Source organism: Dipodomys merriami, unplaced genomic scaffold (genome assembly GCF_024711535.1).
Source record: "Dipodomys merriami isolate MVZ:Mamm:240054 unplaced genomic scaffold, mDipMer1.0.p SCAF_543, whole genome shotgun sequence".
In the NCBI taxonomy this organism is placed as follows: Eukaryota; Metazoa; Chordata; class Mammalia; order Rodentia; family Heteromyidae; genus Dipodomys; species Dipodomys merriami.
Window position 1 is genome coordinate 318,921 of NW_027206117.1, and position 68,580 is coordinate 387,500.

The 68,580-nt window shown below is 39.2% G+C and overlaps 1 pseudogene; it reads left to right on the forward strand.

The window, feature by feature from the left end:
- The first annotated feature begins 22,040 nt into the window (after nt 1–22,040).
- Nucleotides 22,041–60,324, forward strand: LOC138811640 (myelin protein zero-like protein 3 pseudogene; annotated as a pseudogene).
- Nucleotides 60,325–68,580: the final 8,256 nt, after the last annotated feature.

Sequence of the window (68,580 nt, forward strand, 5' to 3'; positions counted from 1 at the left end):
TGCCTCTTCTATTTCCTTAAAGAATGAGGATGGAATATTGATAGGTATCCCATTGAATTTGTAGATAGCCTTGGAAAGTGTTGCCATTTTCACGATATTGATCTTTCCAATCCAGGATCATGGGAGTTTTTGCACTTTCTAAGTTCTGTTTTGATTTCCATCATCAAGTTTTTAAAGTTTTCATCATAGAGTTCCTTCACTTCTTTGGTTAAGTTAATTCCTAGGTATTTTATTTTTTATTTTATTTTTTATTTTATTTTATTTTTATGGGCTTATTTCCTAATCTCAGCCACACTTTTCTCATTGTTGGCATACAGAAAAGCGATTGATTTTTGAGGGTTAATTTTATACCTTGCTACTTTGCCAAAGTTTTGAATCAGCTTGAGTAATTTGGTAGTGGAGTCTGTGGGATTCCTTAAATACAAGATTATGTCAACTGCAAAGACGGAGAGTTTTATTTCTTCTTTCCCTATTTAGATCTCCTTTATGTTTGCATCTTGTCTTTTTGTTGTAGGTAGTTATTCTAATACTAGATTGAAGTGCAGTGGAGAGAGTGTACATCCTTGTCTCATTTCTGAGTTAAGAGGAAATGGCTTTAATTTTTCACCATTAAGTACAATGCTGGCTGTAGGTTTGTTATATAGAGCCTTTATTTTATCGAGGAATGTTCCATGGAGTCCTAAATTTTCCAGAACCTTCATCATAAAGGGGTGTTGGATCTTGTCAAATGCTTTTTCTGCATCTACTGAGATAATCATGTGGTTCTTACCCTTGCTCCTGTTGATGTGTATATTGACCCAGCTTTGTATCCCTGAAATGAATCCTGTTTGATCGTGGTGTAGGATTTTTTGGAGGAATTGTTGAAGTTGTTTGGTAAAAATTTTGTTGAGAAGATTTGCATTAATGTTCATCAAAGAAATGGGTCTATAGTTCTCTTTCTTTGATGAGTCCCTGCCTGGTTTTGGGATGAGTGTTGTGATGGCTTCACAGAATGAGTTCGGTTGTGAACTTTCTCTTTCAATTTCATTGAAGAGTTGACGGAGCATTGGTGTGAGCTCTGCTTTTAATGCCTTGTAGAATTCCGCTGTATATCCATCTGGTCTTGGGATTTCCTTAGATAGGAGGTGTCTAATTGCTGTTTCTATTTCAATACTTGATATGGGCCTGTTAAGATTGTTTAACTCATCGTGGTTTAGTTTTGGAATGTCGATATTTGCTAAGAAATGGTCCATTTCTGCCATGTTCTCAAACTTATTAGCATAAAGTTTTGAGAAATATTCCCTTATAATGTTCTGAATCTTGGTTGTTTCTGTGGTGATGTTTCCATTCTCATCTCTGAGTTTATTTACTTGGGAGTGTTCTCTTCTTTTTCTGATAAGATTTGTTAAGGTCTGTCAATTCTGTTGATGTTTTCGAAGAACTAACCCTTTGTTTTATTGATTATTTCTCGTTTTTTTTTAAATTCTAATTCATTTAATTCTGAATAAGTTTTAATTATGTCTTTCTGTCTACTTGATTGGGTTTTATTTTGCTGCTCTTTCTCAATGAGGCTCAGATGCCTGATTAAATTGTTGGTTTCCGATCTCTCCAATTTGTTGATCTAGGAACTTAGATATATAATCTTCCTCCTGAGTGCTGCCTTTGCTGTGTCCCAGAGGAGCTGGTAGTTTGTATGTTCTTTTTTGTTGACTATAATAAAGATTTGAATTTCCTTTCTAATCTCTTCCATGACCCACTCGTGATTCAACTTTGTGTTGTTCATCCTCCATGTGTTACAGGACTTTGGTGGCTTTTGGTGTTGAGTTCTATTTTTATTCCCTTGTGGTCTGAGAGTGTATAAGGGAAAAGTTCAATGATTTTGAATTTGGGGAAGTTTCCTTTTTGGTCTAAAATGTGGTCTATTTTTAAAAATGTTCAATGTGCTGCTGTGAAAAACGTGTATTCTGATAATGTTGTGTGAAATCATCGGTAGATGTCTGTTAAATCTTGTTGATCTATGCAGTTGTTTAGATCTGTGGTTTCTCTGTTGAGGTTTTGCCGAGTTGAACTATCTAGTGGGTAAAGTGGTGTGTTAACATCCCCAAAAATTAATGTCTTTGGATCTGTGTGGGATTTGAAGGAAAGTAGTGTATCTTGGATTAATTTAGGTGCTCCGTTGTTTGGCGAATAGATATTTAGAATTGTAATATCCTCCTGAAGAAGAGATCCCTTATTTAGTATATAGCGACCTTCTTTATCTCTTCTTACTAATTTTAACTTGAAGTGTATTTTACCTGACATTAGGACTGCAACATCCGCCTGTTTATGGGGGCCATTTGCTTGGTAGATTTTGTTCCAGCCTTTCACATTGAAAATGTGTGTGTTTTTATGAGCAAGTTGTGACTCCTGAAAGCAGCAGATAGAAGGATGTTGCTTTTTAAACCAAGTACACAGTTTATGTCCCGTAATTGCATAGGTAAGGCCGTTAATGGTAAGAGATAGGACTGAGAGGTATTTGGGAGTTCCAACCATTTTATTCACCTTCTTGGGGGCTGCGGTAACTAGGTTCTGGGTGCATTTGCTTGGCCTTAATTGTGGTCTTGTTGGTTTTCTATGTGTAGGACATCTTTAAGAATCTTTGGAGAATTGGTTTGGTGGAAATACATTGTTTCAATTTTTCTTTGCTATGTAAGGTTTTTATTTGAGCTTCGGTTATGAAGGAGAGTTTAGCTGTGTACAGTATTCTTGGTTGATAAATGTTTGTCTTTAGGGCATGGCATACATCATTCCAGGTTCTTCTGGCATTAATTGTCTCGGCTGAGAAATCTGAGGAGATTCTAATTGGTTTCCTTTTATAAGTGATTGATCTTTTCTCCTTGACAGCTTTAAGGATCTTTTCCTTGGTCTGAATTGATCCTGTACGGATTATAATGTGATGGAGGGATGTCCTGTTCCGGTCTGGATTATTTGGAGTTCTAAAAGCTTCTTGTATCTGAATAGGCCTATATTTTCATGTTTGGGAATTTCTTTGCTAGGATCCTCTTAAACAATTTCCTAGACCATTAACTTCTGTTTCTAGGTGCTCCTCTCCACGCATTATCCTCAGATTAGGCCTTCTGATGGTGTCTTCCAAGTGTTGAATATGTCTATCATATTTCTTGGATTTGTCTTGGATGGTTGTATGTTTTTTTCTCTATAATATGTAGGCTGTCTTCAATTCCTGAGATTTGATCTTCTGCATGGTGTAACCTACTATCAAGACTTCCTACTTTTTTTTTATTCGTTTTTCTTCTAATTGGTTGTCTTTGATGACTTCAGATTCTTTGTTGGAGCTTTGTTTTAGATCTCATATGAGCTTCTTTACTTCCTTAATTTGGAGTTCAGTCTTTATTCTCAAATCACTTAATTAATGGTTATGGTTTCCTTGGACTCCCAGTCCTACTTTTGGGTTCCATTCAGCATTCCCATTCTGATCTCCCTGATTACTTTCAGCTCTCTGTTTATGGATTCCATGAATGTCTTTAGTTATTTTTCTGTATTCTCATCCCACTCTGTCAATTCCTGTATTACTCTTTGTTTAGCTTCCTCACGTTCACCTGATTCCTGTAGCTCTATTTGAGTGTCCTCAACATGCTCACGCAATTCCTTTTTTTCTCTTTGAGTATTCTCGAGCTGCTCACACAATTCTTGTATCAATCTTCGAATAGTTTCCTCACACTCATGATATTCCTCTATTGACCTATGGTGTGCCTCCTCTCTCTCCCTATAAAGTTCATAGAGAGACTTTTGCAGGTTTTCATACTTTTCATTTACCCTGTTTACCAGTAGTGTTTGTAGAGCTTTTGGGTCTTCTCCCATGGGTTATTCATTATCTGTTCTATCCCCTAATTATCATGAGTGGGAGTTGAGATACCTGGACTTGCCATTTTTCTTGTGTTTTTCTGGCTTGCTCTGCCCATTTGGGATGAAAGTAACACCAGTTATGTGCTAGAACACAATCTTTTTTTTTTTTTCTTTTTTTTTTTTGTCGGTCGTGGGGCTTGAACTCTGGGCCTGGGCGCTGTCCTTCAGCTCTTCAGCTCAAGGCGAGCGCTCTACCACTTGAGCTACAGCGCCACTTCCGGTTTTCTGGAGGTTTATTGGAGATAGGAGTCTCACAGTCTCTCCTGCCCGGGCTGGCTTTGAACCGCGAATCTCAGATCTCAGCCTCCTGAGTAGCTAGGATTACAGGCGTGAGCCACCGGCGCCCGGCTTAGAACACAATCTTAAGGTAAGCATCAACCAAAGTCTGGAGTTGTACAGTCAAAAGTCTGCTGATAAACTCTAGTTGAACAGATATATTTATTCAGCATCAAATAACTATATGTTAATGGGATACTAACTGCAAAGGAGAACTTAGCAAACCAGAAATTATTAGGTTTAGGGAGAGATGTGTATAAAAATAGGAATAGAGGGATGTAGAAAGGCAGAGGGTGAGTTAACTTAACTAAGTCATAATCTCAAAGCGGGAAAAAGGTTCGATAGAATGATAGCAGAGGGAGAGAAAAAAAGAGAAAGAGAAAAAAAGAGACGAAAAAATAGAAAAACAAATATTAAAAATTAAAAAGTTAAACATTTAAAAATTATGCAAAATTAACAATGTAATATTCATAGAAGAATGTGGATAGGGTAAGATAAGGGTAGGAATAGAAAGGAGACATGAAACACTTAAAAAGAAAAATGCTTAAAATATATAGATATAAAGAAGTAGTACTGCTATTAAAGCATTTAAGTCTAAAAGGTTTTGAATTGAGTAATAAATTCTGGATAATAAATTCTGATAATAAATTCTGTACAAAATGGGGGACAAGCTGTAATAATTGAATACGGGTATATCTGAAGATTAGCAGAATAGCAATTAAGTTATGCAAAGAAGAACAAACGAGAAGAAAAGGTGAAAAGAATGAGAAGGAGAGAAAAAAGTGGATCAAAAGCTAACTAGAGCTAAACAAAAAAGTTTTAAAAAAAGAAAAAGAACAAAAATGGAAAAAAAGAAAAAAGAGCACACACTTATACCCCTAAAATAAAAATTATAATAGGAAGAAAAAAATTAATAGAAAACAATTTTTTAAAGTTAAAAATTAAAAATTAAAGAAAAGTTTTAGAAAAAACATTTTTATAAAAGGTTCAAAAAATTCTTTGATTTTTTTTGGTGGGGGGAGATCCTGTATATGCCTTGTGTCCTTAACCAGTCTCTAGTAGGAGTATCTGGTATGCTTGTGGTGTTTGATTTTCCTGTGGCTTAATTGGTTTCTTAAGTCAGTTAGTTTGAGCAGGCAGAAAAATACTCTGCTTTACCCAGGATTTTGTGATCCTCCTCCCACGCTACTTCAATGGGAAGAAGATCTGTTTTGAGTTTCACAAAAGAGGGAGGTGGCTGTTTCCTCTAGTTTGGAGATGCTGTGATGAGGCTAGGTTCTGGGTAGAGTTGAGATCTTTCAGCAAAAAGTAGCTTTTCTCTGAGGGGCTAGCTTCTGACACACTCACAGAGACCCGCCTGGAGCCATTCTCAGGGTTTATGGTTTCTGAATTTCAATTCATTGTCAAGGCTGCTGTAGGCGGGGGGGAAGTCTCTGGCTCTGTTTACCCAGTGAAGAAACCCACTCCTGGGGCTGTCGGCCTGAGCTGGGTGACTTTTCCCTGGGTTGAGCTGAGCCTGGCAGGTCACGTTAGGGCTCTGTGTCCTGCTAAATGACTCTTGTTTTCTTCCAAGGCCTGAGTTGGAGCTAGCTGCTCAGCCAGGCCTTTGTCAGTCTCAAAGATGGAGATCTCTGGTAGTGTGTGCTCCCTGAGAAGGATTGAGGATGTCAGGCTTCTACTCACGCTGAGTCTTGGCTCCTGGGTCCTCTCTGGTCTGCGAACTGCAAGATGAAGGTTTCTGCTCCTTGTCAGTCCTTGCTTGTGTTGAATAGAATCTGCTCACCAGCCAAGTCTGGGGCCTAAGTCCCGGACTCTCTGTGTTGCAGGTATGGTAGCTATGGCAGCTGCAGCAGCCGATGCCACTGCCACCATAGTGGTGGCAGCTAGCAAGTGCTCAGATCTGTCTCCTTGCCTGGATTTTCCCTCTCTGGCCTAACTCTCTGTCCTGTGATGGCACACTTGGTGTGATTCTCTGGCCTAGGATTGTTCACTGGAACGCTAAAATTGCTTTCTATGCGAAAGCTTGTTTAGCCTACAACTTCTCCTCTGCCACCTTCCCAGAACTCTCCAACCACGATATTCTTTAAAAAATAGCGGAGGTATTTCTGATGCAATCAAGAGAGAAGTTTGTTATCAATGATGGAATTTGACAAAACAGTTGATATTTTTACTGAAAAGAAAGAAGAAGAAGAAGAAGAAGAAGAAGAAGAAGAAGAAGAAGAAGAAGAAGAAGAAGAAGAAGAAGGAGGAGGAGGAGGAGGAGGAGGAGGAGGAGGAGGAGGAGGAGGAGGAGGAGGAGGAGGAGGAGGAGGAGGAGGAGGAGGAGGAGGAGGAGGAGGAGGAGGAGGCGGAGGAGGAGGAGGAGGAGGAGGAGGAGGAGGAGGAGGAGATTGCAATGAAAGGCAAACACTGTAGTTTGTGAGGAAGGTGCATGGTAGTCTACATAAATATACAAACATGTTTACAGGTTTACATATTTACATGTTTTCAGTATGTTAGTTTAACATGAAGTCAACCAATAAAGAAATAAAAAATCTTGTACATCTCAAACAAGTTTTATCATTTAGGTGGTGGGGGGAGTGTCGTTGTGGAGATGTAAGGGAAGGGATGGTAGGGAAAAAACAGGAGGAGGCAACAATGCTTGATAAGAAATGTATTCATTACCTTGCTCATGACACTGTAACCCCTCTGTACAGTATTTTACCAATAGAAAAAACATTTAAAACTAAAAAAAAATCTATGCAGGGAATTTGTAACTAAGTGGTAGAGTATTTGCCTATTATATGTGAAGGATCCTTGTTAAGGCAGGTGGAAAATGCATAACAGACCAAAAATTTAAAAAAAAAATTATACACGAAGAACAATAAAGCGTATGGTTTGGGCCAAATAAGTGGTTTACTCCCAAAAGAGAAGTAAGAACATATGATTTTGGTGGTATATACTTGGAATACAAACATTCAGTCTTTGGGGGTTCAAGTGTTCAAGGCCAGTCCTCTAAAAAACAAGAGGAGGAGGGACATGACAGAAGAAATAATAGAGATCTGAAACAAATTAAACTTCATCTGGATGGTGGGAAGAAGTCTGTCAGCTGTATTTTTTTTCTTTTAAATAAGTTTCTTGCCTGTCCACCATGTGAGTATGCAACAACAAGGGAGCACATTAAAGCCTTGGTGAAGTTGAACTCTCAGTAAATTGAATTTTCTGGGTTCTAGATCTGGTCCTTCAGAATTTCCGTTGAGTACAAATAACTTGCTCTAAGCTATTGGGAGCTGGTCTAAAGGAATTTTGTTATAGAATCACAATGGAATTGAAATGCACAGCTATACCTCTTTCTCTAAAGGAAGACTCATGGTTTTGGCAGTAGGAGAGTTCAAGCTGAGGACTTCCAATTTTCTGAGCAGGGATTCTACCACAAATTCCCTACTGCATTCCTTGTTCTTCATTTTGAACATATCAACACACAATCTTATGGATTTCAAGGATTCTGATGTCAACTCTTTGATAAGAAACTAACATGAAAAATGATGATGCTCTCTTTTTTCTCACTCCTGTAGATGTTAATAACCTGCTTCATGGAGGTGTATGGAATAGGGCATTTTGCTACAGTATCAGATGATTCTGAAGTGATACCACTATTCTTTTGACATCAGTCATCCTAGATTCAAAGAAAAGGACATTGAATATCTTGAGTAAATTGATGAGGTCTTTAAGAGCCAAAAGTTAGAGCAGCTTTTTCGATTATGGATGCCATGAAGTATCCTACTGGATTTAAATTCCAAGTGAGAAAACAGCCACTTCCATGACCCACCTAAGTATAAAACTTTCTTGGTCTTAGATTCTTCGCATTTTAATGGAAATGACAAAAGTGCAACCTATTGACTTTATAAGTGGACTGCATTACATAATTAAATAGTTGTCAAAATTCACTGAGTTGAATAGAGAACATGCCTAATTTGTATTAAAGTAGTAATGCATTGCCATTAATACACGGGTGTGTTTTATCAGTAAATTTTGAAAAGAAAAAAGAGTTTCTACAGAGGATTAATCCTGGCAATAGTCACTTTACAGTAGGCTGATACTACCTGCCTTCTTGCAACCACATGCTATTGTTGAATGTGATATTGTTTTACTTCTACTCTAAAGCTATGGGACTCGTCTTGGATTCCATTTAGAAGACACCAAAGTGCATACGGATAATACAACCTTTTAAAGACCAGAAATGATTTATTTTATGGTGCCAACAATAAATAAACTCCATAACAAATAAAGATTTTAAGCTTATTTTAAGCAGTTGTGCAAAGAGGGTTATAATTCAACAAATAGGGACACCTGCTGTGCCTTAACTAGTTTGAATTTTCCCTTTATTGTCAAAGTAAAAAAAAAAATCTGTATCCACTTTAGTGAAAGTTTCCAATTGGATACTTTGTCATATGCCCCATGACCTAGAAATACATGGGAATCAATTTTGTTTTTAGATTGTTGGAGCAAGTTCCAAGACCTGCACAAATAGTGAATGTAAGCCACTGATTGGTGTATGTTTGACTCCTGCACATGGCCAGAGTTCTAGCAGGAGCAGACATGAGGACATGGATACTACTCAAGGACAAAATCTTTGGGAGCAAACACTAGGACCTGGAAGCCACCAAGAAAAGAATACACTTTCTGATGCACTTGAAATTCCTGCAACACTGTCATGGCAGCAGCAGTGGCATCACTCACGTCCCTGTGGGAATCTTGGCAACAGTCCTCCAGGCTCAAGACCAAAAGATCCAGTGGGTTCATGCCAAGCTGTGATTGGTCCATTGCAGCCATTGTGAGTAGTCTCTGCATTCCATGACAGTGCTGGGAGTTCCTGGTGACCTACTAGATTCAGTGCTACATTGACGATTTTGAGTGTTTTTTTTTTTTTTTTTGGAGGGGGCTATGTTTTCTTTGAGTTTGAGTATTTTCTTTTGTTTATTGCTCTGGGATTTTTATTTTCTTAGCTAAGTTTAGGTAGATTTACTCCTTGCCATCTTAGCAGAAAGATGGAAGAACAGAGTGAATTATCCTCAAGCTCCTCAGAGAAGGAGATTTTCACTGAACAAGACAGTATGGAGAAGATAATTGGCTATGGCAGGAGAAGATTTTCCCTGAACAATACAGTGTGAAGGAGGAGATCACTGACTATGGTAGCTATGGATATGTAAAGTTGCCCTAGCACCACCTCATAGACACTGGGGTGATAGTAAAAGTAATCCTGAAGGGAGAGTTCAACAATTTTCAGTTTAAAAATGAGATGGAGAGGCTGGGAAGGTGGCTCAGTGTTAGATGTTTGCCTTACATGCATGAGGCCTGAGTTCATTTCCTCAGCACCACATAAACAGAAAAAGCCAGAAGTGATGCTGTAGCTCAAGTGGTAGAGTGCCAGCCTTAAGCTGAAGAGCTCAGCGACAGTGCCCAGGCCCAGATTTCAAGCCCCAGGACCCACAAAAACTTTTTAAATGAGATGGACATTATTAAGATTTTCTATCACCCACACATGATCAGGTCATACCAGGTGAGGGAGAAGGATGAGCACCTATACCTTGCAGTGGAACTGGAAATCCAGAGACCTTCTAAGATAAATGTGAAAATCTTACCACTTATTCAAGAATGAAGTCAGATGATTATTCAGACAGATTTTGAGGACTGTGCATTACTTTAACGAATATAGAAATGAACACTGAGACATTAAACCCAACAACATCGTGTTGGATGACAAAGGCAATGTGAAGGTCAATGACTTTGGTATGAGCATAAGGATGTCCCCAGAATAGTTGCTGAAGGACATATTCCATACATTAATTTTTTCCCTATGAAAAATTTCTGCATGAAAATTACAGTGGCTACAAAGTAGACATCTGGTGCTTGAGAGTCTCATTTGTATTCTATGAGGATGGCAAATTTTCCATTTGAATATATGAATTTTAGCCAGATACAGGTAATTGTCTTGGAGGTCACATACATTTCTCCATTCACCTGTACCCAAAAAAACATCATCTTGAAACTGTAAACTTCAGACCCAAAGCAGAGGCACAGTATAGAAAAAAAAATGGAGATAGGCTCAACCAAGTTGAGGAATGTTTCTTATTTCCTGATGAGTCAATATGTAATGCACTAATCCCTATTATTTTTGCACTCATGTGTGATATAAGGTACAGCCTGCCTGGTATAAACAAAATGATATTGGACAGGACATTAAATGAAATCATGGTCATCTATTTTTTATTTAAAAAAAATGCCAAAGCAGAATGACAGCACTGAAATTAAATCATAGCCTTCTATTTTTATAGTGTGCCCATCTCCTGCAGATATATAGTATGTATTTATGTATATATCTCACAAATATATTACATATTAAATATATTACATGTAATTATATGTGAATAAATATATATAATTTTGGAGATGCAGTTTCATGGAATTCTCTGCTTTTGCTTCAAGCCAACGTTCTCCTCATCTGAGCCTCCTTAGGAGCTGGGATTATAGACCAGAACCAGGTAAAATATTTCCTAATAAATGCAGCAGAGAGCCTGTCTTTAACTTCCAAGAAATACTAGAAACTTGAAGACAATAGAATGATGAATGTAACAAAAATCAATTAACAGTGTAAAATTTCCAAAATTTATTTTATACAATAATTAGGGGACACTTTTATTTGATTTTTCCTTGAAAAAAGATTAATAAAAAATTAAAGACAAATATAGATATCAGTTGGAAGCGTGAAAGTAAGTGGAAGGCCCATAAGTTCAAGTCCTAATACTAACCCATAACCATACACTAAATTAATTTTTGTAAGTCTTTTATTGTAAAAATACTCTATAGAGGGGTTACAGTTAAATGAGCAAGGTAACGAGTACATTTCCTAACAAGCATTATTGCCTCCTCCTTTGTTTTTCTCCACGATCCCTTCCCTCCCACCTCCACAACTACTCCACCTACCTCTGAAGTTGAAAAGTTCGTTTTTAACGTACTGTCTTGTACATCGCATTTTTACAATGGGTCAACCTGTATATCTATTTAAGCATATTCTGTTTTCCTTTAACCTCCCAAATTAGAGAAGTGTATATACAAGATGCAAGGCACCAGAATCAAATACAGTGAATACAGGGGTTTTACTGTGGGGGGAGGAACGTACAACACAACCAAAAATCACATGGTACCTTATAAATACATTAGAAACAATAGCAAGAAAGGAAAAACCACTTGTGTCCCTATCTTGGGGTTCATTTCACTTAACTTCATCGTATCTGATCACATGTACATAGATTTGGAACATTTCTGCTTGTCCTAGTCATATACTAGTTATTGTAAATAAGATAAACCATGGGACCTGTTTCTTTGGGCATGCCTTACTTGACTTAACATACTTTTTTCCAAGTTTTTCCATTTCCTAACAAATTGGAAGATATCATTCTTTCTGATGAAGACATAGAATTCATATACGTATATATATGCATGTATATATATATATATATATATATCATATTTTCTTGATCCATTCATCTACTGAGGGGCATCTGGATTGGTTCCATATCTTAGCTATGTTAAATTATGCTGCAATAAACATACTTGTGCTGGTAACTTTAGTATGACCTTGTTTGTGATCATTTGTGTAAATGCCCGAAAGTGGGATTGCTGGATCATAGGGGAACTCTATGTGGAGACTTTTGAGGAACCTCCATACTGCTTTCAAATGTGGCTGAACAAGTTTTACACTCCCACCAACAATGCAGTAGGGTTTCCTTTCGGCCATATCCCCTCCAGCATCTGTTGTTATACCCATTCTAACAGGTGTAAGTTTGAATCTCAATGTTGTTTTGATTTGCATTTCTTTTAGGGCTGGAGAAGTTGAACATTCCTTCATGTGTCTATTGGCCATTGTTATTTCCTCTTCAGAGAAGTTTCACTTCAAGTCTTTAGCCCACTTATTTTTATCAGGTAGTTGTGTCTTTGATGATTTGTTGTTGGGGAATTTCATTTTTTGAGTTCCAAGCATATTTTAGATATGAAACCCATGTCTATTGTATGGCTAGTGAAGACCTTCTCCTAATCCATAGGATTTCTATTGATTTTGCTAGCTATGTCTTATGCCATGCAGAAGCTCTGAACTTTCATGCAATCCCATTTGTTCAACTGTTCTTTGAAGTTGTGTTTCTGGGTCTCTATTAAGAACATTTCGGCCTGTGCCAAGGAGACCTAGGGTTTCTCTTATTTCTTCCAGTAATGTTTTCAAGGTATCCGCTTTGACTCTGAGGTTGACAATTAATTTTTTAGGCCAGTGCTTATTTTCTTTTCCATCTTTTGTGTTCATAGGACTGTGTGTATTTTGTGTAAACAGGCTGCTCTACAAAGTATCATTCCAGGTCATATAGTAGTTATTAAATGGCTCTATGTAAGTATTTTGTAATGACATAGAGCTTTCTAATGACTTACTTACATAAATCTATTAATGTTAATTATCATGAAAAATGTGAAACCTCTATTCTTTTGCCCATCTCCATCCTTGTTATCTGTGTTGTGTAGCAGTTTATATCACAGTCAGCATAACTGAAGCTGGCGCATCGAACAGACATGTACTCGTTGGATCCTGGCTGTGAGATGGCCCCAAACACAGCAAATATCAGCATCAATGAGACCGAAGTAATTGTCCCAGGTGCCTAGTTGTATGAATGTCCTCAGCTTCCAATGGTCTCACTTGCTTCTGTCAGAAGCGTGGTGATGGTCTGTCACCATCAAAATTCACACTGAAGCTTAACTTCTCAATGTAGCAATATAAGGAGGTGGAACTTTTAAGAGAAGTTTCAGTCATAAATGGATTAATGTGATCTCATCAATTTTCAAGGGACTAACAGTGTCACTGTTAAGTTTTTGAAATCAACCTATGCCCCTTACTCCCTGTCATTCTAGCACATGTCATGATGCGGAGAAGCTCTGTGATATGATGCACCTAGGGGAACTTGTCCCATGTGCTACCATGTGATTTAGACTTTCCAGCCACTGCTATTGTGATTGAAATAGACCTTTTATTCCTTATGAAATATACAGCTTCAAGGATTTTGTTAAATGACCAAATGAACTTAGATGCTATTCTTTCTATGTTTTCATGGAACTGAGGATTAAACTGAGGGCCTTACACTTACTAGGCAGATATGGTACCAGTTGAGCCTGCATGCTCCCAACCCTTTTTATTTTTTAGTTTGCTTTTTATATAGGGTCTTGTGCTAACTTCAATCAAGCCACCCTCAGTACCCAATCTTCCTATACCTCTACATCCCAATATCTGGATTTACAGGCCTGTGACACCACAGTTTGCCCCTTAGAATATGCTATTCTTTTGGGGAAAGAGAAACAGACCCCTGAGATGCTTATGTGGTTTTGTGTATGTGCTTGTGTGTGTGTGTGTGTGTGTGTGTGTGTGTGTGTGTGTGTGTGTGTGTGTGTGTATTCATGGGAACTGTTCTTGGTGATTTACTTATTACTGAGGGTGAGTATTCCTAAAGAATCTGTATTCTTAATTCCTTTCACAGAAAAAGAAATGCTTCTCTTCGTGCAAATGGTTCTCAACTGTATTCTTAGCTCTTCAGAATGCTGAGATTTGGGGATAACATTGTTAAGCCAGGTGAGCCAGGAAAAGTCCATGACACTCTTTTCTCCAATTAATCACCAAAAAAAGTCAAAAATGGATCTGTGGCTTAAGTAATATAGTAGTATTCTTGAGAGAAAATATAGGAATAGCAACTAGAGCCTCATTAAGGCTCAGGACCAGTACCCGTACAAAATCTTAGCTAGCACTCGTGCTATTACAACGAGCTCTTGTGCAGTTACAAGTCACCATTATATCTAATGGATAATCTCTACAGGACAGTTGCAGTAAAAAATATCTTGTATTTCTTCATAAGATATGTTCTTTCTGGACCAGTTTTATGCCCCATTTCTCTTTCTGGAATGATGTCTTCATTTTGAAATAGAGGAAAAATTCAGCGCGGAATTTGCTTCCGGATCCCTCCCAAATGCATTATTAACATGTTTTTTTTTATTTTTTGGCAATCTTGTGGAATGAACTCAGGTCCTGGGCACTGTCACTGAGCTGCTTCTTTGCACAAGGCTAGCACCCTACTCACAGTGCCACTTCTGGCTTTTTCTGTTTATGTGGTACTGATTAATTGAACCCAGGGCTTCATTCATGCTAAGCAAGCACTCTAACACTAAACCACATTCACAGCCACATGTTCTGTCTAAAATATGTCTAACGTGTTTACCTCTGTCCCATCTCTGAACCCACTGCCACTGCTCTTCAATATATCCTGTTTAACTCCTATTTTTCATTCCCTATAACTGCCAAATTATTTTCCACTCGACGTAAGGAACTATCTTAAATTTCACACTTCATTGGCTAAAGTCAATCAATAACTTAACATTACCAGTATCTGAAATTGAGGACAGAATAATAAAAACCCTTTTCCACATTTTTTTCGGCAGTGGGCTTGAACTCTGGACCTTGGGCACTGTATTTCAGCTCTGCAGCTCAAGGCGAGTCCTCTAACACTTGAGCCCCACAGTGCTACTTCCAGTTTTCTGAGTTTATTGGATAGAATAGTCTCTTGGCCTTTCCTGCCCTGGATGGCTTTCAACCGACAGCCTCAGATCTCATACTCCACATAGCCCCAGTGCCCAGCTAATAAATAGCTTTTCATATGTATCAGGTGATACACAACAACTCAGACCCTTGGGAAGTCTTGTATCTTCCAGTCTGGCCAGGATCTCACCCCACAATATGCTCTGGTAGAAAACAAAATTAAGGACATTCTACAAATGTAATTGGGTCCCACAAGAGTTGGGTATAAGTTATTTCCAAGGAGTGAGTGCAAATTAAGGCCTTTCTAGAAGTCAATGACGCCAACAGAATGAATCAAGCAGTAAGGAGAATATGTTTGTCAAGAAAGTATGGGGGTGTCTAGGAGCTGACAACAGTGAGTGTATGATAGGTGACCAGAAAGCAGAAACCACAGTCTCACAACCACAGGACCTACATCCAACCAGGCATCCCTTAAGCTTGTAAGAGATCCCCAAATTCTACGAGACTCTAGCCTGGTGGCCCTCTGCTATAGACAAACAACACCCAAACTACCAGCCCAAACTTCTAACCTACAATATTTGGTATTCAATGGATGAACAAATAAATTTGTGGTAATTTGCCACATAACATGAATAAATAAATGCATCTCTCAGAATGCTGTTGCCTCACACCTGTAATCCCAGCTACATAGTTGACTGACATCTGAGGATCCAGATTTAAAGGGATATCAAGCAGCAACATCTGTGATATTCATATTGCCAATAACTAACAAAAACCTGGAAATGGTGGTATGGCTTAAGTAGTAAGGCAGCAACCTTAAGGGAAAAGATAAGTAAAAGCAGAAGACCCTAAGTTGAAACTCCAATACCAGCACACACACACACACACACACACACACACACACACACACACACACACACACACACACACACACACACACACAAACACACACACACACACACAACCACAAAAAAGAATAGGAAAATGAAAACATTTGTTGAAGACCACTTGGTATTTTCTCTTCTCTGTGTAAAGCTCCAACATCTCTCAAAGTTTTTCCTTGTGCTTGAAGTAATTTATTAAAATTCTATAACACCACCATAAAAATATCTAACTACACAACTACACAAATATGTTGGCCACACACTTTTCTATATATCATATTGTAATTGTTACTGCAAACAAAGTAACTTTCCTACTAATTTAGTCCAATTACAGAAATTGGATTTGTATCTTAGTTTAAATTAAACTTCTTAACTAATCAAAGGGAAAACTTATGCTATATCGTCAGCTACATTCCTTTCTGTCACTTTTCCTACAAATGAAATTAGTTGATTACAGCATTTAAAATTCCTATATCCCAAATCAATACGAGACTGATTAAAACTAAAAAATTTAAAGTGTTTTCAATTCCTGTCTCATTTGGACAAAGTACTTAAAGATATCTTTGGACTTCCATAGAGATATCATATCCAAAAGAACTATAAATTCTGACCTACGTCTATAAACATCCCATGGAAATTTCTAGAACATTCCATTTTTCTTAGAACAATTCAGGCTACCAACAAACTCACTAATGGTGAGAAGAGAAGAATCAAGTTTGCAATGACATTTTACAAAAGCCTTATTCACATGTGGATACATACATAAAGCTGTGAAATGTTCAGGTATACCTGGAAAGAAAAGGAACTCACCCTTCAAAGAGAGCAAAACCCTTGGCAGGAACTACACATAATGGCACTTTAGCTCTTTGCTCAAGCCTGGTGCTCTACCACTTGAGCCATACTCCACTTTTGGCTTTTTAGTCATGAATTGAGGACAAAGGCATCATGATCTTTCCTGACCAGGCTGGCTTTGAACCTTAATCCACAGATCTCAGTCTCCTGAGTAGCCATCATTACAGGAATGAGCCATCAATGCTGGCATTAGTGACAGGCCAACACAATGATTTCAAGCCCCAATACCAGTACAAAAACCAAAATCACAATCAAACTTAATAACCAATAAATATACTAATAGCCTATTAAACCAATATAATTAAATGTGGAGGAATGTGAAAGACATCAGAAAATTATTATCATTATTAGATTCTCTGATTTTTTAAAAATTAAAATTACTTTCCTAAAATGTAAAATAACTACAGAAGACCCCTGGTACCAAGGTGTATTTTCAAATGAGATAGCTGTTTAGGACAAACTGAAAATGCTGAAGAAAACAAAGAATTTTAGAATTCAAAGATTACTACACAGAAAATATACCTGAGAATCTGTGCTTTGAAACTGTTTCAAGTAGCTACAATAATTACACAAAAAACGACTGTTCTTATCATTAATACTCCACAAAAACAGGTCTACTTTATTCCCTTTATATAAGAATGCTCTGAAAAATTTTTCACTTTTCAAAAATGACACTAAAAAGACTCTGTCTTTCAACAACCCCAAATTTTTTATCTTAGCATTTATAATAAATATATCAAGTATCTTCTTTGGATTTGTAATATCATAACAACTTTTAAATTGTTCTTTTATCTTTGATGCTGAGGAGGGGTGTATTTTCACAAAAGAGGACAGGGAAACACTCAGTAGATCACTTGATTTAAATGTAAGTGGATTACTTTGGAGGCTGAGATATGAAAATCATGGTTGAAAACCAGCACAGGCAGGAAAAAAGAGACTCTTATCTCCATCTGAAAAACAAAAAGCTGGAAGATGTGGCTCAAGTGGGAGGGCGCTAACCTTGAGCAAGCAAAATCAAAAGGGTGGTTGGGATAGAGGACAGCACCCAGGGCCAAACTTCAAACTCAAACATCATCACACATATACACAAATAAATCTGACAACAATTCAGATTAATATCATCTGAACTGCCTAATGGGAAAAGTGCATGAGAATTTAAATATATATTTATTTTTTTCTAAATATATTTATTTTTAAGAAATACATTTTTGCAAAAAATACATTAGCATTTTCAATTATGGTTAAAACTTTTACATGATTGCCAAGCGTCGGTGGCTCACACTTGTAATCCAAGCTACTCATGAGGCTGAGATATGAGATTGTGGTACAAAGACAGCCCATGCTGAAAAGTCCGTCAGACTCTTATCACCTGAAAGTTGGAAGTGGAGCTGTCGCTCAAGTGAGCACCAGTCTTGGGCTGAATCACTGAGGGACAGTGCCTAGGCCCAAATTTCAATCCTCATGACCAAAATTAAATTTTTTACATGGTCAAAACACAAGAAAAATTCTGGGAATATATTGGCTGGCATACTTCATTCTGCCTTAAGCAAAGGAACTTCGTGTTTGGATTTGGAAACACTATTATAAGATCATTTTTGCCATAGCATCATTTTGGTTCAAGTTAAAGTGTTTGGCCTACAAAAGGAGGCTTGTGGTCAAGATATGAAAATTTATCTTAAATCATCAATGCAACTGAATTGATCTCTTTTGTGGTGAAGTTCCTCACGTCACTCAATGTTAAGATGTCTAGGATGACACATACATTAACTCACAACCTTTCAACAAATCTAAACAGTCAGACTGAGCATGGTGGATATTGTTAGTATGGAATGTAGCATGCAAGATAGAAAAGGAGGAACCTGAGGGGAGCTTCAGACCACAGTAAACTCACTTAAGATGAACTTATGTTCCTGATGAGTAGATGTTGAAGGCATCATCACTAAGTTTCCAAGGATATGTTGTATCCCTCAACAGCTATATAGTGAGGAAAAGCCTGTCATAATAAGTTTCTAACAATATTTCTGTTTCTATATCAGTTTCTACCAACATTTCTGTTTCTAGACTATGATTGTGTCTAACTAGATTACTCAAAACCTAAAAATTTGAAACATTCCAATACAGTGGAATATACCATTTTCTTTCCATCTTACACTCAGATGTAAGGAGAATTTTAAAAAGATGTTCTGGTGCTGGTTTATAGTTCATTGAGAGTTCTTGACTAGCTAATGAAATGTCCTGGGTTCAATCCTCATAAATACAAAAGAAGATACAAAATCAGGAGGCCAAGTCCAGAAAGTGGAAAGTAATTCAACTAAATCTCCTGAAACACAGACAACTCTCCTGGGATGTGTTAGGAAAAGAAGAAGAAGAAAGGCCTCCCCTGGCACCTGCCATAGCTAACAAGTGTGTTATATCTGGACCAATCAAACCTCAGGCAATCAAAACTGAAGAACCCAAACCATAAAGACTGTGATTGACTACAGTGTATTGAGAGATGAGGGAGGGAAAATGGGGAGAAGGAAGGCTGGTAATGACATCTGACCATGGTACCCGCACCTGGGCTGACAGTGACCAGGAAGATGGAGGTCTAGGAGGTGAAGAATAATAGACCCTTGGGCAGTGAATTTTTGTATGCCCTAGAAGCTGTGTTCAAGCCCCAGTTGTGGAACAACATAGAGGTAAAGAAAAGGAAGAGAAAAAAACAGAAAGGAAAAGGAAAAAAAAAAAGAAAAGGACTTATCACTTGAATACATTTTATACATTAACTATGTCTCATGGGTATAGGTAATATTAATCTGTTACCCCAGATATGTGCTATTCTATGAATTGGTCTTTACTACAAACCTTTTCCCAGGATGCCAGAGAGTTTTGTCCTGCCAGGTGAATAGTTAGATGGAGTTTCATTCCTTTAGTCTATATTTTGGGGCATGGGGACTCTAGTAGGCTGGGCTTACCTCCGACAGATCACAGATGAGCACAGGCACACAGCACATGGAGAGAACTCTACTGGACAGCACTGTTTCTGTTAAGTGGACCCAACCCCTTTTCTTCCCTCCCTACTAACACCTCCACTCTGATACGTACCTTGCCCATTACCTCCCCATGTTTTCCCAGCCTTCCACCCTGCTATGTGCTCTACCCCCCATTCTGGATCAATCCCCTTCTTGATGTCAGACACCCCTCAGTGCTCCATTAATTCTCCTGACCCACCCATCTCACAGCCCTCACTGCCTGGCCCTCCACTTCCGTGTGAACACAGGCATGGGAAAGGGGATGTGCCTATGTCCAGCACTTACTACATAATGCCAGGTGCCAGAATGTTCCAAACATGAGCTATGGCTGCCACAGAGAAGGAAAGCCCAGGTCAGACTCTGATCCTCCTCCATGCCTGGGTAAGCCTGGACAGCCCCAGAGCTCTCTGGTTTACCTGAGTTCACTGGTGGTTGTGGGGCTGGAGATGCAGACCTCACAGCCATCTCCTCAACCAGTTCTGTGCCTTCCTGAGGGATATTTGCCTTCACTGTGTGGACCTCCATCTTCCTATTCAGTGTGGGCCTAGCTGTGGGCACCATCCCATGATGACCCTGATTTGAGGTGAGAGAGCTCCCCTCCCTAAACCCCTCTCTATTGCATTTTCTTCTCTGCTCCTCTATGGGAGCCTCCCATCTCAGACCAGTTTCAACTGAAGTGGCCCATCCCTTCTTCCTGGGCCCCAATATCCCCTGCCAGAATCCCACTTCGACCACCACTCAGCACACCCACCCCTGTCCCCTCAACACATGGGCCACCCCTGCCCAGTTCTCTGGCCCTCCAGTGCCCCAAAAACCTTAGTTGGGTTAAGGGTGTTGGGACCCATCTGCCAAAGGCAACCCTACAAGACCCAGTTTCAAGGTAAAGGGGCACAACTCCCTCTAATCTTCTCCTCTCCACCACTGATGGTGTGAACCTCACCCTCAACCCGCCCCCACTCTTCTCAGTGTAGGAAGATTTGTGGGTGAGGGAATGAAACTCCTCCATAGAAGGAAGATAGGGACTTAGAAGTCACCCCCCATCCCCTCTTGGTCATGCCCTCAGTATTCACCTGTTGTTATGAAGGAACTTCTTGAGGCATTGGAGCTGAGAAAGATGTTGCCTCTCCTAACTGGTGCTGCATCTGTTGCAGAGACATGGTCCCCCCAGTGCCTCTTAGGCATCACCAGCCAGCAAACCTCCACTTTCAAGGACACTGTGCAGTTAACTGCTGGAGCCATCACCAAAGACCAAGATTCAATGTAGTGTCCCCCTCCTCTCGCCCCCTTACATTGCCCTCTTCTCCATTCTCTCCTCTGCCCCCCAGCAGGAGCCATCCCTAGGACAGGGCTCTTAAGTGTTAAGTGAGCTGAATCTCTCTTCTTCTCCCCTTTTTATTGCTAGGTTCTCCACTGGGGTCCCCTTCCTCATTATCCCCCTGCCCATCAGCAACCCTACACTGTCCACCCCAATTGTTTCCCCTGTCCACCCCAAATCATGCTTCCTCACCCAAGTGCCTGCCTTACCCTTTGCTTTCCCCACTCCATCCCCCATCCCTTACATCCCCTGCCACCCATTCCCACCATTCCGCATCCCAACCCTTCCTGTGTGAAAGGATGTGTGTGGCATGCACGTAAGTAGACGATGCAATTGGACTGAACCATGGCAACACAGTCGTTGGAGAAGGAAAGCAGGGAATCAGAGTCTTCCCTGTCCACCATTACACCTTTGACCTTGTAGCACATTTGGTTGCTCAGTTCCCATACATCTGCTGGTACTGGAGCTAATGTTGGTTCGTCTTTATCCTGACCATGTGGGACCTCTACTTTCCTGGTCAGTTTTGGGGCCATGGGCAGGAGCCATACCTGAACAGTCCTGAATCAATGAAAGTGGGCCCTAACTCCTCCCAGCTGGTACCCCTCTCCCTGCCCACCCTTATCCCCACTCACCTCTTGACCCTAGTGCCCCACCCCCCCTCCCTGTCCACCTCCTGGCTCAGCCCCTCTGTGGGAAAATATGTTCAGGTGAAGGAACATGCATGTGTTCACATACAACACACAGAAGTGGTGCCAGACTGGTCTGAATCCAGTTGTGGTGGCCGCAGAGAAGGAAGGCCCTGGCTCAGAGTTTTCTCAGCATCCCTTCCCAGCTATGACTTGTAGAGTTTCGGGTTCCTTGTTTTCCCCATGTCCACTGGCATTTATGGGGTTGGAGGTGCAGCCCTTGCCTCCCTCTCTCAACTGGTGTTATGCTTGGCACAGCCACTAGGGGAGCCTGAGGGATCTTCAGCTTCACCATATGACCTTCCTGCTCAATGTGGGCCCAGCTGTGGGAGCTATCTTCAGAGGACCACATAAGGTACATGAGCCCCTCTCCTTCATTCCTTGTTTTGTAATTTCTCCCCTGACCCCTGTGGGAGAAATTTCAGAACAGCCCCAGCCCTGTTTTGAGAAAATTTGGTTCCACCCCCTCTTCTGAGGCTTCTATAACATCTGTTCCACCTCCTCTCTTGGCTGTGGCCTGTTTTCCTGGGGATTATGGGACAAGAGCTGGGGATGCTGCCACAATCAACAACCCACTATAGCTTCAACTGCAACAAGGAGGTTCTGCATATGGACCTCTTCATCCTCACCTGGTACGCTTCCATCTTTCTGGTCTGTTTCTTTCCAAGTGATGGTGCCATCCCACATGCCCTGGTTTCGAGGTAAGTGGACCACATCACCCCTACTTAGAAACTGATCTTGGGAGAAGGGTTGTGCCCCTGTGTATACATTCATAGGAACACACAGACATGATGCCAGATTGAACTGGAGATGCTCAACAGGACCAAGAGAAGGGAGGCCAGATCTTGTAGTTTCTCCCCTCCCCAACTTGCTTTCTCCACCATGGTCTGTGTATCCCAAGGTTATAGTACTGGAACTGTGGATGCTACTGTCCTCCTCAACCAACACTCCTTCTGTCCCTGTCTGACATAAGTGGGTGCCCTTCCACTCTACAATTGAGGGAACAAATTGCTGGTAATGGATTTTGTGCATTAATGCATGTGTTTACTGGAATGTATGCAGGTTGTGCCAAAGTCGCGAGGCAGGTGCTACATTAGACCTAGGAGAAGTAAGGCCAGGTCTTGCAGACTGCCCTGAGGTGGAGCCCAGTTAACTGTTCTTCACTTTGTGGACTGCATCTTGCTGGTTCCTCCCAGTAGTCCCAGTTACTCTCATCCCAGATACACCAATTTTGTGGCCCTTCTTCCTCGTTTCTGGGAAATAATCCCCGGGTGGGGTTTTTTGTGTATGTGATTGTAACTGTGCATACCAAAGCTTGAGGTACACACATTTGCCTCTTCCTATTAAATTGTGGTTTCAAGGGAAGGAAGGCCATACGCAGAGTATTTCAGGCTTCGTTTCCAGGCTATAGACTGCATTGCCCTGGGTTATGTGCTTAGAGCCTGCAAAGATTCTGTCCTTCCAAACCAGTGATCCACCTGCTACAGAACATGATGAACTCTTTTTCTTTACTTTTTTTTAATACTGTAGAGATTGTTTACAATTACATGAGAAAGTGTTTACAATTACATGAGGGCACATCCCTTCCAGCATCTGTTATTAGAGTTATTTTTTATATTAATAAGTTTTTTATATTATGAAAAAACCATACAGAAGAGTAACAATGACATTAACAAGGTAATGAGTACATTTCTTATCAAGAAAGAAATGTACATGAGTACATTTCTCATCAAGCATTGTTGCCTCCTCCTTTGTTTTTCCACTACCATCCCTTCCCTCCCATTTCCACAACTATACATCCCTAACCCCTGCCTAAATTGTAAAGTTTATTTTTTAACAGTGTTTTGTACATCTCATTATTACAATGGGTCAAGTTGTATCCCTTATTAAACATTTTGATTTTTTCCCTTCCCCTCCCCAAATTATACCAACATCGAATACAGTGAAATGGGATAGACCGTGGGGGAGGAACATACAAAGCAACAAAAAAAAAATCACATGGTACCTTATAGGTACGATAGAAAAAATAACATTAAGGGCAAAAAAAAAATCTGTCCCAATCTTGGGGTGCATTTCACTTACTTTCATCTTATCAGATCATAAGAACATAGCTTCTGACATTTTCTACTTGTCCTAGACATATACTAATTATTGTAAATAAGGGAAACCATGGGAACTATGTTTCTGTGGGCCTCGCTTACTTCACTTAACATAATTTTTTTCCAAATCTTGCCCTTTCCTAACAAATTGGGCTATGTCATTCTTCCTGATGGAGGCATACAATTCCATTGTATGTATATACCACATTTTCATGATCCATTCTTCTACTGAGGAGCACCTGGGCTGCTTCTATATCTTGCGTATGTTAAAAATGGTGTGATAAATATCGTTGTGATGGTAACCTTAGTATGGCTTTGTATGTTATCGTTTGGGTAAATGCCCAAAAGTGGGATTGCTGGGTTATAGGGGAGCTCTATGTGGAGTCTTTTGAGAAGCCTCTATGTTACTTTCCAAAGTGGTTGAACAAGATTACACTCCCACCAAAAATGCAGTAGGGCTCCCTTCTGGGCACATCCCCTGCAGCATATGCTGTTAGAGTTCTTTTTTGTATTAATAAGTTTTTTATATTGTGAAAATACCGTACAGAGTGGTAACAATGACAAGAGCAAGGTAATGAGTACATTTCATATCAAGCATTGTTGCCTCCTCCTTTGTTTCCCCTCACTATCCCTTTCCTCCATCTCCCTCCCTGGCCCCCCAAAGTTGTAAAGTTCGTTTTTCAACATAACATCTTGTACATCTCATTGTTGCAATGGACCCACCTGTATCCCTATTTAAACAATTTTTTTACCCTTCCCCTCCACAAATTATACCAACATCAACTACAGGGAAAACATGGGTTATACCATGGGGGAGGGAAATACAAAGCAAAAAAGAAATCATCTTTTAAATATGTTAGAAATAATAAAAAAAAACATTTGAGTCCTTATCTTGGGACTCATTTAGACTAACTTCAACTTGTCAGACTGCTTCTGCTTGTCTCAGACATATTCTACTTATTGTAAGTAAGGGAATCCTTGAGACCTATGTTTCTTTGGGCCTGGCTTACTTCACTTAACATAATTTTTTCCAAGTCTTTCCATTTCCTAAAAAATGAGGCAGTATTTTTCTTAATAGGAGAACTGTCTTCAACAACCTTTCCCCCTTTGACCCCAATTTGATTCCAGTTCAGCTGCATTAAAATCTTGAATTCAGAGCAAATCTGGGAAACCCTGGTCACCATGCGGCTCAGCAGGACCACACATTTAGGGCAGTAGGTGAAGTCAGCTACTGTGTGGGAAGCAGGGCTTTTTGGTTTAGTGGATGGTCGCACATCCACTCTCACATAGAACTTGGCGGAGGACAAAGCACTTCCATACTTGCTCAGTCGGGTCCATCCACCCTTTTGTTTGGGGGGGGGGTCCGGTCATGGGGCCTGAACTCTGGGCCTGGGCATTGTCCCTCAGTTCTTCAGCTCAAGACTAGCACTCTACCACTTGAGCCACAGTGCCACTTCCGGTTTTTTCTTTTTGCTTATGTGGTGCTGAGGAATCGAACCCAGGGCCTCATGCATGCAAGGCAAGCGCTCTACCACTAAGTCACCTCTACCACTGAGGCACCTTCCCAGCCTCAAAATACTGATGAAATTGATTTTTTTTTCAGTCATGGGGCCTGAACTCTGGGCCTGGGCACTGTCCCTGAGCTCTTCAGCTCAAGGCTAGCACTCTACCACTTGAGCCACAGCACTACTCTACTCCAGTACCCTTGGTTTCTGATTTTTTTCTTCAGTATTGAGTATGGATTCAAATGAAGAATTCAGATGACACCTGACTGCAAAAATGTTTATAAACAAATAAGCCTAGTCTTCTTACATTTTGGCATAAAGCTGTGAACTTCATAACTTTGTAAAACAAGGTATAGAGCAAATACAGAGGAGAATAAAGTATATTTACTAAAAAAAATGGGGCAATTGTTGGTGGGAGTTTAAACTTATTCAATCAGTTTGGAAAATAGTATGGAAGTTCCTCAAAAAACTGCACCTAGAGCTCCCTGGCGACCCAGCAATCCTACTTTTGGGCATTTACCTGAATGATCACAAATAAGACCATACTAAAGCTACCAGCACAAGTATGTTTATTGCAACATTATTTACCATAGCTAAGATATGCAACCAACCCAGATGCCCCTCTGTAGATGAATGGATCAAGAAAATGTGGTATATATAAACAATGCAATTCTATGCCTCCGTCAGAGTTCTTCATTATAGCCATTCAAACTGGGGTGAGGTGGAATCTCAATGTTGTTTTCATTTCTTTTATGTCTAGAAAGGTTGAGTATTTCTTCATGTTTCTTTTGGCCATTGTTACTTCCTCTTTAGACAAGTTTCTCTATAAGGCTTTAGCCCACTTATTTATTGGGCAGTTGTTTCTTTGACTATTTTTTGTGGCACAATTTAATTTTTTGAGCTCCAAGTATATTTTAGATATGAGACCCTTCTCGGTTTTATGGCTAGTGAAGATCTCCCAATACGTGGGCTTCCTATTGATCTTGTTAGCTATGTGCTTTGCCATTTAGAGTCTCTACAGCTGCATGCAATCCCATTTGTGCGACCTTTATTTGATTTGTTGTGTTTCAGGGTCTCTTTCAGAAAATTTTGACCTGTGTCAAGAAGAACTAGGGTTTCTCCTATTCCCTACTTTAATGTTTTTAGTTTGTCTGCTCGGACTCCGAGGCCTTTGATTCATTTGGAGGTGATTCTGTTGCAGGGTGATATATCCAGATATAGCTTTAGTTTTCTACAGGTGATTAACCAATTTTGCCATTTAGTGAAGATGCAGTCTTTCTTCCATTCTATTTTTTTATCTCCCTTCTCGAAGATTAGGTGGCTATAGATCTGTGTGTTCATTTCTGAGGTTTAATTCTATTCCATTGATCCACGTAAGTGGTTCTTCCTTCCTGACCTGTAGAAACCCAATTTTAGTGCAGGGGTTGTGAGGTGTGTCTTCGATCTTAATAGAACTTGGCTTTTTATCTCTTGCTGTCACTTACTGAATAATGGATATTAAGTTGTAATATACACAAATTTGTTGTTATTTTCCTATTTCTATTTCCTTTGGGAAATAATTTTCCATTCTTAAAACACTCACTTGTTATTCGTTAAAATTCCATGAGTTGTTTTCTACCTTTGCGTCCCTATTTGTTTTAGGAATTGTTTGCAAAGGATTTAAGTAATGGTGTACTTTGTATTTATTCATATAGATAGCTAGCTATCCTAGTGGCTGTTTATTGCATAATCTAGTATCTGATCTCAAGTTCCCAGGTAGGTTTGGTTCTTTTTTCTCTACTATTAACTTACTGTGTTTCTTCAGCTTTAATATCAGACTGTCTTGATTACTGTGTTTCAGTGTGACAAATTTTCATTTCAGGTGTGATGTGTCCACACTTGTTCTTCCTCATTCTTTGGGTCTTTGATCTTTCAGAATCCCTCCCTTCCTCTATTGTTGGAGACCAAACCCAGGTCTTCTGCGTGGATGGCAAGTGCTCTAGCACTGAGCTACACTCCCACCCAGCTCTTAAGTATTTGAAGCAACAGTCACTGGGTCTAGGTGAGGGTTTTTAAAGTTTCCCTCCAGAACTAGGTTCTCTTTACTTAAGGTCCTTGACTTTGGTCACGGAATAAGAATTTCCAGAGAAGTCACCATGGCAAGAAAAGTTGGCATAGCTTTATTGAGTAAGCAAGCAAACAAACAGCAACAGACAGATAGAAGCACACTCAGTATGTGGGTGCTGTCACAGAGAGAAGCATAGAGCTGCTTGACATCAGGGGAGTTTCTCTAATAAAGCAAAGTCTGTCATAAAGTCATGCAGGTAATTGTTTATTTTGTCTTTTTCACTCTTGGTGTTAAACCTTTTGAATTCTTGATTATTTATTTGGTGACTCACTCTTTAGTATATTTCTTCCAGGAGAAAATACATTTTGCCATACAACTGCTGTTTATCCTTAAAATGAGGAATGCAGCCTGTTGTTTCTCAGGGTGTATTTAGAAGCAAAGAAGATGTGCTTGCATGTCTCTAAATGTCTTGTTTCTTTTTGAGTTCCTGTCTGCCATTCCTCAAGGCTTATTTTTCCTAATTGATGGTGCCTCCAATCTATACAAATTGCTGTGTAGACTTATCAAAGTATTGGATTCAATGTCTAGATTGTTTTGATGGAAATTAATACCTACTTGATGCTGTGTATTGCTGCTAACAATTGAGCCATGGTTCTCCTTTTAGCTCTACTCAATTATATTTCTAAGTTTTAATTTTCTTTACAATGTAAGCTGTATTTTTTGTTACATAGTTCTTAGTGTGCTTTTCTTGGGTTGTTTTGGTATGAACAACACTGGGGATTGAACTCATATCTCTATATGGGAAGAAAGCACTCTACCACCTAAGTCACAATCAGCTATGGCAGATTTTTTGTTTGTTTTTCTTGGTCAGGAGGCTTGAACTCTGGGCCTGGGTGCTATCCCTCAACTCTTCATGTCAAGGCTAGTGCTCTACCACTTTAGCTACTGTGCCACTACTGTTTTCTGCATGGTTGCTTGGAGATAAGACTCTCATGGGCTTTTCCTTCCCAGTCTGGAGTTGAACTGAAATCCTCAGATCTCAGCCTCCTGAGTAGCTAGGATTACATGTATGAGCCACTGCCACCCGGCTGTGGTAGTATTTTTTTTAACAATTGAAATTATTTATTTTTTTCCTAATTTAAATTAATATTTTGAGCCATCTTCCCAGCATTTTTACCTCTTTTTTCATCCCATGGAATTGTGTATAGGACCTTTATATGTATGTATGTATGTTCATGCTTCTGTGTACATATGTGCCAACACTGAGGCTTGAATTTCTGTAACTTTTTCCAAGCAGGGTGGACACTACACCACTGAAGAAATGAGCCATATCTTCAGGGTTTTTTTTGTTGCTTAATTGATGGTAAGCATCACTATTTTGCTATTTTCAAGGATTAGGTTTTGGAGGGCAGTTCAAAGCCAAACTGTGCAGTCTCCTTACCTCTTCCCTCTAATAAACTACTCAGGAAAAGCTGCAAGTGTCACTGTGGCTCTAGGGGTAGAGCACTAGCCTTAATGAAAAGCAACTGATGTACAGTGCCTAGGCCTGAATTTAAACCCTGGGGCCAACGGGTTAAAAAAATAACAAACTCTGAATTGTCTGACCAGTCAAGCTTTAAACCATGATCCTATCTATCTTAGGTCTGAAATAGCTGGGATTACAGGTTTGAGCCTTTAGTAATAGTAATAGTTTTCTATTATTATTATTGACAGATTCTTTAAAAAACACATAATATGACTAACAGTGGCTCGTGTTTATAATCCTTGATATTTTGGAGGGTGAGACAAAAGAACCTCAGTTTGATGTTGGGCCCAATGACAGAATGTCTGAGTCTTATTTCCAACTAACAACCAAAAGTTTGGATGTAGAACTGTGGCCCAAGTTTTAAAGTCATAGCCTTGATCAGAAAAAGCTTACGGACAGTGCTCACACAATGAGTGCAAGTCCCAGGATCAGCACAAAAAATTAAAGTAAATAGAGCAAAAAATAATGCCAGGTATCACTATGGATAGTTTCCTACTTTTCCTAATAGCCACCACAAAGAAAAATAGACAAACCAACAAATTGTGTATCCACAGGCCGATGAAACTTTGGCTGTTATATCTGCACTAATTATATTTTTAAAAAGTCTTATACTCTTTCATTTAGAAAGTTAGCCTAAAAATAATGACTGTTGAAGAGAAATTGTATGTGATGACTACTTCAATACATTTTTTAGTTTTATTAAAAGGAGATGTCACCTATTTATCAACTTTTAAATATATATATATATAGCATTATTAAATAAATTTCAACTAAATATTAACTTCACTGTCCTCTAAATTGAAGTGGTGACCTATATTTTATACCAGAGTGAGTTATTTAAACATTAGGGAGATAATTGAGGCAATGAAAAGGGAAGCAGGAATAAATGTTCCTTTCAGAGCAACTTGGTTTGAGGCTGACCACCAAGGTAGGTCTTTAAGAGGCCAGGGTTGTTTCTCATTCCTAAGGTGCCTTTCCTTGACTGGTCCTCCTCCCCTTGAATCTAAACAAAGGAATTGCTTATATGTGTGAGAACAGCAGCAGCTTGACTTAAGGTTTCCTTTAAATCATCTTTCTTATGTTTAAATGCAGGAACTAGAGAAGTCACTGGCTGCCTGAACTCTAACTTTGAAAGAAATTCCAAGTATGAAGTCCAATCTGAGCCGCCACATTGTGGAGAAGGACATGGTGGTGGCAAAGAACAGATAGAACTCTTGCACAGAACATGCACATTCGTCCTCCTGTGTGTAAGTCAGTAAGTCTGCCGATAGGAAACTGCAATGTCCAACATTTCAATGTTAGAAAGAAGCTTTAATTTTGTTACAGTTCTTTTTCAGTGGGATCCCTGCTTCTCCACTGTTCCTTTAGATTCTGTAATTTTAGAAGGCAGCAGCATGCTTAACAGAAACAACCCTTCCTTCCACAGCACTGGATGCTGCAAGTCTGTACACATTTATGGAAAGTTTTGAAAATATCAGGGAGGAGAACAATAAGAGGGATGACATTATAATGGGGTTCAGCTATTATTGCTTAGATGGTGACAAGTGTTGTCTGTATGTTGACAAGCCTCTGGCCTTGCTTGAGCAACACTTCATCTGAGCGTAACAGCAGGGGTCATACTGGGCTCCTCTACATACACATATAATCAATTTCTTTTTAGAAATGGTGGGTTTTGTAATCTATTAGAAGCTATCAGATTAACTGCTTGAACTCAAGAGTGTAGAGGTACTTAGCTGTTCACTGCTACTCAGGATAGTCCAGGTTAGAATGTCCCACAAGATCTTAGTTTTAGCAGCTTTCAACCGTGATGCAGTATCAGGTGATGAAATCAGACAGGAGTTCGGTCTATTTCTTCCACAGTGGAGGTGGTCAGGGTAACTATGTAGATTTTCTCCAGGTGACTGTCAGGCTGTAGCAGCAGCAGTGGCTCCAAAGGACTGTCACACTCGTGTTGGGTTGCAAATTCCTACACAGACTGGTTAAGGATACATTATATAGGCTTGGCAGGCTGTGGCCCCGTTGGTTTTTAATACTGTTTAGACAATAGCCTAGAATAATTTACCAAAGTGACAAACGTTTTACTAATCAGATATTTTGGTAAACAGACACAGAAGACTTAGATGTAATCATCTCTGACAGATGCAGTCTCCACCTTTGCACACCTGTTAACACTATTCTTTATACCTTTTTCTAAAAAGTAATAATAATTATTATTTTATATATTTTGCCTCATTTTTCCAAAATGGACTCTGGACTCTTGTTCTTAAAAGGGGGTTTATGGGCGAAGGTCCATCTTCTGTAAGTTCTTCAAGCTGACATGAGGGGCGTTGATCCTACCTTGCCAGGAACTTATAAGCTTAGCTTATTTTACAAAGAGGCTACTAGGGTAAGATTTCATTAAGAACAATATTTTAACTTTTGACAACTCTACAGACCATTTCTCCAGCTACAGCAGTGTAGCTTGTTTAGCACTCTGGTTTGCAAAAGCATCTTTCTGGATGACTTACGAATGTGATCTCTCATGACCTTACAATGCCTAAGTTATCTGTGCAGGCCTTTAGAAAGATGTCAATAGAAACACACTCAGTTTTATAATCCCCCCATTTTTTTGGGACAGATGAATTTCATGAGGCTGGTGTCAGCTCAGTTAATGCCAATTAGGGCTTTTAGCACATACAGGACTTGGGAATTAAACTATCCCTCACAATTTATAACTTTAGCTCTTTACTACTATCACAGAGGATTGGCAAGTTAATGTCCCTTACAAGGTAGTTAGTCATGGACATTAGGAATGCTTACAAACTATCTTCTCATAACCTCCTGGCTCTGACCAATTTGTGAAGGGCCATGCACAAATGACTCTAGGATATGACATTATTTCTGCCACCCAAGCAGTGGATTACTGCCTCTGGATGCCCTTCCATTGATTTTGTCCCAGGAGTGTCTTCTCCACACTGAGATAAATCCCACATTGGCATTTCCCTTAGCTGGTTGCTGGACTTGAACTTGGGTCCTGATTGCTGTCCTTCAGCTCTCCAGCTCAAGGCTAGCAGTCTGCCACTTTGAGTCCCAAAGCCACTCTGCTTGCAATTTCAGCACTCTGATGGCTGATTAGAGGTGACAGTCTCGCAGGGATTTTTTTTTGCCTGGGATGGCTTTGAACCTGTGTGCAGATCAATGAATCATATATATATATATATATATATATATATATATATATATATATATATATAAAATTGTGAAAATACCGTACAGATCAGTTACAATTACACGAGCAAGAAAATGAGTACATTTCTTATCAAGCATTGTTGCCTCCTTTGTTTCCCCTTCCCATCTCCTCTCCATCCCCCCCACCCCCCACACCAAAGTAGTAAAGTTCATTTGTCGACATAACGATTTGTACATCTCATTGTTGCAATGGGTCCACCTGTATCCCTATTTAAACTAAAAGACCACTTTACTCCAATTAAAAGCAACATGGTTTTCAACATAGAAGTACTTTTAAGCATGCTCTTACCTGGAACTTATTAAGAGCCAGAGTTACAACTGACAAACTTGTAAAATCCTCTGTGCTTTTCTCTGGGCTTGCTGGAAACTGTTAAAAAAACAAACAAACATAAGAGCAAACAGGAATAGCAAAATTATTTTGGTAATCCTAATTTTTCCTTTGTGCACTTTGGGGCAAATGTTCAGAACGATTTTACTTTTAAACTTTATATCCAAAAATCAATTCCTACTTTTTTAAGCCTCTTCTCAATCCCTTTTAATACTTTATACTTTAGTTTTCATTTGCATTTCACAAAGATCCCTTGAAATCTTGAGGCCAAGTGTCATTCATTGTCTCTTGGCTGCTTGATTTAAAACAGATATACAATAAAACTTTTAAACACCAATGATAAATTTTCCCTAATGCAAGAATTACAATCACCATCACTGTACCAAGAAGCTAGACTTAACACCTTTATGACTTGTAAAAACATATCCTAATTGTAGAAGATTATTGAAAGCAATTCACATTATACAAATAAAATTTTAATCCTCTTTATAACACCTCTTTAATTTAATTTTAACACATCCAAGGAGCAGTTTTAGGAATACTAATCAGATCATCACAACACTAATTTTTACCATCATGTTTCCAGTGTCTAGCTACAGGAAAAGGGATAGAACAAAGATGGGCCACTTGGCTCCTCCTATGGAATGGGTACACACCCAATCTGAATCTTTAGGGTTAGATGAACTGTTTGCGCCAGCTTGCCCTCTTTCACCATGCGTGGACTCCTCCCAGGGCCCATCTCACCATTTGTGGACTCCCCCCCAAACCTGTCCCACCATGTATGACCAGCTGAACTGCATTTCTGCCTCACCCCTAAAGATAGGTCTTTTGTTGGCTTCTAAGTTTTTCCCCTTTCTTTTCTCTTGGTTCTTGAATGAAATACACAGTTTTAAACAGACAGTACAGGTAACATCTTTGACAGTGTTAAACTAACTTTATATTTGTATTTCCAATATTTATCCCCAAATTTTAACCAAGGGAACTAAATCTCAACCAGCCAATACATTTTTGTTTAAGCAGATAACTTGATTACAGTGTAAACAGCTTTGTGCATTTTAAAATATTAGATTTCAAAATACCAGATTTTTAATTTTCAAGTTAAATAATCCTTAAAAAACATTTTATGCTTTTTTTTTAAAGATTATTCAAAATATTTGGTAATATCCAAACCTCAGAACCTTTTGAATTTTAAACTTAAACGTAACCAATTGTTATGATATGCTGACAATTCTTATCTTGAACATGTTCACACACATAAAAAACACTCTCACACTGATCTTAAAGTGCGCAAAAATTAACATCATGTACGTACAATTTCTAAAATCTTCAGATAACAAAAATTTAAGACAAGATTTTCCTTTTTTTTAACACCTTTGTTGAGCTTCATTTTCCCAGGGCTTGAATGTTTCCTAAGGCATTTCACCAAATAATCTTTTGAATACCTTTAGTTGGAGGAAGGCTGGGAGGGGGGGGTCACCTGAAACTAAACAGGACCAGCTGAATGTCTCTCAACCAGGCTCACAGCAGTTTACACCCTCCCCTCAGGCAACCTCCATAGGGAGAAAATTCAGTCTGAGGCTTGAAGGAGACCAAGCTAGTCCATCAAACTTCCATGCCTCACAGAGGGGGATAAAGCAGGTCTGATTAAGCCTAGCTGGAGGCTGGAACTTTTATTCTCCCAGAGATGTTCAAATAAATAACAAAAACACAAACACAAAAACTAAGAATCCTCATTTAAAACTAGAACCAATTTTAAAACAGGACAAGAGAAGAACCAAAGTCTGAGTTGGGGACTAATTGGCCCCATCTCATCCTTACCAGAACTCTGTGCTGCTCCCACTTAGGAAGCTGAATCCAGAGTCTGTTGAGTGAGCCTGCAACTCGCACCCAGAACTTCCCTACCTCAGAAAACATAGAACAGAAAACACACCAAAGTAAACAAGACAGATAAGTGGCCACAAAGACAAAATCAGATCTCAGTGAATGCGGCAATATCTCACCACCATTCACTCACCAAGGGACTCGAACCCCATTTGCTCACCTCCGGAGGATTTTTCTTTTAGATTCCTGCAAACATTGACCCAGGGGCCTTCTAAGACAGAGGAGAATTCCCTGTCATCTTGGGTCAAGAGAAAGAAGTCCCCCCAGACTGGCAGGTTGTCCCCATGCTCATACCCTCAGCCGAGGCCTGAGGCTGAGATCTAACTGGGGCCACTTGCAGGTGGTCAGAGTCAGTTTCATAATTGACAAAGAAGCAAGTTACAAAAGTAGAACTAGCAGGGATTTTTGTTTGTTTGTTTGTTTTTTGAAATATTTAAAATGAAGTAGGACAAGGTCTAGGGATGTCCCAGGAGTGGAATTACTTTGTCCCATATTTTTCCCATAAAGTAAATCCAATTAAAACATGGCAAGCAAAAGCAAAAGCACAATGAGACACAGACAGAAACGATTATACACAGAATGAGGAGGGATCCCAAAACCAAAAGTTACTTTTTCTCTCAACCTATTTTCTCCACAAGCAAGCCCCCATCCAATTAGGACTGCTAAGACTGGTGGAATTGAGGGGTCCAGGAGTCCCTGGACCTCCTTGGCTGGAGGGGACTCTCTTGCTTTCAGACTCATTCAACTTTTGACCTCATTCTGGCGACTTCGTTATCTAGGTCAACTGCGCTTACGTTGAGGATTTTCTCAGAGCTTCTCTCCAACAGCTGAGTGCCCACACACTGTCTTCCATGCCTGGGACTTCCATCCCCCTCAGTTTGGAGCAGCTAAGAACTCTATCCTGGATGATCCCCCATTAAATGTAGTAGGAAGACCCCTACTCAGGCAGGCAAACCCACCTAGTCATCCACAGTGACAGAGCCCACCACAACAAACTTGTTAACAAAGATGCAACTCTATTGAGGAAGTTCCTACTGTGACCAGTAAGAGCCACAGCACAGGATCGGGAGCTGATACTGGGACCCCTAGTGACCCCATTCTTTGGTTTTTAAAGGCAAAAACCTATGAGGTTAAGCCTGGTCACCCTCAGTTGACCATTGGGATCATAACACAAACAAAGGATTGTACAGTCATACCAGACCACACACAGGTGGCCAATAGGCAGAGTTTAACGTAAGCATGTGCAAAAGGCAGGGTTTATGGTAAGCAAGTGATGTCACCAGTTGGAGCCAGATTACAACCTGTTTTATGGGTTAGTCTTTAACTGGTCAAGGGTGGGTTAGTTTGTTAAGGGGAGGGGGACCAGATGGATTTTCTACATTCCAGGAAGTAGGCCAACCAAGTCTAAAATCCCTAAAACAAAGGCCTAGATCAAAATGAAATCATACCAGCTTCGGCCTCATCTCAGGGTCCACTTCAATTACTATTTTTATAAATGGGGTTTTTAAACAATCCTATTTAAAGGAAATCCACACATTGGGCTGGGAAGGTGGCTCAGTGGTAGAGCACATGCCTTGCATGCATGAGGCCCTGGGTTTGATCCTCAGCACTACATAAGCAGAAAAAAAAAGCTGGAAGTGGTGCTGTGGCTCAAGTGGTAGAGTGCTAGCCTTGAGCTGAAGAGCTGAGGGACAGCGCCCAGGCCCAGAGTTCAGGCCCCACGACTGGACCCCTCCAAAAAAATAAAGCCACTTGTTGACATTCACTGTAAGTGAGTTCATGACAGACAAGGCTAGGCATTATGATATACAGCAAGGACCGCACTGCAGGATATAAAGTGTTCAGGATAGTACCATTCAATTGAGAAGTAGTAGACAAGCTCTGGCACTCCCGTTGCACTGCTAGCAATGGGAAGGCTTAAACCTCTTCCTCCACCAAGTCTTCTTCAAATTCCCCTTCTTCACCAGTAGTGGAATCTTGTCACTGCTGGTACTCAGACACTAGGTCATTTATATTTCTCTCATCCTCAGTGAACTCCATCTCATCCAGGACTCTTCTGAGCAAACACTGCTATTCTTTTAGATACAATTTGGTGAAATAAAGGGAATAATTTCAATGTTTCTGGGACCCTAAAAATCACACAGGTTGTAAAGTAAGTAAAGACAATGTGGAGGAAGATACATTTTAACCCAACTAAGTACTTCTAGAAATGAAAAACAAACCCTGCCTCAATACTGGAATTGTAGTTACTTTCACAGGAGGGACAGGATCACAATGACGTCAGAGGGAAGCTAAGCTGCAAGCACTTGTCTGAACCTTGCTCACACGTTGCTGTGTTTTCATTTCTGGTGTCCTGAAGTGGTTCCCTGTTATTGCCAGGCCTTTGAAATGATCAGAAGCCCTGAAACCTTGCTGGAGGTTATCTCTGCTGGCTGTTCTTTCCCTTCAGAGGCTGCTCTGTCATGGAGGGCTTGCAGAGTGGCACTGATCTGAGTTGTTTGAGTGGCCAGGTGCATGACTCCCATGGACTGGAATAGGTGGGTTATGTGTGGATGATATCTAGATGGATAAATGCTCTGTCTAGCAAAGGGAACTGGGGTACCTTGATGTTAGGACCCATGGACCATTATGACATGCCAAATATGAAGTTGTATGCCCTAAAGCTCTGGGCAGAGGCTAAGGTTCCAGGCTCTAGGTCCACCATGATGTCCCTAGGAACTTATTTGTTGCCTGTGGGAACAAGAGTTGACTTATACCTATATTTGACAAGGAACTTAGGGGAAGAGCTTATGATTCTAAGTGGCTCTCAGCATTTATTACAGAAATTACAGCATTTGGGACATGGAAAAACAAAAGAAATCTTGAGCATGAATCAACATGCAAAAGGTTTCAGCAACTTTAACATTTGTAGTTGTCTATTTCCATGAATATTCATTCCTTTGTTTGGGCATGGTGGCCAAATTCTCAGCTACTCAGGAGGCAAAGATGAGCATAAGGGTTTGAGCCTTCCAGGGCAAAAGAAATATGAGAACCACTTTTTTTTGGTTGGTCATTTGGCTGAACTCTGGGCCTGGGCATTGTCCCTTAGCTCTTCAGCTCAAAACTAGCACTCTATCGCTTGAGCCACAGCCCCACTTACAGGTTTTTTTCAGTGATTTATTGGAGATAAGAGTCTCAGGGACTTTCCTGTCCAGGCTGGCTTTGAACCCTGATCCTCAGTTCTCAGCCTCCTGAGTAGCTAGCATTACAGGCATGAGTCACCAGCGCCTATAAGCAAGAAACTTTTGTGGTTTTTTTGTTGTTGTTGTTAATTTTATTTTATTGTAAATGTGCTGCATTTAGGAGTTACAGTTACATGAGTAAGGAAATTACATTTCTTCTCAAAAATTGTTACCCCTCCCTTTGTTGTTATCCCACTATCCTTTCCCTTCCCCAATTAGCTTTCTCAAGAAAATGAGACAGGTGCCAGGCAACAGTGTCTCATGACTGTAATCCTAGCTACTCTGGAGGCTGAGATCAGAGGATCGCTGTTCTAAGCCAGCCTGGGCAGAAAAAACCATGAGACTCTTATCTCCAATAAACTAACAGAAAACCAGAAATGGCACTGTGGCTCAAGTGGTAGAGCTGCTTGCCTTGAGCTGAAGAGTTGAGGGACAATGCCTAGGCCCAGAGTTCAAGCCCCATGTCCGACAAAAATAAAAGAGCCAAGTGTGGCTATTCAGCAAGTAGATATAGGGGGAATTCAAGTATAAGTCTTTCCTGGGGAAAAATATACACAATATATATTTTTTGTCTTATAATGTTACAATAATGGTTATCAAATAGCACATATCCCTGTATTCAAATACTCAGAAGAAACTTGGGCAATTACTTGCAATTAGCCATTTAACCTGAGTTGGCCAAAGAGACATCAGTTAAAATGATAAAATACCAGTTTGAAAATGCCCCCTTTTCTAAACATTCACATAAAGAAAACTGGCCATCTTGCTGGATATACAGGATCTAATAAAGACACAATCTAAAATATTGTTCATAGGAGTGACACAATCCCACACAACCATTTTCAACCAAGGAACTAGAAGATTGAATCTTAGACGTTACTTAAACAATATTTACACAAAATATCAAGGTGAGAACATCCCAAAATGTAGATCCACAAATCAAATAAATTAAATAGCTTTATCCTTTTGTTTGAACTTGTTTATTGGTTTATTACACACGAAAGCCAAGTTTCCATGATTCTGTTTTTATACCCTAATGTAGAATGGAAACTCTTAATATAAAATTAAATGAACTTTACATTGACTGTTACAAAAATTCAAAATCTAATCTGTAGACTTCGGTTAGGCTGTCTGTATTAGGAAAGGCAATATTAATCATTTAAAACAATGTTTACACATTAGTTTTTCTACATCAGAAGAATGCTTTCTTACTTTAAAACCTTAAAAAAAATTATTGTTGGCTAAGTATTCATAGTCAAAATGCTCAAGACCAGAAGTGTTATAGATTTCAGGGTGAGACAATTAGTTTATACTTTGTAATTTGGACTATTCTCATGCATATTAGTGACTGAACATCCCTCTTTAAAATTTTAAAATTGGGGGTGGGAAGGTGGCTGAGTGTGGCTGGTGGCCTTGCATGCATGAGGCCTTGCGTTCGATTCCTCACCACCACATAAGCAAAAAGTAAAAAGCCACAAGTGGTGCTGTGGTCCAAGTGGTAAAGCAATAGCCTTGAGCTGGAGAGCTCAGGGACAGCATCCAGGCCCAGAGTTCAGGCCCCACATCCGGACCCCCCAAAAATTTTAAATTTTGAATTAAAATATTTTTTTTAGGAATGCAATCTGTGTTTTAAAGAGGGCAATGTAACTGGACTCTGGTTGCTGAAGCATGTATTTCTAGCTACTCAAAGGTCTGAGAATTTAGGATCACAAATTGAAGTCAGCTGGGGCAGGAAAGTCTGGGAGACTCTCATCTCCAAGAAATTAGCCAAAATAGTTGTTAGTGGAGATGTGACTTAAATGGTAGAATATTAGCCTTTAGCAAAAGAAGCTCATGGTCAGTGCCAAGATCTTCAGCTTAGAAGGATGACTCGCACACAATAAAATGGCATTGGGTTGTATTTGTTTTTTTTTACAATTTTTTTTATTTTGAAAATACCATACAGAGGGGTTAAAACTACATGAACAAGGTAATGAATACATTTCTTATTGAGCATTGTTGCCTTCTCCTTTGTTCCCCTTCTACCCCTTCATATTCCTTCCCCCCAAACGCCAAAGCTGTAAAGTTCGTTTTCTACATAACGTCTTGAACATCTCATTGTTGGAATGGGTCCACCTGCATACCTTTTTGAACAGTTTGATTTTTCCCTTCCCGTCCACAAATTATACCAACATCACATCCAATGAAAACAGGGTTATACCATGGGGGAGATACATACAAAGCTACAGAGAAATCTTCTTATAAATATGTTAGAAACAATACCATGAAATAAAAACATTTGAGTCCTTATCTTGGATTGTATTTAAATTCCCAAGAGTATACTCAAAAATTAAGATATCTGCTTGAGTGGCTCAGGAGGATACAGCACTTGACTTACAAGATGAAGGTCCCAAATTCAAATTACAATACTACCCTTAGAAAGGCACCAACTCATTCCTTGTCATTAGTTTCCTTAGGGAATTATTGTGCCATGGTATGGGAAGCCAGATGGGAGACAATCACCAGCTGCCTCATTGTAATATACCTTGATTCTCTGCAGCTGTAAGCTGCTGTCTCCATAGTAGTTTCCAGTGCAGTCAATGCTGTGCTCATCGTTTAGTATTTCCTAAAACTGAGATGGAAAGAGATGTGTATTATGGCCTAGGACGTTAACTGCCTGGACAATGCATTTTAATGTAACTATAAGAAACGCATGTCCTGTTGACACCAATATATTTGTAAAAAATGATTACATTTTCTAAATTAAAAAAGCACAGAAATTGGTGGTATTTTAGTTTTGTTAATCTCTGTGATCTGGCTGAATAAAAGACCTCTAGATTCTTCTATGAGTATTCCATCTTATATGACACCATATTCTGTTTAGATTCTATGATGAGAACGTGGACTTATATGGAGATGATATTGCCGAAGATGTATCTTTTTTTTAAATTTATTTTATTTTATTTTTTTTGTGAACATACTGTACAGAGGGGTTACAATTACATGGGCAGGATAATGCGTACATTTCTTATCAAGCATTGCAGCCTCCTCCTTTGTTTACCCTTCACGTCCCTTCCCAGCCCCCCCCAAGCCTCTCCCCCCCCCCCCCCCGCACCAACGTTGTAAAGCTCGTTTTCGACATTACAACTTGTACTTCTCATTGTTGTATCAGGTCCACCTGTATCCTTAAACGACATATTTTTCCCCATCTCCTACACAAATTATATTGACATCAAATATTGTGTAAGCAGGGGTTATACTGTGGGGGAGGGACATACAAAGAAACAAAGAGATAATCTTATAAATGCATTAGAAACAAATGAATGAAAGAAAAAAAGCATTAAAATACATATCTAAGGGTTCATTTTCCTCACATCACTTTATCTGTCCTTTTCAGCTTGACTCATACATATACTAGATATTGCAAGTAAGGGAAACCATGGGACCTATGTTTCTTTGGGCCTGGGTTACTTCACTTAATATAATTTTTTCCAAGTTTTTCCATTTCCTAACAAATGGGGCAATGTCATTCTTTCTGATGGAGGCATAGAATTATATTGTGTACATATACCACATTTTCTTGATCCATTCATCTACTGAGGGTCATCTGGGCTGGTTCCATATCTTAGCTATGGTAAATAATGCTGCAATAAACATAGTTGTGCTGGTAGCTTTAGTGTGGTCTTGTTTGTAAACATTTGGGTAAATGCCCAAAAGTGGGATTGCTGGGTCATAGGGCAGCTCTATGTGAAGTCTTTTGAGGAACCTCCATACTGCTTTCCAAAGTGGTTGAAAATGTTTACACTCCCACCAACAATGCAGTAAGGTTCCCTTCTGTCCACATCCCTTCCAGCATCTGTTGTTGTTAGAGTTCTTGATTTTTGCCATTCTAACTGGAGTGAGGTGGTATCTCAATGTTTTTCATTTGCATTTCTTTTATGGCTAGGGATGTTGAGCATTTCTTCATGTGTCTATTGGCCATCCGCCAAAGCAGTATCTTGAAGACTCAGCTAGAGGGGTCTCCAGAACTCCAAGGGTCCTCAGAGCATACACCAACAACCACTGATTTAGAGATCACCCAACTTAACGGAGCTGAAATGAGGCATGAGAACTCAGAGAAATTTCCATTAAGATGGAAGAACTGTTCTCAATTATTTGACACTCATCAGTTGGCAGAAAGGGAATCCTCCGTATCTGTCAGCTCAAAGACACTGAATTCCTTTCATTCAAACCAGACCCAAAATGCATTATTCTCTTCCCAGGTTACTAAGTACAATGACTTGAATCTCAGGTAAGACTCAGTCATGCAAAGGATTTGAAAATACCCCAGCCTTATTTAAAAACCACACTCACCCGGGCCACACAAATTAGGGAAATTGGGGAAGCTATCTGGGGGACTTTATTTGCAGAAGGTTAGGGACCACTATGGAGCCCCACCTACCTCAGCCTAGCCAAGACCACCACTTTTTCCACCCTCCAACCCTGTCCTCTTCCTCCTCCTCCCCCTATATTTGAGACTAGGATCCTAGGCCAATGCCATGCTCATCTTTGCGCCAATCTGGTTGCCACTCTGGCCTGCCTATATGTACACAATCTTCCTCATTGTGCAAGGCTATAGAAAAGTTGGATGTGTGTCCTCACCAGTGTTACGCACAGAGGAAAACAGGTAGCATTGGGGAGCAGGAATCTGACACAGCCAACTCAGATCCCCATTTATACCTCTGGTGGTGGGGTGGACTTGATAGGCAGAGCCAGCAGGTGCTCCAACTCAGTCTCCCTACTGCTGAGTAATCAGAGGGCACTACAAGTTGCCACCTAGCCCTGGCATCCAGCTGCCAGCTGCAAGTTCATTATCATTGCTGTCACTCTATTTGGAACCTCTTGTCACACTGCCATCCACCTCCCACCGTGATTCACAAGAGAGGCTGAACCCTGGAATCTAGGAAGCAAGAGGATAGGTTTCTTCTACACAAATTATTTGTGTGCCAGAAGCAAAGAACAAGCCTAACTTCCATTACCTATTGGAGGGCCTAGAACTGAAGGGGTATTATTCAGCTGTGATAAAAAGAATAAGCACAAACTGTTGAATTCCGTGACTGATCCACTTTCCATTCTGGGAAGTCAGGGGTTTAGGGCCTTGCCTTCATACTCAGGTTTTCTTGTTCTTTTCTCTTAAAAGTAGCTTGCTTTAGCTGATTCAAAACTTTGGCAAAGTAGCAGGGTATAAAATTAACTCCCCAAAATCAATGGCTTGTCTTTATGCCAACAATGAGAAAAGTGTGGCTGAAATTAGGAAAGCAACTCCATTTGTAATAACCCCCTCAAAAATAAAATACCTAGGACATCTATGATGAAAACTTAAAAATCTTGAAAAAGGAAATCAAAACAGAACTTAGAAAATGGCAAAACTTCCCATGCTTCTGGATTGGAAAGATTAACATCGTGAAAATGGCAATATTTTCCAAGGCTATCTAAAAATTCAAAGCAATACCTATCAAAATTCCAACCACATTCTTCACGGAAATAGAAGAGGCAATCCAAAAATTCATATGGAAAATTAAAAGACCCTGAATAGCAAAAACGCTCCTCAACGGAAAGAGCACTGCTGGAGGAATATCAATACCAAATTTGAAACTCTACTCTAAAGCCATAGCAATCAAAATAGCTTGGTACTGGCATAAGAACAGACCTCAGGACCAATGGAATAGAATTGAAAACCCAGAAATGAACCTACAGACCTATAGCCATCTAATCTTCGATAAGGGAGCTAAAAAAATAGAATGGAAGAAAGTCAGCCTCTTCAGTAAATGGTGCTGGCAAAATTGGATAACTACTTGTAGAAAATTAAAACTAGATCCTTATATATCACCCTGCACCAGAATCAACTCCAAATGGATCAAAGTCCTCAGTGTCAAAGCAGACACTCTGGAAACATTACAGGATGGAATAAGAGAAACCCTAGGTCTCCTTGGCACAGGCCGAAATTTTCTTAATAGAGACCCAGAAACACAACAAATCAAAGAAAGGTTGGACAAATGGGACTATATGAAGTTGCAGAGCTTCTGCATGGCAAAGGACATACCTAGCAAGGTCAATAGAAAGCCCACGGATTGGGAGAAGATCTTCACTAGCCATACAACAGACAAGGGTCTCATATCTAAAATATGCTTGCAACTCAAAAAATTAAATCCCCCAACAACAAATCCTCAAAGAAACAACTGCCCAATAAATAAGTGGGCTAATGACTTAAAGAGAAACTTCTCTGAAGAAGAAAGAAGGAGGGCCAATAGACACATGAAGAAATGTTCAACCTCCCTAGCCATAAAAGAAATGCAAATCAAAACAACACTGAAATACCTCCTGACTCCAATTAGAATGGCAAAATTCAAGAACTCTAACAACAACAGATGCTGGAAGGGATGTGGACAGAAGGGAACCTTACTGCATTGTTGGTGGGTGTGTAAACATTTTCAACCACTTTGGAAAGCAGTATGGAGGTTCCTCAAAAGACTTCACATAGAGCTGCCCTATGACCCAGCAATCCCACTTTTGGGCATTTACCCAAATGTTTACAAACAAGACCACACTAAAGCTACCAGCACAATTATGTTTACTGCAGCATTATTTACCATAGCTAAGATATGGAACCAACCCAGATGACCCTCAATAGATGAATGGATCAAGAAAATGTGCTCTATATACACACTGAAATTCTATGCCTCGATCAGAAAGAATGACATTGCACCATTTATTAGGAAATGGAAAGACTTGGAAAAAATTATATTAAGTGAAGTAGCCAAGCACAAAGACACATAGGTGCCATGGTTTCCCTTATTTGCAATATGTAGTATATGTATGAGTCAAGCCGAAAAGTTCAGATAATGTAATGTGAGGAAAATGAACCCTTATATATGTATTTTAATGTCTTTTCTTTCATTCATTTGTTTCTAATGCATTTAAAAGATTATCTCTTTCTTTCTTTGTATGTCCCTCCCCCACAGTATAACCCCTGCTTTCACTGTATTTGATGTCGGTATAATTTGTGGAGGAGATGGTGAAAAACAAGTTGTTTAAGGATACAGGTGGACTTGTTTCAACAATGAAAAGTACAAGTTGTCATGTCGAAAACGAAATTTACAACATTGGTGCAGGGGGTGGGGGGAGGATTCGGTGGGAGGGCAGGGAGGAGGCTGGAAAGGGATGTGAAGGGTAAACAAAGGAGGAGGCTGCAATGCCTGGTAAAAAATGTACTCATTATCTTGCCCATGTAATTGTAACCCCTCTGTACAGTATGTTCACAAAAAATTTAAATTAAAATTAAGAAAAGTAGCTTGCTTTATTACTTGGGCCATAGGTCTACCACTGTCTAATTTTTGTTTCATTTGGCTTTTGCTCAGAGTGTGAAAACTCAGCTCCTGCTCATAGTATATTTTTGTTTAAGGCCCTCGTTGGGAAATTTTGTTGAGTTGGGGGTTGAAATTAATTCCTAGTGACTCTTTCTGAGGTTTATATTATTATTGTGACTAGGTGATTACATAAATTTCTCTTATCGCAGAGAATTGTGGAAAAGTAATATTTTTTTTAACAGTTTAAAGTACATTTTATTCTTGATAATATGTCAGTAACAAGCTTTGCTTTTATATAAAACAAAAAAAACTTTGAAATTGTTCAAAACTTATACAAAAATTGAATGATAGACAAAGATTTAAAGAAGTAGTTAAAATCATACCAAATTCCGTTCATAACTGACAAACTGTCACTGTAAATTTTACATTATATATATACCCACCATATATGTACACACACACACACACACATATATATATATACACATACATGTGTCTATACACAGGATTAATATTAATCACATTGAATTTGAAGATGATATATTTATAAGTTCTTGATGGCATATACTATTTGTCATTTGGTACAGTTCAGTTTAAAAAATAAATCTGCATTTTATTGAGCTTTAACAATATAAAAATAATTTCAAGTCCTTAAATAAACATGTTGTATTACTCTAAGAAGTATTGCTTTGGGTGAAGAGGTAGATACTTGATGACTTAGTAATTCCATTTATAATGACAAAGTTGTGTAAGTAGGTAATTTTTATTGATAATTTAATATTTTAGATAGAATATATTTAAAATTTTTAAATCTCAGACTATTAAACTTAAAGTTACTGATTACAATTTTTAAAATTCATTTCATAATACCAATTGCAAGAGATGTGGAGAAAGTTTTGTGGTAAATTTATAGTTATGGTATATTTAGTGTTAAGCCTCAGATTAGACTCTATCAGTAAAAGGATGCAATGACTTACAGTGAGGTATTACAAGGTCTCTTTCTTCCTACATATTTTCCTCTTAGGAAGTCTGATAAGAGTTATTTCTACGTATTTTTAATTTTCATATAGCTTAATAGGATCATACTCTTATAAAGTCATCTAAATAGAAGTTATAAGAGAATAGAGAAGCTGAAACATTCATTTAAATTTAGTCTATTTGTATCTGTTTTCTTATACTTCTTTAACACATAACTCAATTTCTAACACAATAAATTAACTGTAGAGTTTTTCAGAAGAATTATCATTCTACTATTAGCTAAGTAAGAAGGATGAATTTAAATTCAGGGAAATCTGGAGAGACAATGTAGCTGAGAAATTATGTTCTAGCCAAGTACAGAGGATTGTTTCTCTTCAAAGTTAATGAAGAATAAGATGACTAATAACTCCAAGCTCTTTTTGTTTTTGTTTTTGTTTTATTTTTCAGGTCCAAGACCAGGAATTGAATTTGATACCTGACTTTTTTGCTCATTTGATAGTGCTCTACCAACTAATCCATGCCTCCAAACTCCAAGATCAAATCTGGACAAAGTTGAACAGATTATCTTTGGTAGAGTTGTGATTTGAGTTGTGTTTTAAGTATTGATTAATCTATGTTAATGGTATTTTTTTTTAAAATTGTATTTTATTTTATTTGAGAACATACTGTACAGAGGGGCTACAATTACATGGGCAGGATAATGCATACATTTCTTACCAAGCATTGCAGCCTCCTCCTTTGTTTGCCCTTCACTTCCCTTCCCCGCCTCCCCCCTCCCCCCACCCAATTTTACCCCCCTCCCCCCACCCAATTATACCCCCCTCCCCCCCACACCGAAATTGTAAAGCTGGTTTTGACATGACATTTTATACTTCTCATTGTTGCAACAGGTCCACCTGAATCCTTAAATGACTTGTTTGTCCCCATCTCCTCCACATGTTATACTGACATCAAGTGAAAGCGGGGGTTACACTGTGGGGGAGGGACATACAAAGCAACAAAGAAATAATCTTATAAATGCATTAGAAACACATGCATGAAAGAAACGAAAACATTACATATTTAAGGGTTCATTTTCCTAACATCATATTATCTGGCCTTTTCCGCTTGACTCATACCTATACTAGATATTGCAAATAAGGGAAACCATGGGACCTATGCTTCTTTGGGCCTGGCTTACTTCACTTAATATAATTTTTTCCAAACCTTTCCATTTCCTAACAAATGGGGAAATGTCATTCTTTCTGATGGAGGCATAGAATTCCATTCTGTATATATACCACATTTTCTTGATCCATTCATCTACTGAGGGGCATCTGGGTTGGTTCCATATCTTAGCTATGGTAAATAATGCTGCAATAAACATAGTTGTGCTGGTAGCTTTAGTGTGGTCTTGTTTGTAAACATTTGGGTAAATGCCCAAAAGTGGGATTGCTGGATCATAGGGGAGATCTATGTGAAGTCTTTTGAGGAACCTCCATACTGTTTCCAAAGTGATTGAACAAGTTTACGTTCCCACCAACAATGAAGTAAGGTTCCTTTCTGTCCACATCCCCTCCAGCATCTGTTGTTATTAGAGTTCTTGATTTTTGCTGTTCTAACTGGAGTGAGGTGATATCTCAATGTTGTTTTGATTTGCATTTCTTTTATGGCTAGGGATGTTGAACATTTCTTCATGTGTCTATTGGCCATCCTTCTTTCTTCTTCAGAGAAGCTTCTCTTTAAGTCTTTCGCCCACTTATTTATTGGGCAGTTGTTTCTTTGAGGATTTGTTGTTGGGTGGTTTAATTTTTTGAGTTCCAAGTATATTTTAGATATGAGACCCTTGTCCGTTGTATGGCTAGTAAAGATCTTCTCCCAATCGGTGGGCTTTCTATTGATCTTGCCAGCTATGTCATTTGCCCTGCAGAAGCTCTGCAATCTTATGCAATCCCATTTGTCCAACCTTTCTTTGATTTGTTGTGCTTCCGGGTCTCTATTCAGAAAATTTCGACCTGAGCCAAGGAGACCTAGGGTTTCTCCTATTCCATCCTGTAATGTTTTCAGAGTGTCTGCTTTGAGTTCAAGGTCTTTGATCCATTTGGAGTTGATTCTGGTGCAGGGTGATATATAAGGATCTAGCTTTAGTTTTCTACATGTAGTTAACCAATTTTGCCAGCACCATTTACTGAAGAGGCTGTCTTTCTTCCATTCTATTGTTTTAGCTTCCTTATCGAAGATTAGATGGCTATAGGTCTGTAGGTTCATTTCTGGGTTTTCAATTCTATTCCATTGGTCCTGAGGTCTGTTCTTATGCCAATACCAAGCTGTTTTGATTACTATGGCTTTATAGTAGAGTTTGAAATTTGGTATTGCTATTCCTCCAGCAGGGTTCTTTCCATTGAGGAGCGTTTTTGCTATTCGGGGTCTTTTATTGTTCCATATGAATTTTTGGATTGCCTCCTCTATTTCCTTGAAGAATGAAAAGTAATATTTAGTTGAAGTCACAAATATATTTTAACCTTCACAAAGTAAATTGTCATTATCATGGTCTAAATTTTGTGAATTCTGTAAGCTTTGACAATACAATTCTATAAGCTTTGACAATACAATTATTTCTTCCAGGTGATATTTACATTTCTTTCCTTTTGCTTATTGTAAGATGCTCTGACTTTCGCTCTCATCCCTCCCATCTCTTTCTGAGGTTTTATTGATTTACTTATTTAATTGAAGGGTAGAAGGCTATACTACTTGAGCCACAGCTCAACTTTTGCCTTTTTTAAGTGGTTAAAATGAGGCAAGAGTCCCATGGGTAGTCAAGGACAGTAAAGAGAGGCTAGAAATTGGAGGATTATATTTCAAAGTCAGCCTTGTAAAGAAATTCCATGAGACTCTTATCTCCAGTCCAACACTAATAGGCAGAAGATAGTAGACCTGTAGCCATGAGCAAAACACTTCAACTTTAAGTCCCTCAACTGAACACAGTGAAGCAAATTTCATGTACTTTCCTGCCCAACATGGCTTTCAACCATGATCTACAGATGTCAGCGGCCTTAGCCTTCAGGATTATAACTGTGAGTCAACATTTAGAAATCTTTAATTACCTCTTCTTTCACCTTTTCAGTTATTTATTATTTCTTTTTTTTGTCATTTGTTCTTAGGCACTAGCTCTCATGCTCAGTTTTTCCTTTCCTCTTGAAAGTACCATGCTCTACAACTTTGACCACAGGTAAACTACAGGCTGTTTCTCTTTTTTGTAGCTCTTCTTCTAGGGCTCAAACTCAGGTAAATGTGACTGAGGTTCTTTTTGTTTGTTTGTTTGATTAATTGAGTGGTGGTTGTTAAGTCTTGAAATTAAGTCATGATGAGTCTCCTTGAGGTTTTATTTACCTTTACCTTAATGGTAGTTGGTTTCACTACTTGAACCATAGCTCAACTTCTGTATCTTTTGTGGTTAATAGGAGATTAGAATATCAATAGCAAGCCAAGAGCATTACAGAGAGGAATGAAATTTGAGAATCATGGTTCAAAGCCAGTCTTGCGCAACAAAGTCAATGAGACAATTATATCTAATAAGCACCAACACGTAGGAAGAAGTAGACCTCCAGCAATGAGCAAAGCATAGCAAGTTCAAGCCTCAGTATTGAACACAGTAAAATGTCTCCTGCCCAGGCTGGTTTTGAACCACTGTCCTCAGAACAGGTAGGATTACAATTTTTATTTAGAAAGCTTCAATATCCTCCTTTTTGCACCTTTTCATTTATTTGATTGTCTCTTCCCCCTTTTTGAAAGTTCATGTCTTTTATTATTAGGGCATACCCATTTATGCTCAGTAATTAATTAATTAATTAATTGATTGATTTTGTCAATTGTAGGGCTTGAACTCAGTGCCTACGCACCGGCCTTCAGGGACAAAGCAGGCACACTACCACTTTCAGCCACAGTGCCACTTCTACTTAGTTGGACAAAACAGTCACCAGGGGACTTTTCAGCCTAGGCTGGCTTCCAATTGTCATCTTCAGATCTAAGCTTCCTGAGTAGCGAGGATTACAGACATGAGCCAGAGGCACCTGGCTTGTTTTTTAGATCAAAACTAACAAGCTCTACATTTAGGCCACACTAGTTCACTGATTTCACTGTCCATGAGAGTTTTGGCTTTTTTTTAATTGTGAAAATTCTGTACAGAGGGGTTACAATTACTTGAGCAAGGTAATGAGTACATTTTTTATCAAGCATTGTTGCCTCCTCTGTTTTCCCTTCCCATTTTTTCCCATCCCCTCCACACCCCCTGCCCCACGCGAAAGTTGTAAAGTTCGTTTTTTGACATAACATCTTGTACATCTCATTGTTGCAATGGGTCCACCTGTATCCCTATTTAAACAATTTTCTCCCTTACCCTCAACAAATTATAACAACATCGCATACAGTGAAACAGGTTTATACCATGGGGAAGGGACATGCAAAGCAACAAAGAAATCATCTTATAAATATGTTAAGAAAAATAGCAAGAAAGAAAAACCATTTGAATCTTTTTTTTTTTTTTGCTCAAAGCTAGCACAAACAAAAACTCTACTCTTGAGGGGTTTTTTTTGAGGGGGAGCAGGCAGAGGCTTGAATTCAAGGCCTACTTACTCTCGCTGAGGATTGTTTTGTTTTTGGTATTTTGTTTTTCATTTCAAAGCTAGCAGGCTCTATTATTTGAGCCGTAGCTTAACTTCAATCTTTTATTTTTTGGTGGTTAATAGGAAATAAGAGTCCCATGGAAACCAATAGCACTACACAGTATCCTAAAATCTAAGGATTACAGTTTAAAGCCAGTCTGGGCTTTGAAAGACCATCAGTCTAATCTCCAATTAACCACATGAGACGGTAAGTAGTAGTTTTAAACTTGAGCAAAAAAACTCAAGTTCTAGCCCATGCCTAGCACACTCAAGTTAGTTGGGCTTTCCTGCCCAGGCAGGCTTCGAACTGTGATCCCTAGATTTCAGATTGGATTAAAGGTATGCGTCTATATTTTAAAAACTCATTGACTCTTTTCTTCTTCACATACATTCACTTGTTTATTTGTTGGTTCTCTGGCTTGTTTTGAGGGCCTCACCAATCTTGCTGAAGGATAGCATGCTCTAAAACAGTTGCACTTTGGTTCAGTTTTTGGTTTTGGTGGTTAGCTGGAAGTAAGTATAGAGATTAACATAGGGTCCTGAATTGTGCTGATTGTGATTCAACGTCAGGAGCAAGGAAAGTTCATGAGACTGTTATCTCAAATTAACCTCCAAAAGATCAGAAATGGTCAAAAAATACTTGTAGTTCATATCCCAGAAAGGCACATACACACTCATGCACACACACACACATACACACACACACACAATGGTCTTTCCTGTCCTGGCTGGCTTGGAATGGTGATCCTCAATTTCAGTGTTTTGAGTAGGTAGAATTACAAGTGTGATCCACCAGTTTCTTGGTCATTTTATCATTTTTAGTAGACTCTTTGTGCTCTCTTCCACTTTTAAAAAAATTATTTTGTGGTTTTCTTAGTGCTACATCTGTTTTTCACTTAGCTTTTTTTATGCTCAAGGTTGCTGCTGTACCACTTCAGCCACAGCTCAACTTCTGACTTTTTGCTGATTAGTTGGAGATAAGACGCTCATAGATTTTCCTGTCCAGGCTGACTGTGAACTGCAGTCCTCAGATTTAAGGATACTGTGTAGTTCCCTTGGCTTCCTGTGGGACACCGTCCTATTTACCACCAAAAGAAAAGTATGTGGGGCAGAAGTTGATCTGTGGTTCAAATAAGAGAGTCTGCTATCCCTGAATTAAAAAAAAAATACTTGTAAGTCTAATTTGGCTACTAATTGTACACACTGCTTGTTCTATTCAAATAAAAATGAAACAGAAACAACTTATGCACAGTGACCAGGTAATAAGGATTCCTGACTGATAACCAGAAACGAATTCCTAAACTCATCTCCTATAGCCTTTTTTAGATAAAATTGGTCATTTGTGTAAGCTGAGGAGAGATTAAAGAACAAGACTTTACAGGCCAGTTACACAGGACTTGGGAATCAGGATCCATTGGTAAAGCTTTTCAGAGAATGACTAAAAACACACTCTTCACCATTCCAAATGGTTCTTCCTTCTGTGCAAGGGAAAGAGAGGTGAGAAGGAATAAATATGGAAAAAGTAAGAAGCATCAAACAAGGTAAATAATGTTAACTTTATTAGATAAAGTAAAACATAGGTGTACAGGGTGCAATCCAGAAAAGGACATGTCACCTCTGTGTGGATCCCAGTTAATTTAGTTAATAAAATTAATCGATGGTAAGGAGTAAAACCTTCTATTGATTTATGGAAAGGAGGTATATGGTGAGCAAGTCAATTTAATAACCTCAAGATTTTTGAACACAAAGGAGTGAAAGTTTTGGACTCTGCTTGAGCAACAGGAAGGAACAGAGCTGAGGAGGACTGAGATGTGCAGACATTGCCCAAGAAAGATCTCACTGACATCAAGTGTTCTTATGAATGCTGGTTTCCAGGGGCCCATGCCTGTAATCCTAGCTACTCAGAAGGCTTAGATCTGAGGATTGTGGTTTGAAGTCATTTGGGATAAGAAAGTTTGTAAGCTTTTTATCTTTTACAGTTCAAGAATGTTCTTATTTGATGCTAATTGTAACCCAAGGCAGTGCAATTGGATACCAAGCTGAAGAATATTAGAAAATACACAGACAAGTGTAGACAAAACGAACAAAATCAATGAGGACGCAGGGTACCAAGGCTCAATGGCACCTGGGCTCCAGGTCACACAAGCAATCATATTTATTTGAATTCACACTGGGAAGGTTACCATGGATACATGCAAAAATGAAGCATCAATATTACAATCAGAGCCACCACAGTGAGTAACACTGGTTCCCTTATTGTTTTGAGAAAGGAGACTTCTCTTTTATCTCCCAGGTTTCAAGGCCTTTAAAGCACTATGGAAAGGGCAATAGTTTAACCCTCTCCGGAGCTCTATTTTAACCCTTCCATGGCCAGATATCATCTTTCAGAGTACTATTGAGGTGATGTTCAACCTCTCAAAACTTTTCTTGATTCAACAAATCAGCTTGAGTCCAATACACATATTAATATTAGTAGCATGTATTACAAACACAGTAAAAAGAGAAAAAATAATATTAGACATTTAAACAGAAATAACTGACTGCATTCTTTTATCCGGTACAAGAAATTGAACACTGTTGTCTAAGTCTCTAATAACACTTTTTTTAGATATAACTTCACGGCTTTCATAAAACCTCCTACATAGTCCTTAGAGTGTCTTTTTGACTCCCATTTTTATTTGTTACATTTGCATAGTAGTATAGTATGTCATCTTTAAAATCATATCACCTCATAATTAAAGTTTATCGTGTAAGTAAGTACTTGTGATACTCCAATAAAATATCACAAAAGTTGGAAATGGAGCTATGGCTTAAGAGCTATAGTGCAAGTCTTGAGCCAAAGAAGCTCAGGGGCAGTATCCAGGCCCAAAGTTTAAGCCCTAGTTTCCACACATACACATCCCCCCATCCATCACCCAGACACACAATCAGATGATAATGTCTATCAAGTTCTTCCTTAGGATGATCTTGATGATGTCAGCAACTGTATCAAGTTTCTATCTCTCTTCCATGCATTTGTGGTAGTAGACAGCCTAAGACTTGTCCATGAGCAAAAGCAGTTATGTAACATATCCATCACAATGTCCAGCTCTCTTGATAGTAGATCTGCCCATCTTGGGACTTGATGGGACCCATGTACTCTTCAACTGGCTTTCCCATCCTCGGTGCCAACTGCTTCAATGTTTCACCATCCACACCAAAGAGGCTTTCAAAACCCCTCCCAAATTATCTGAATCCTGGATGCCTGCTATGTCACGAAGACACTCTGTGGGTATTCCCCTCTCTGACAGGCCATTTTAACTCCTATGCTCTCCTCACAGATGTAGGCAATGGTCTCTGAGGGACTTCAGTGCCAAATCTTCGAGAGATTTAGTTTCATTGTTTCCATAAGCTCTGGGAAATCATGCAGTAAAGGGTCCAGGTTAGAAACATAGGGGTATACATACCTCCTCATTCTGGAGGTTTTCATGTATGTTCTCTTGGCCATTGAACAGAAGTGGGGTCTCTAAAAGGAAACTTGTATGGTGATCTTTCTGCTTTGGTCCATACAACAAAGAACCACTTTCCCATCCCTTCAATGATTTTGACAAGCTCCATGTGATTCATGCTGAACTGCTTTCAATGCTGTATCAATGTAGAGGTCACAACTGGATGTTGTGTGGATAGCTGTCCATGCTTGATCCTGAGTTCCCTTGACATGCAGGGACCAAAACTCCATGTTGGGAAAGTGAGAGCATGATTAGCTGGCTTATATCTGTGTAGTCTGAATGACACCAGTAGGCATTGAGACCTCCTCTTTATGTCCAAGTACCCTCAGCATATTGATAAAGATTGACACACCATGGCAAGTCTTCACAAAAAAATTCTGACCTGGTCCTGGGCATTATCTCAAGCATCTCACCCACTTCTAGCAACTTCCCTTCTTTCAAGGTCTTGCCAATTCTCCTCCTTGTGTTCTCAGGTAAAATACTGCTGTCAGTGAGTAAAGAGCAGAGGACAAGGAAGCAGGTACTCTAGAGAAAGTAAATACTGAAACCTCTTCCATGGTGAGAATATAATTAAATCTGCAACTATAGAATAGCAAAGGAGTTAAGATGGTTATGCACACAGTTTGTGCACAAAAATGCCAGACCTAGAATGCCGTGCTCAGAGTTTCAGTCCATAATCGTCTGTAACAAAGGCATCACAGTTACAGATAAACCAAGTTCATAATGTCTTTTCTTGCACTCAGGAAATGGACACTATCCCTGAAGTTTATTTTTTCCTCTCAAGTCTACTACTTCACCACTGGAACCACAATTCTACTTCTAGTTTTTTGGACATAATTGGAAATAGAATTCGTACAGGCTTTCCTGCCCAAGTTGGCTTCAATCACTGATCCTCAACCTCATGAATAGCTAGGATTAGAGGATTGGCCACTGAGCCTGGCAACAACTCTCTTCCTTTTTATTTCTTTTGCTTTGTTCCTTTTTTCCAGTTATGGGCCTGAATTCTAGGCTTGGGCACTGTCCCTCATCTCTTCAGCTGAAGGCTAGTCTCAACCACTTGAGCCACAGCGTGATTTCCAGCATAGTTTCTGCTTAAGTGGTAATGAGCAATTGAATCCAGGGCCTTATGCATGCAAGGCAAGCACTCTACCACTGAGCCACCTTCCCAGCCTCATCTTTCCTTTTCTTAAAAAAATATTATTAGGAAGATGATGTTCAGAGGAATAACAGTTAAGTCAGTTAAACAGTTGTCAGGTAAAGAATCCATTTTGGGGGGACAATTACACCCCTTTACTGTTTCTCAGTTTATACCTTTCACTGTGGCTTTTTTCTGGTTAACTGGAGATAAGAATCTTGCAGACTTTGCTTCCCAGGGTGATTTTGAACCGTGATCCTCAGATATCAGTCTGCTAATGAGTTAGGATTACAGGCTTGAATCTGAAAGACAAGAAGACTGTTCTGAATGTTGTCCTATATTGGTTATAGGGCTGTGGGCCTGAATGGACTTATGCAGTGAATGCCAGGCAGATCAGTCATCTGGAAGCATGTGTCCCTACTTAAACCTGACTGACTCTCAGAACAGATAGGTGATGCTTTCAGGGTAAGAACCAGTTTGTACCAGCTCAACAGAAGTCCTCACTATATAGGTCTTATTCAACAACTATTGGGTTGCTTATATTATCAAGACATTTTCTTTCTTAAGAACTTTTTCATTGTAAGATTGCAATAACTACAGATTCATAATGGTCTAGGAATACATGTCTGCTATCAGCTTTAATACCAAAGCCACATAGCTGCTACAAATCATGTTTTATTGATCTTATAATAGTTCTTGAATATTAGTCTTTATTAGTAATTATATTATTAATATAAATATTAAAGTTCTTCAAACATATTTCTCTTATTAAATGAATCCTTACTGTGACATTGAAAGCATCTTCTGGAGCAGCATTGGAAAAGATACTTGGATAATACTAAGAATGAAGGATGAGAAGTGTGAAAAACAGAACTAAGAGAATTACCAGTGTGACTGGGAAACATCTTCTACAGAGCAGAATCCCAGATTTCTGGAAACATATCATGTGAGAACAGGGCTTCAAACAGTACATGTGACCACATGGGTGAGCCTCAATGTTGCCACATAGATGTTATTCTTATTCCTATATGAAAGTCTCATGTTCGATGGGCTTTCACAACCCCAGATTTATGAAATTTTGCTGCCTTCTTTCCTTCAATATTACTTCATACTTTGCTATTGAGTGTAATTATTCTTTCAAAACATGAAAACTCAACACCATCTCTTGGACTGAGGCAATTCCTGTCTCCCTATGAATAGATCTGTTATTTAAGAGGCTTCCTTGGGCTGGGTAGGTGGCTCAGTGGTAGAGCACATGCCTTGCATGCTTGAGGCCATGGGTTCGATTCCTCAGCACCACATAAGCAGAAAAATGCCAGAAGTGGTGCTGTGGTTCAAGTGCTATAGTGCTAGCCTTGAGCTGAAGAGCTGAGGAACAGCACCCATGCCCAGAGTTCAGGCCCCACAACCGGACAACCCCCCCAAAAAAAGAGGCTTCTTGACAGGTGCCAGTGCACCCCTTCTTTAATACTAGCTTCTCAGGAGGCTGGGATCTGAAGGTCACAGTTGAAGCCTGCCTGGGTAGGAAAGTCCATCAGATTCTCATCTCCAATCAATTACCAAAAAAGTCAAAAGTGGAGCTGTGGCTGAGGTGGTAGAACACTAGGCTGGAGCAAAAAAATGCATAAGGACAGGCAGCACCCTGCCTGAGCCTGAGCCCCAGACCAGCCTTCAGGCACACACACACACACACACACACACACACACACACACACACACACACACATACACACACACAAGTGGCTTTCTGCCAGACATGTCATGTGGGCCCATGAAATGTTTGGAGACGCCTCTTCAAATGGACTTGCCCTTGTATTTACTCCAGTAATGTGGAAATTGACTCTCAGTCACCTATATGTCCATTGGTTCAGGATTTTTACTTTGCATCCCACTTCCTTTGCTTGTTTTTTGAGGTGAGTCTTGTAGCTCACACAGATGTCAATACACTTCAAGATGCTGCTTACTGTCTCAGGGTCTGCATTGACACTACACATGGAAAAAGAAAACATGACCTGAGAGCCTCTGCTTACTCTGAGGACCAGCTATCCAAGCAACGGCAGCTTCCTATGAATGCAAACTGGAATCCAGGCTCAGGTTGTTCATAACAGACAGATGTGAGTTGTGTAAGGCTTGAATTGTTCTAAGGAATAGCAGAGAATTGAGGAAGGCAGAGGAACTGGGAAAAGACAATCGACCTTACCATGTTTCCTTGCAGTTCCTGGTCCACATTATATCCTTTGCTAATTGTTCTGCTGTGTGTGTGTGTGTGTGTGTGTGTGTGTGTGTGTGTGTGTGTGTGTGTGTGTGTGTTTGAGAGTGTCAGTGAATGTTTGCACATATACAGTGGTTCTGGGCCTTGCATTAAGGGGCTGGACACTGGGAAGGCAGGGTGAATATGAGCAAGTACATCATATGTGTGTGTGGAAGTAACTCCATCAAACCTCTGAGTGTGCAACTAGTAATGAAAGTGAAAAAATGATTAAGCAATGCTCAAAATCCTCCATAAGCTATTTAGAAATAACTTTAAAAAAGGGTCAGGAAGCATAGTTGGTAGGGGATATGAAAACATCTGTAGTTAAAACTGTGGGATTATTCAAGCAAGGTGCTGGTGGCTCATGCTTGTACTCCTAGATATTCAAGAGGCTGAGATCTAAGGATCATTATTTGAAACCTGCCCAGGCTGAAAAGTTATCACATTCTATATAAGATATACTACTCAGAATAAGCTCAAATGAGGCTTAAGCAGTAGAGTGCCCAAATTCAAACCACAAGACTGGCAGAAAAAAAAAAGAAATAGTCCAAACTTAAGATGTCTAAGGAGTTTTAGACTAAATGTCGTATATAAACAAGGTACTATATTTTGGGGCTCATTTGTTGTTGTTGTTTTAAATATATCATGTATATTCTTCCTCCTACAATATGTCCCCTTTTGACTTTGACTTGACTTTGTTACCGTGCACCTTGTATATACATTTTTCTAATTTAGAGAGGGGAACCAAAATAACAAAAATGCTGAAACAAGGACACAGGATGACCCATTGCAACAATGATATCCATAGGACAGTATGTTAGAAATGAATTTTACAACTTTGGGTGGGGAAGGGTGGAGGAGAAGGTAAGGGATAGTAGAAAAAAACAAGGGAAGGGGTAACAATGCTTGACCAGAAATGTACTCATTGCCTTATTCATGTAACTGTTGCCTCTCTATAGAATCTTCACAATAAAATAAGATTTAGAAAATGAAAAATATCTAGTTACAGCTAAAGTACGAAAGGAAAAATCCTTTCATTCATTTGCCTATGGCAACAGAAATTAGAAATACACAGTCAATAGATATTTATTGCAAACCCCACACAGATTCATGCTCATGGCTACTTCACCCTCCTTGTCTTCAGGGGAAAATCAGGAGGAATCAGTACAAGCTTCCTATCCAATAGCAGTCTACTCAATTCCTGTACCAAGACTGCCATCTGTAGTGCATCAGATGGAAAAAGTTAACATTCCTTCCAAAAGCGTCTCAAATGAGCCCTATAAACCATAGCCTCCAACTGTCCTGATTTAACTCTTATTTCCTTTCCCAAGCTACAAATACATATAAACTTGTGGAGGGCTCTACAGAGATGGACAATGACTTATAAAACATATACTGTTTCACACCTGTAGAAAATTAAAACTAGACCCTTATAAAGCACACTGCACAAGAATCAACTCCAAAGGGATCAAAGACCTCAGAGCCCAAGCAGATACCCTGAAAACATTACAGGAAGGAAAAGGAGAAACTCCAGGGCTCATGGCACTTGCCAAAAGTTTCTTAATAAAGACCCAGAAACACATACAATCAAAGAAAGGTTGGACAAATGAGATTGCATGAAACTGCAGACCTTCTGCACGACCAAGGACATAGCTATCAAGATCAAGAGAAAGCCCAACGATTTGGAGAAGATCTTCACTAGGCTTACAATGGACAAGGATCTCATATCTAACATATAATTAGACCTCAAAAAATTAAATCCTTCAAAAACAAATCCTCAAAGAAACAACTGCCTGATAAATAAGTGGGCTAAAGATTTAAAGAGAAAGGTCTGAAGAGGAAATAGGAATGGCCAATAGACACATGAAAAAATGCTCAAATTCTTTAGCCATAAAAGAAATGAAAATCAAGACAATGTTGAGATTCCACCTCACCCCAGTTTGAATGGCTATAAGCAACAAATTTAATAATAACTTATGCTGGAGGGGATGTGGTCAAAGGGAACGTCCTGCATTGTTGGGGGGAGTGTAAACTTGTTCAACCACTTTGGAAAGGAGTATATTAAAACTACCAGCACAACCATGTTTATTGCAGCATTATTTAACAAAGCTAAGGTATGGAACCAACCAGATGCCCCTCAGTATATGAATGGATCAAGAAAATATACACAATGGAATTCCATGCCTCCATCAGAAAGAATTAGGCAGATACCTGAGGAGCAGCCGGGATGCCGCTGATCAGAGCCGCTTGAGGCTAGGGCTGCACCTTCTCTGCCCTGATAGGCATCCTACTCTTGCAGGATTAGTGCAGCTTTTGACATACGAGGTTATGTTGGAGAAAATGTCAAGTTGAGATGTACCTTCAAGTCATCTTCATATGTCACTGACAAACTGACCATAGACTGTAAGTACCGTCCTCCCAGCAGCAGTCGCACAAAATCTGTATTTCACTATCAGTCTTTCCAGTACCCAACCACAGCAGGCACTTTTCAGGATCAGATCTCCTGGGCTGGAAATGTATACAAAGGGGATGCATCCATAAGCATAAGCAACCCTAACCTGATAGACAATAGTGTTGCGACCACCTCGACCAGCAAGGAAGACATGACCCGGGATTCTTCTCAAAGCAGTTTATTCGGGAACCTCATCTGCAAGCTTCTCCTTCCCCGAACCAGCAATCCGGTTATAAGCCTCCTGGATGGCCAATCCCGAGGTGCCATGCGGCATATACAAATAGGGTCACAAATACAGAAGCAAGCCAGTAGCCAAGCCATAGCCATATAAGGAGTTGTTATTCACAGAGAGCACTCGCCATCGGGAAGGCAGAAGGCGGAAGCCAGTGCCATCTTTGGTCGTGGCCCCTGCAGCTCTCCACACAATAGGACATTCAGCTGTGCTGTGAAGAATCTCCCAGATGTGCACCATGACATCCCCCTGATGGAACTAACAATCACAGAAAGGGGTTTTGGTACCATGCTGTCCTCTGTGGCCCTTCTTTCTATTCTTGTTTTCATTCCCTCAGCAGTAGTTATTGTTCTGATGCTTGTGAGAATATCAAGGAAGGCTGCAGAGATGAAAAAGCAGAGAAAGTCTGGCTATAAGAAGAAGTCTTGGAGTTCCAGGAAGATGGCAGAGGAGAAACTAGAGGTTAAACAAGCTCTCCCATAGAAAGCAGTTTTAGTGTTCCAGTGAACAGACCTAAGTCAGAGAATCACAAGTGTGCCATCACAGTACAGAGAGTTAGGCCAGAGAGGGAAAATCCTGGCAAGGAGACAGATCTGAGCACTTGCCAGCATTTGCAGCTATGGCTGTGGCTGCAGCAGCTGCAGCCATAGCAGCCATACCTGCAACACAGAGAATCCGGGATGAAAGAGCCAGATGCGGCAAGTGAGCAGATTCTATTCAACACCAGCAAGAACCGACAAGGAGAAGACATCTTCATCCTGCAGTTAGCAGACCAGAGACAGCCCAGGAACCAAGACTCGGCGTGAGTAGAAGCCTGACGTCCTCACTCCTTCTCAGAGAGCAGAGGAGGGAAGCCACCTCTCATCCCCCACTACCGGAGATCTCCATCTTTGATACTGACAAGGGCCTGGCTGAGCTGCTAGCTCCAAATCAGGCCTTGGAAGAAAACTGGAGTCATTTAGGAGCTCACAAGAACCTAACCTGACGTGCCAGACTCAGCTCAACCCAGGGAAAAGTCACCCGGCTCAGGCTGCCAGGCCCAGGAGTGGCTTTCTTCACTAGGAAACAGAGCAACAGTCTGTCCATCCCTTTAGCAGCCTCTACAATCAATTGAAAGTCAGTAAACATAAATCCTGAGAATGGCTCCAGGCTGGGCTCTGTGAGTGTCTCAGGAGCTAACCCCTCAGGGAAAATCTACTTTTTGCTGAAAGGCCTCCACTCTACCCAGAACCTAGCCTCATCACAGCATCTCCAAAGTAGAGGAACAAACCATCTCCCTCTTGTGATACTCAAAACAGATTTCCTTACCATTGAACAAGACTGGGAGAAGGATCACAAAATCCTGGGTAAAGCAGAGCATTTTTGTGCCTTCTCAAACAAACTGACTTAAGAAACCAACCAAGCCACAGGAAAATAAAACACCACAAGAAGACCAGAGACTCCAACAAGAGGCTGGTTATGGACACAAGGGAAATACAGGACTTTCCTAACCCTACCCAAAAAAATCAAAAAAAATTTTTTTAAATTTCATAAGTTTTTTTTCTAAAACTTCTTTTAATTCTTACCTTTAAAAAATTGTTTTCTAGTAACTTTTTTTCTCCCTCTTATAATTTTTATTTTAGGGATATATGTGTGTGTGCATGTTTTCTTTCTTTTTTAAAAAAAAAAACATTTATTTTTTTGTTTTTTGTTTAGCTCTATTTAACTTTTAATCTTTTTTTCTTCCTCATTCTTTTCACCTTTTTGTCTCTTTCATTCTTCTTTGTATGACTTAATTGCTGTTCTGCACATCCTCAGATTACTTGTAGTTGATTATTAGATCTTATCCCCCACAGAGTACACAATTAATCAAGAAATATATTCATCAATTCAAAACCTCTTAGACTTACATTCTTTAATAGCAGTACTATTTATACCTATATAATATTTTAATTTTTTTTATTTTTAAGTTTTTCACGTTTCCTTTATATCCCTCCACTTCTCTAATTATATCCTCACTCTTCTCTGAATATTTCGTTTTTATATTTGCATAATTTTTAAGCATTGCACTTTTTAATTTTTAAATTTTGCTTTTCTATTTTTTCGTGTCTCTTTTTTTCTCTTTCTCTTTCTTCTTTTTTTATCTCTCTCTATTTTCATACTATCTAACCTATTTACCACTTTGAGATTTTGATTTAGTTAAGTTAATTCTCCCTGTTCCTTCCCACATCCCTCGATTCCTATTTTTACCCACATATCTCCCTAAACCTAATAATTTCTGGTTTGCCAAATTCTTCTTTGCTGTTCATAGCCCATTAATATATAGTTGTTTGATGTTGAAGAGATATATCTGTTGAATTATATTGTATCTGCAGAATTTGGACAGTGCAACTACAAATTTTGGGTGATGCTTGTCTTAAGATAGTGTTCTAGCACCAAACTGGTGTTACTTTCATCCAAAATGGGCAGAGTAAGCCAGAAAAACACAAGAAAAACGACAACTGTGGGTATCTTAACTCCCACTCATAATAATCAGGGGACAGAACAGATAATGCAATCCAGAGGAGAGTTCCCAAATAGCTCTACAAACACTGCTGGTAAACATGGTAAATGAACAAAGGACTCTATATGGCCATGAAAAGGAGAGAGAGGAGGCAAACCAAAGGTTAATACAGGAAAAGATTGAAAACTTGCAAAGACTTTCTATGAATGTGATAGGGAGAGAGAAGGGGCAAACCAAAGTTTAATACAGGAATATCATGAGCGTGAGGAAACTACTCAAAAACTGATACAGGAATTGCTTGATCAGGTTGAGATCACTCAAAGAGAAAGGCAGGAATGGCGTGAGCAGGCTGAGAACACTCAAAGAGAACTACAGGAATGGCGTGAACGTGAGAAGCTAAGCAAAGAGTAATACAGGAATTGAGAGAGCAAAATGAGAATGCACAAAGATCACTAAAGGCATTGTTGGAATCCATTAACAAAGAGCTGAATGAGATCGGGGAGACCACAAAGGGAATACTGAACGGAACCCAACAGAAGGAATGGGAGTCCAAGGAAACCATAACCAATCAACTAAGTGATTTGAGAATAAACACTGAACACCAAATTAAGGAAGTAAAGAAGTACATTCAAGATGTAAAACAAAGCTGCAACAAAGAATTTGAAGCCATGAAAGCTGACCAATTACAAGGAAAATAAATAAAAAAGAAAGTCGAAACTCTTGACAGCAGGTTAGACCATGCAGAAGATCAAATCTCGGTGATTGAAGACAGCCTAGATATTACAGAGAAAGAACATACAACCATCCAAGATAAGTGTAAGAAATATGATAGATCTATTCAAAACTTGGAAGACACCATCAGAAGGCCTAATCTGAGGATAATGTGTGTAGAGGAGCACCTAGAAACAGAAGTTAATGGTTAGGAAATTTATTTAACAAGATCCTAGCAGAGAACTTCCCAATCATGCAAAAAGATAGGCCTATTCAGATACAAGAGACTTTGAGAACTCCAAATAGAACAGACCAGAATAGGACATCACACCGTCACATTATAATCCACACAGGATCAATTCAGACCAAAGAAAAGATCGTTAAAGTTGTCACCGAGTAAAGATCAATCACCTATAAAGAAAAACCAATGAGAATCACCTCAGATTTCTCAGCATAGACAATCAAAGCAAGAAGAGCCTGGAATGATGTATGCCATGCCCTAAAGACAAACAACTATCAACCAAGAATACTGTACCCAGCTAAACTATCCTTCCTAACTGAAAATAAAATACAAACCTTCCATAACAAAGAAAAATTTAAACAAAATATTTGCACCAAACCAGCCCGGCAAAAATTCTTGAAGATGTGCTGCACTTAGAAAACAAACAAGACCACAGCAAAGGCCAAGAATCCTCACCCAAACTGAGAATGCAAGGAACATAGGAAGAACGCAGTGGATCAGCCCCAAAGAAGGTGGATTAAATGGCAGGAACTCCCAAATACCTCTCATTCCTATCTTTCAACATTAATGGACTTAACTCTCCAATTAAGTGACATAGACTGTCTAGTTGAATTAAAAAGCAAGATGCTACTATCTGCTGCCTTCAGGAGTCACATTTTGCCCATAAAAACACACACATTTTCAATGTGAAAGGGTGGAACAAAATCTACCAAGCAAACGGCCCCCATAAACAGGCGGGAGTTGCAATTCTAATAGATAAAATAGACTTCAAATTCAAATTCGTGAGAAGAGAAAAAGAAGGTCGCTACATACTAATAAAGGGATCTCTCCTTCAGGAGGATATTACAATTCTAAATATCTATTCACCAAACAACAGAGAACTCAAATTTATTCAAGAAACACTACTTTCTCTAAAATCACACATAGATCCAAAGACTAATTGTTGGGGATTTTAACACACCATTTTCCCCACTAGATAGAAAAATTGGCAAAAAACTCAACAGAGAAACCGCAGATCTAAACAACTACATAGTTCAACTAGATATAACAGACATCTATCGAATATTTCACACAGCAGCATCAGAATACATGTGTTTCTCAGCAGCACATGGAAATTTTTCTAAAGTAGACCACATTTTAGGCCACAAAGCAAACTTGCCCAAATTCAGAAACATTGAAGTTATACCTTGCATTCTCTCAGACAACACCTGAATAAAATCAGAACTCAACAAAAAAAGCCACAAAAGAAAGTGGTATAACACATGGAGACTGAACAACACCCTGCTGAGTCACGAGTGGGTCATGGAAGGGATTAGAAAGGAAATTAAACTGTTCATGATATTCAACAAAAATGAGCACACAAATTACTAGCTCCTCTGGGACACAGCAAAGGCAGTACTCAGGGGCAAGTTTATAGCTCTGAGTTCCTACATCAACAAATTGGAGAGAACTGAAACCAACAATATAATGAGGCATCTGAACCTCCTTGAAGAAGAACAGCAAGATAAACCTCAATGCAATAGACGGAAAGAAATAATTAAAATTAAATCAGAATTAAATGAATTAGAATCCAAAAAACTATAGAAAGAATCAACAAAGAGTAGGTTCTTTGAGAAAATTAACAAAATTGACAGACCGTTAGCAAATCTTACCAGAAAAAGAAGAGAACACACCAAAATAAATAAACTCAGAGAGTAGAATGGAAACATCACCACAGAAACAACCAAGATTCAGAACATTATAAGGGAATACTTCTCAAAACTTTATGCTAATAAGTTTGAGAACTTGGCAGAAATGGACCATTTCCTAGCAAATATTGACATGCCAAAACTAAACCAAGATGAGTTAAACCATCTTAACAGGCCCATATCAAGCTGAAAATAGAAACAGCAATAAAAGACCTCCCATCTAAGAAAAGTTGAAGACCAGATGGCTTTATAGCGGAATTCTACAAGGCCTTCAAAGCACCAACACACCAATACTCCTCCAAATCTTCAATAAAATTGAAAAAGAAAGTTCACTACAGAACACATTCAATGAAGCCATCATAACCCTCATCCCAAAATCAGGAAAGGACTCATCAAAGAAAGAGAATGATAGACACATTTCTTTGATGAATATTGATGCAAAACTTCTTAACAAAATTTTGGCCAGTCTACTTCAACAATTCATCCAAAAAATCATACACCACGATCAAACAGGTTTCATTTCAGGGATGCAAATCTGGTTCAATATATGCAAATCAATTAATATAATTCATCACATCAATAGGAGCAATGATAAGGAACACATGATTATCTCAATAGATACAGAAAAAGCATTTGACAAGATCCAAAACCCCTTTATGATGAAGGTTCTGGAAAAATTAGGAATCCTTGGAATATTCCTCAATACAATAAAGTCTGTATATGACAAACCTACAGCCAGCAATATAATAATGGTGAAAAACTAAAGCCATTTCCTCTTAACTCAGGAACAAGACAAGGATGTCCACTCTCTCCACTTCAATCTAGTATTAGAATGCCTACCTACAGCAATAAGACAAGATGCAATCATAAAGGGGATCCAAATAAGGAAAGAAGAAGTAAAACTCTGCCTCTTAGCAGATGACATGATCTTGTATTTAAAGAATCACATGGACTCCACTCCCAAATTTCTTCAGCTGATTCAAAGGTTTGGCAAAGTAGCAGGGTAGAAAATGAACCCCCAGAAATCAATGGTTATTCTGTATGTCAACAATGAGAAAAGTGTGGCTGAATTTAGGAAAGCAACTCCATTGGTGATAGCCCCACAAAAAATAAAATAACTAGGAATTAACCTAACCAAAGGAGTGAAGGACTTCTATGATGATAACTTTAAAAACTTGATGAAGGAAATCAAAACAGAACTTAAGAAGTGGCAAAATCTCCCATGCTCCTGGATTGGAAAGATCAACACCGTGAAAATGGTAATATTTCCCAATGCTATCTACAAATTATTGTGATACCTATCAAAATTCCAACCTCATTCATCAAGGAAATAGAAGAGGCAATCCAAATATTCATATGGAACAATAAAAGACCCCGAATAGCAAAAACGACCCTCAACAGAAGGAACACTGCTGGAGTAATATCAATACCAATTTTCACACAAGAACAGACCTCAGGACCAATGGAATAGAATTGAAAACAGAGAAATGAACCTACAGACCTATCACCGACTAATTTTCGATATGGTAGCTAAGAAAAATAGAACGTAAAAAAGACAGCCTTTTCAATAAGTTGTGCTGCCAAAATGGTCAACTACTTGTAGAAAACGAAAGCTAGATCCATATAGTTCATGCTGCACCAGCATCAATTCCAAATGGACCAAAGACCTCGGTGTCAAAGCAGACACTCTGAAATCATTACGGGATGGAATAGGACAAACTCTAGGTCTTCTTGGCCCAGGCCAAAATTTTCTTAATAGAGACCCAGAAACATAAAAAAATCAAAGAAAGGTTAGACAAATGGGATTGCATGAAGTTGCAGAGCTTCTGCATGGCAAAGGACATAGCTAGCAAGATCAATAGAAAGCCCACGGATTGGGAGAATATCTTCCCTAGCCATGCAACGGACAAGGGTCTCATATCTAAAATATACTTGGAACTCAAAAAATTAAATCCCCCAACAACAAATCCTCAAAGAAACAACTTCCCAATAAATAAGTGGGCTAAAGTCTTAAAGAGAAACTTCTATGAAGAAGAAAGAAGGATGGCCAGTAGACACATTAAGAAATGCTCAACCTCCCTAGCCGTAACAGAAATGCAAATCAAAACAACATTAAGATACCACCTCACCCCAGTTAGAATGAGAAAAATCAAGAACTCTAATAACAGATACTGGAGGGGATGTGGACAGAAGGAAACCTTACTCCATTGTTTGTGGGAATATAAACTTGTACAACCACTTTGCAAACTAGTATGGAGGTTCTCAAATGACTCCAGCTAGAGTTCCCCTATGAACCAGCAATCCCACTTTTGGGTATTTACCCAAATGTTTCAAACAAGACAACACTAAAGCTACCAGCACAACTATGTTTATTGCAGCATTATTTCCTATAGCTAAGATATTGAACCAACCCAGATGCCCCTCAGTAGATGAATGGATCAAGAAAATGTGGCATTTATATATACAATGGAATTCTATGCCTCCAATAGAAAGAATGACATTTTCCCATTTGTTAGGAAATGGAAGGACATGGAAAAAATTATATTAAGTGAAGTAAGCCAAGCCCAAAGAAACATTGGTCCCATGATTTCCCTTAATTGCAATATCTAGTATATGTCTGCGTCAAGCAGGAATGGTCAGATAAGGTGATGTTAGGAAAAATCAAGCCTAATATATGTATTTAAATGTTTTTTTTTTCTTAAATGCATTTGTTTCTAATGCATTTATAAGATTATTTTTTTGTTGCTTTGTATGTCCCTCTTCCACAGTATAACCCCTGCTTTCACTGTATTTGATGTCGGTATAATTTGTGGAGGGGAAGGAGAAAAACAAGTCGTTTAAATAAGGAGACTGGTGTACCCGTTGCAACAATGAGAAGTACACGTTGTCATGTCGAAAATGAACTTTACAACTTTGGTGTTGGGGGGAGGATTGTGGGGGGTGATGGGGGGAGGCTGGGAAGGGATGGGAAGGGTAAACAAAGGGGGAGGCTACAATGGTTGATAAGATATGGACTCATTATCTTGCCCACGTAATTGTAACCCCTCTGTACAGTATTTTCACAATAAAACTAAATTAAAAAATAAAAAATATATTAAGTGAAGTATACCAGGCCTCCCTTTTTAGCAATAAATAATATATGTTTAAGGCAAGCAGAAAAGCTCAAAAGCTAAGTACATATGACCTTATAAGATGACGTTAAGCGAAATGAACTCCAAGACAGGAACTCTAATGTTTTTCTTTCTTGCTATTGTTTTTAATGTATTTATAATATACTATTCATTTTTTTGTTTCTTTGGTATGTTCTTCCAACACAGTATTACACCTGTTTTCACTGTATTTGTTTCTAGTGACCTGCATCTTGTATGTATATTATTCATGTGAGGAGGAGAAAGGAAATAACTTAATGCTTAAATAAGGATAGTGTTTATCCCTTTGTAACAATGGGATGTACAAGACAGTATGTTGAAATTGTACTTTACAACATTGGTAGAGGGTGGGTGGGAGAATTTGGTGAGGTGGGGAGGGAAGGGATGGTAGGGGAAAAAAGAAAGGAGGAGGTGACAATGCTCGTTAGGAATCCTTACTCATGTAACTGTAACCCTTCTGTACAGTAT